The sequence below is a fragment of the Nicotiana attenuata genome, unplaced genomic scaffold, assembly GCF_001879085.1.
Source record: "Nicotiana attenuata strain UT unplaced genomic scaffold, NIATTr2, whole genome shotgun sequence".
NCBI classification, from domain to species: Eukaryota; Viridiplantae; Streptophyta; class Magnoliopsida; order Solanales; family Solanaceae; genus Nicotiana; species Nicotiana attenuata.
In genome coordinates this window covers 141984-214072 of record NW_017671764.1, presented here as the reverse complement: position 1 = coordinate 214072, position 72089 = coordinate 141984, and the positions used below count along the sequence as shown (strand labels likewise).

General features: G+C 41.0%; 2 protein-coding genes across 3 annotated transcripts; one reads left to right on the top strand and one right to left on the bottom strand.

Annotated features, from left to right (window-relative positions):
* Window positions 1–26807: 26807 nt before the first annotated feature.
* LOC109210093 (S-adenosylmethionine synthase 2-like) lies at window positions 26808–29937 on the top strand. 2 transcript variants are annotated; one of them, XM_019373467.1, is made up of 2 exons: window positions 26808–27009; window positions 28431–29937. In XM_019373467.1, exon 2 carries the CDS (start codon window positions 28433–28435, stop codon window positions 29603–29605), a length of 1173 nt encoding a protein of 390 aa, XP_019229012.1. In that variant the 5' UTR covers window positions 26808–27009; window positions 28431–28432; the 3' UTR covers window positions 29606–29937. The 2 variants fall into 2 exon arrangements, with proteins under 2 accessions (XP_019229012.1, XP_019229011.1); XM_019373466.1 differs by having other exon boundaries at window positions 28426–29937.
* A 62-nt stretch (window positions 29938–29999) lies between these two features.
* Window positions 30000–31289, bottom strand: LOC109210095. The gene is made up of 2 exons (XM_019373468.1): window positions 31152–31289; window positions 30000–30507 (listed from the first exon to the last, which is right to left on the bottom strand). Exons 1-2 carry the CDS (start codon window positions 31204–31206, stop codon window positions 30215–30217), a joined length of 348 nt encoding a protein of 115 aa, XP_019229013.1. The 5' UTR covers window positions 31207–31289; the 3' UTR covers window positions 30000–30214.
* Window positions 31290–72089: the final 40800 nt, after the last annotated feature.

Here is a 72089-nt window from a genome sequence, read left to right as displayed (position 1 = left end):
TCTGATACCAACTTGTCACGACCCCAGTTCGCCCTCCGTGAACTATCGTGACGACACCTAGTCTCTACGACTAGGTAAGCCTAACAATACGGAAAAACAACTAATCTTGCGGAATAAATAATCAAAAGCCGAATAACTGAAAGAAATAGTATTTAAATGCTGCTTGGCATATACACACAACTTTCCAAAGTCTGATACACTATCCCAAAACCCGGAAACTCACAGATCCACAAGCTGAGAAAAACACTACATAGCTCTAATCTCCAGAATGTCTAATCAAGAACATAAAGTACAGAAGGGCTAAACACTAAATGCAAGAATAGAAGGAGACTCCTCGATCTGCGAACGCGGCAGATATACCTCGAAGTCCCGTAGAATCGCCTCGCCGCAAGAATGATAAGCCTGAGTAGAGATACCTGAATCGGCACATGAAAAACATGCGCAGGAAGGGCATGAGTACACCACAGAGGTACTCAGTAAGTGCCAAGCCTAACCTCGGTTGGATAGTAACGAGGAAGGTCAGGGCCCTACTGAGGTTAAATAAGATATAAGGTTTAACAGTGTGAAATAATAGTGTAAGTGAGTAACACAAGATATAAAGGACAGCAACAACTATCAAAGAGGCAAGTAAAACACAGTAAAAGAACACAACTCAGCTCCAAGATAACAACCGGGGATCTCCCAGGATACCGTCCTGTAGTCCCCAAATATAAATATCATCTCCAGTGAATCTCCCAGGTGCAGTCCCGTAGTCCAATGCATAGATGTGCAGGGGGATCTCCCGGAATACAATTCCGTAGTCCCAAAGTAAACATACAGGGGAGCTCCCGAGGTACCGTCCCGTAGTCCCAAAGTAAAAGTGCAGGGAGATCTCCCAGAATACTGTTCCGTAGTCCCAAAGTAAAAGTGCAGGGGGATCTTCCGGAATACCGTTCCGTAGTCCCAAAGTAAATACACAGCAACCACAAGAATTCAATCCAATCAATTTCATATCAAAGTGAAGCAGGTAACCCTAACCCAGCATGATTCACGTAATACAACTAAGGCAGCTAAGGCAAATAGAGCAATTTAGTCAAGTAGACATGTTTCTCTAAGCTACAGCAGGTTAAATGTCCAAACAGTGTAAGCAAGAAAAGGAAGAACACAATTCAAGGCTATTTTTAAAGAAAAACCGGATTTTCAACAATTAGCACAAGTACGCGCTCGTCACCTCACGTACGAGGCATTTCAATTCCCACAATATCAATCCTAAGGGGAAAGTCACTCACACAAGGTTAGACAAGCCACTTACCTCGACCAAGTGCAAGTCAACCCGAAACCACGCCTTTGCCACGAGTATCCGACTTCAAATGGCCCAAATCTATTCAATTCAATATCATAATATAAATAACACTTCAAATAACTGATTCTATAATTAAATTCTAAGCTAAGACGTGAAATTAAGTAAAATGACCAAACGCTAAGGCCCACGTCTCGGAATCGGGTAAAATTTACATTTTTGGAATCCTCATACTCTCACGAGTTCATACATACCAAGAACACTAAAATCGGAGTCCAAATGACCCCTCAAATTCTCATTTTAAAGTCTCTTAATCCCAAGCCCTAAATTCCACAATTACCACTAATTTTCCTTAATTTTTCATGCTTAAGATCATAAAAATTACTATAATAACGAGTTTTGGGACCAAAAACCTTACCCCAATGGACTCCTCTGAAAATCCCTCTTGAAAAATGCTCCAAGAGCTTCTTCCCGTTTGCAAAGAGGTGAAAAATGACTAAATTTTGCGAAGGCAAGTATCTATGTTCTGCCCAGCGATTTCCGCATTTGTGGACCCAGGAACCGCACCTGCGTTCCCGCTTCTGCGGAACTTAGGTTGCATCTGCGACTTTCATTAAATGGCCTGAAGCCGCATCTGCGATTTCCCTCCGCAGATGCGCCACCGCTTCTGCGGTATTCCTTCTGCATCTGCGGCACCTGGAGGAAAGACAACAATCCGCTTCTGCGGTCTTCTTAGCCGCTTCTGCGGCGCCGCATCTGCGGTTCCCAAACCGCAGATGCAAAAATACCAGAAGCAGCAAAAATACAGCAGCTGCAACATTTCTCAAAACTCCCCGTTAGCCATCCGAAATCACCCCGAGGCCCCCATTTCCTCAACCAAAAGCACAAACATCGCCTACTACCTTATTCAAACTTGTACCAATCTTCAAAACATTCCAAACAACATCATAATAACCAAAACACATCGGATTCAAGCCTAAGTTTCTAAAATCCTCTGAATTCCGCTTTTGATCAATAACCCAACCAAACCACGTCCGAATGACCTGAAATTTTGCACACACATCCCAAATGACATAATGGAACTACTGCAACTCTCAGAATTCTATTCCGACGCTCGGACCAAAATCTCGTATCGAACCGGAAACTTCAAAAATTCAATCTTCGGCATTTCAAGCCTAAATTAGCTATGGACCTCCAAAGCACAATCTGACCACGCTCCTAACCCCGAAATCACCCAACGAAGCTAACGGAACTATCGGATTTCCATTTCGAGGTCGTCTTCATACTGTTCAACTACGGTTAACTTTCCAATACTTAAGCTCTCTTTTAGGGACTAAGTGTCCCAAAACTCTCTGGAACTTAAAACCGAACATCCCGGCAAATCGATATAGCAGAAATAAACTTGGGGAAAGAAGTTAATAGAGGATCGAGGCGTAAATTCTAAAAACGACCGGCCGGGTCGTTACAACCTACCTATTGATGTCAATTTCAACCCCAAAATCTGGCAACCATTTTACGAACAGTCACCGGCGACCGCCAATGCCACCATTGCCTTCACCGCTTTCTCCACCCACTGCCAAACGACATCCAAGCCACCAATTTGAGTCTTGGTAGAGACATCATCTAGGTCATAACCGAGTGAGGCTCTTTCCAAGTTTCGAGCTTCGTGGCCATAGGTCGTCGTCTGAATTACCGGTTGCAATGGTGGCCATAGGTCATCGTCTCAATTACCGGTTTGCAACCGTGTAACGAAGTTTGGATCCGAGCATAGAGCAAAATTGTAATCCCTTCTCCTTTTTATTGATTTTCTATTTTTTCCTTCATAATTTATTTTAGGTTTTTGTTTATGGTTAAGTTTTGTCTTGTTTGTTTATTTTGTTTAATTCTGATTGCATCGTCATTTATTTAGTTTTATTGTGATAGTTACTTTACTATTAATACGCGCCTTAATCATTGATTGACAACTCTAGTTTTTTTTTTTGCAATTTTATGGGTAAACTTCTAGTTAATTAAATGCTGAATTTTCTGGTTTTACACTAGTTTAAATCAGTTTGGTTAGGTTGATATTTGTTTGTGAAGAGTAAAAGAGGAATGATTGAGTAGAGTACATAGTTGGTTGGTTTTACTGTTTGAAGCATGCATAGATTACAACTACTCTCTTTTTTTGTATCTGAAATTGGTGAAAAAGGATAGTCCTTTTCTCATTTTTGGGCAAATTTTTGGTTAAGGCAAAACCTAACCTCAAAGACCTTCTACTACTATAAAAAGAGAGGTCTCTCCTTAGTAAGAGGGGGAGCTGAAAAATGTAAATAAGGTTGAAAATTGGAGAGCTTTGGAGAAACTTTTTGAGAACAAAAACCTCTCAAAAAATACAAACAGTTCTTGAATTGGTTCTGCTTTTATCTCCCTCAAGCTTTGTGGAGTTTTAATTTTCATTCTGAATTAATTTTCTGGTTGGCTTTGGGTCTTGCCTTGTTGTTGGCTGATGTTGCTGGTTGAGATTGTTGTCCACATTGAATCAAAGTTCTGCATTTGTTTTAGCTTCTGCTTCTAGGTACTTTTTCAGTCTCTTTTGCTGGTCTTGCCTCACGTTTGTCTGATCCTTTTTCTTATTTCTGTATGAATGAAGAAATGTCTTGACTCCATGATTCAGTGTTTATTAGTTTGTCAAGCTAAATGTATTGAGTTATGAGATTGATTTATGTTAGTAATTTGTTCACCGTCATAAATGCTTAACGAATTAATTTATTGAGTCTTAGACATCATGTTTGCCCTTGTACGTAAAATTGACTATCAGTGTTATTTGGTCAAAGTGAATAGATTTACGTGACTAGGATTGATCATTTTGTTTGAGCCATTGGATCATTTATTTGGAATTAAAAGGTAGTGAATAATTTAGTTAATTTTCGTTTTCTTCGTTTTTCTAGTCATTTTTAGTAATTTTCTTTGCCAATGAGTTACATATGAATATTAATGATGGCCAAAATTAAGTCCAGCATCCTGGAACAAATAACGTAGTGGATGGCTCCTTTTTCACATACTAATTTAGTCTGATAAATTCAATAGGTGCTTTTTTTTTACCTTGATAAGTTAAATCACCTTTTAATATTAAATGCACTAGGCAAATTTTAGGTGCGGATATAAGTATATATTTTTTTTCAAATGTTTTGCTCATACTTGTTACATTTTTAATGACATAAATAGTAATAATAAGTTAATCCTTGTTATATAATAGACTAGACCAGATAACCCGAATCAATTTTAATAAAAGAATAGACATGCTTTAATTAACTTCGAGTAGGCTCCAATTTTAGGTGCAACGCACGAATTAAGGTCGGGAATACTTGTCTTGGTTAGTGTAAATTCAGGTCAGGGATACTCGTCCTAGTTCAAAATTAATGAAGTCATCAACAATAAAAGTGCACATGAGCAAAACATGAAAATCAAATAAATCACAATCTATCCAAGATTAATTTAAGCAAAGTTTAAGTCAATAAAGCGACCGTGCTAGAACTACGGAATTCTGGGAATGCCTCACACCTTCTTCCCGGTCAACAGAATTTCTTACCCGATCTCCACTTTTCGTGGACCAAAAATAATATAGTCAAACCTTCCTTTGATTAGGGATTCAAATAAAATGTGACTTGGAATACCGAAAAATCAATTCTAAGTGGCGACTTTGTAAATAAAATAATCCCTACTCAAGTTTGTCACTTTAATTTGAAAAACTCTTTAACCCACACAATTCATACATATCTTCTTTTGGGGGGAGGGGGGGGCAGGGGGGGTAAAAAGGGGTGTGACATTTGGTTATGAATGCTTCCCAATTTGTCTCCTCGAGTTTCTCATAAGCTTACACCTCGTTCAGTTAGATGTGTCTTCCTTGGTATGCATCTGATTATAAGGGATATCATTGTTTAGATCCGAAATCTGGTCATGTATAGGTCAGTCGACATGTTATATTTCATGAACTAGTTTTTTCATATTCTAAGCTATCTAGTTCTCCTACTGTTGTCTCCCCTTCATCCTCTAATTCTGATCCTTTTGTTGTCATGTCGCCTTTAAATCGTAGGATTCCACCACCACAACTTGAATCTTCTGTGTCTACCACCATTCCATCCTTAAATAATACTTCTCATGTATCTCAACAAGCAATGTCAGATGAATTTAATGCCCTTTTTGGAGAATAATACTTGGATCCTTGTTCCTTTTACCCCTAATATGAACTTAGTCGGTTGCAAATGGGTATATCGCATAAAATATAGTTCAAATGGGTCCATTGAGCGATACAAGGCTCGCCTTGTAGCACAAGTTTTTCATCAAAAAAGCCTGACATCGATTATCATGAGATATTTAGCCCCGTTGTTCGTGCGACAACTCTGAGAATTGTTTTTTCCCTTGCTGTCTTTTTTTTCTTGGCAAATTTGTCAGCTAGACGTTCAAAATATATTTTTGCACGGGGTTCTACTGAGGAGGTCTACATGAAGCATCCTCCAGGTTTTATTCATCCTGACTATCCTAATCATGTTTGCAAGCTAACCAAAGCCATCTATGGATTGAAGCAAGCTCCTTGGGCTTTGTTTCATCGCTTTAGTGCATTTCTTATTTCTCATGGTTTTGCTTGCAGCAAATGTGATAGTTTGATGTTTATTTATCGCTCTTCTTTTGATGTCCTTATTCTATTACTCTATGTCGATGATATCATTCTCACAGGTAGCAAAAATGGTCTTCTTGATCAATTCATTTCTTGACTATCTCATAAGTTTGCTATGAAGGACTTAGGAAATCTCCATTATTTTCTTGGTATTCAAGAAGTTTGTACATCTCATGATCTTCACCTGTCTCAGCAAAAGTATATTTCTGATTTGTTACTTAAATTTCATATGCACACATGCAAACGAGTTCGTTCCCCCCTTGCTTCTTGCACTTCTATTTCTCTGATGGACGGTGAGTTACTTTCAGAACCTAGCGAATATAGGAGCATGGTTGGTGCTCTTCAATATTTGACTATGACTCATCCAGATATTACCTATGTTGTAAATATTGTCTCTCAATTTATGCATGCTCCCTGTACCACTCACAGGCATTGTGTCAAGCGTATCTTTAGGTACTCTGACTTATGGTTTGACTTGCGCGCCCTATCTCCAACTTCCATGGTTATTGCCTTCTTGGATGCTGATTGGGCTGGTTGTCCTGATAGCCGCCATTCTACTTCAGGTTTTGCTATGTTCCTAGGATCTAATCTTATCTCTTGGCGTGCAAAGCAGCAACCAACAACTTCAAAATCGTCTATATAGGTCGAGTACCGGGCTATTGCATACACTGTTGCTGAGACTTGTTGGATTCATCATATTCTTTGTGAGCTTGGTATCTTTCTTCATGAACCAATTTGTGTATTTGTGACAACATCAGTTAAACTTATATATATGACCCATAATCCAACTTTTCATGATCGCTCGAAATACATTGCTGTTGATTTTCATTTTGTGCATGATAAGGTTTCACAAGGAGATCTTATAGTTTAATGTGTTCGAACACATTTACTATTAGCATATATCTTTACAAAGGGCCTGCCTTCATCTCGCTTTTGTTTTTTTCGGGATAATCTGTCCGTTACTTCCGGCCCTTCAGATTGAGGGGGTGTACTAGTGTATATAGAATATGTAGAATTCCTTTAGTTTTACGTTTTGTATTCTAAAGAGTCCTTGTTTACATAATCTTGTACTCTAGGTAGAGTCCTTGTTGACTTAATACACTGTACTATGTATTTACATTATACATAATAGACAAAACTCTCACGTTTAGAGTATCTTGGGCAGAATATTATTCTTCACACTAACCACATAAGTAATTTGCAAATTCTTGTGTGTAACATATTTTATTTTCAATTTCAATTACAAATCTCACTTTTTATGAAATATTACTCATAAATTGATTTGATTGTGTGAAATTTCTCAACACTAACGATGCACAATACTTAAACTCATCTCATAATATTAGTGAGAATATATTCCACCACTGCTTTGCTTTCAAAAAATATTACTATACTAATGTGGTAGATTCAGGCAGGTTTCTTTTGGCACAAATCACATAATATGTCACACGCATAGGTAACTCTGTTTTTCCACTCGGGGGATCAAATTGAGTTGTTGCTGTTGTTATTATTTTTGTCGTTGTTGCTGCACAGGTGACTTTGTCTATCAATTGGTCATCTTCACCTTTGCATCAACCAAACAATCAAAGAAATGTAGACTTATATTTGTTTTACCAAAAAAGTGTTAAACCTTTTTATAAACTAATTAAATAGGAAGATTTGAGGTAAATCCTAGCCAAAGATAATTTATCCTAAATCTAAGATAGATGGTATGAATGAGCAAACATAACTGAATATAAGATTTAAATATAATAATAATTGAATCCCATTATGTAAGAAAAGAATGGTGATTTTCATAATATCAGATAATAGTAAAGAAAATATAGATGAAAAGGGGTCACCGATCTTTAACAAGGTTGATCCTCATACATTTGATAGGATGAGACTAACAATGTGTATTGAAGATCTGAGCTTCCTTGCCTCTTTCTCCCTAGCGGAGAGAAAGTGATGAAGATCCCTCTTCTTCCCTGAAAATATGCATGTGTGTCAATTTGTTTCAGCCCCCCTTTCTTCTTCTTCTCATTTAGTTTATATACTAGGTATTCTACATTACCCGATGGTCATTAGCCATAGTACCTAAGTCGTTTGACTATATTGCTGGTCGACCCTCCAAAACACCGTAACATCCAAATCACCGTTCAAGCATTCTGAATACACGACCTCGGCCGTGGCCGGGGTGCGTGTCATTATAGCGTTGTATGGATACGACTTTGGCCCAAGTGACTTTTTGTCGTTCCTTTTCACACGGATTCTTGTCTGGTCAGATGTTGACCCAAACAGTTAGTCCCTCCACCTATTGGAGTCGCCTTTTGGCGAGCTCGATGGGTGAATTCTGTCGATTTGAAAGTTATGAGAAATCTGAGCACTTTATGCGAAAGACGAGAGGTCGAGACGTTTCGGGAGCTACATGAGACCATCACGTCAGTTCAGAATATTATTAATACTTCTCATGCGTCATTATGGTGCACCTTTTCTATGCATTGCATCGTTTCCCGTGCCCTTTCCGTTTTCAAAATAGCGGCGTTCGGTTTTCCCCCTCAGGGTATTTATATCCCTATAAATAGGGGAAAATCTTACATTTGAATGTTATGCTTGTTAATCGCTCAAGAGAGACTTTTGCAACTCTTCTTCTTCTTCTCCTTTAGTTTCTCATATTTCTTTTTCTGTTAAAAATTCCTATGGCCGCTACCTTTTTCCCTTGTCATTTCTGATTTTCTCAATGAAAGAAGAGATAGCTAGTGCATCTTCCAACCCTGATAGAGCTGTTGGTGCTCCGGTGCAGGAAAATGATGTACTCCTACTCGAAGAGGGAGTGGGTACGGCGGAGGACGAGAGTTTTCCGACGGTAGATGAGATGGTTCCCCGCCCAGCGAAGACGAGGACTAACTTCAACAGCCCTGCTGGGGATGAGTCGGAACCTGTTCTCTCGATGATGGATATTGTGGCTCTCACGGCGTTCAAAGACAAATGGGGAATCCCCGATCACATTGAACTAGTTCCGTTGGGTGGTGACATAGTGCATATACATCGCTCGGGCTACTGCGCATTTTACACATATCGATTTGTCATTAGATACACGCTTCCCCTTCCCTCGTTGGTGATGGATTTCTGCCGCTTCTACGAGGTGTGTCCGGCTCAACTCTCTCCGTACATATACAAGCTTTTCCTTATGCTTATCAAGTACGCGAAGCTGGTCGATCAGGGAATTTCTCTACAACACATGCTTCACCTCTTCGCCCCTCATTTTCTTAGGGGCACGATGATTCACCTGCGCCACCGAGGAACCAAGGGTTTGGTGGTGAAGATGGATGACAAGGCCAACCGCCGCTTTTGCGAGAACTTTTTCTACGTCCGAATAGAGCACGTGGTGCCGAACCCTGCGGGGCTTCTTGAGGCATGGAATTTCGCCCCTAAGTATCCCTTTCCTTCTATTATATTAATTTTTTTTTTAAACAAGGCTGTTGGTCGTCTCCCTTTAGTGACCGTAGAGTGTTTTCTGTTTTCGCAACTGAGAGGGTGCCTTCTCCGCAAGTTGCCATTATTCGCGAATGGGTGGGATCGATCTTGCCCCACATGATGGGGATCCACGAATGGGCACCTTTTCACGAGATGTTTGGGCGCAAACCGTACACTGGTAAGTCGGCTTATTTCGGCCTTAGTTGCTTTATTCTTTGCTCCCTCTTTTTCTTTATCTTTTATCTTTGTTTGGTCGTCTCTCATTGGTAGATCGGAGAGGAGCGAGAAGGGCAAGGGCTCCTGTCCTTGCTTTCCATCAATCGGCTTCCTCTACCCGGCCGGTACCAAGGGTAACTGTGGATGAGGGCGTCCAAAGTCCGGTTGCTTGGCGGACCACGTCCGCGACTAAACCTATTCGTTTCGAGGTTGCTCTTCGGTCGAACACTTTGATTCCCACTGTCCGTTTAGTGGACAAACCTTCTCGTGGTGGCAGCGAAGAGGCCCTATCAAAGAGGCAGAGGTTGTTAGAGGGGGTATCTTTGGTTGAAACGTCCTCGAGGGGCGATCCTACTTTGGCGGTATCTGAAGCTGGCAGTGATACCGACTTGGGTGTGGAGGCGGTGCCCATCTCGATCGTAGAAGAGGCTAACATGGTCGGGGGATAGAGTTTGGAGGCCGCTGCGATTGTTCCGAGCGGTCCATTGACGTCTCGGCAGGGTCGTGCCCCCTTTCCGCTAATGATAGGTTTAAGGGCGTAGTCAGAGATGACTATGAATCTAATTCTGACGTTGACCCTGAAGATATAAGGATGTTCGAGGAAGGTTTTACCAAGGTCGATGTGAGGGCGGAAGGCCCTTCCCGTGTGCTCAAAATTATGTTAGATTTTAACCTGTTGGAGGACACGGTGGGCTTGGTGCCCCTATTTGATCTTCTGTGTTCCGCCGCCGAAAGAAGATCTCTTCGGGAGATCAGTGATTCCGGTTTATCGCGCGGCGTGGCTGGGATGGCCTTGAGGGTGAGTTTCCTTTCGCTATTTTCTTTGTTTTGTGCTATTTACTTTCATTGATTCTTCCATTTTTCCTCCATAGACTTACATGTTGAAGATCAAGAGTGCTCGTCGGGCTGAGACGCGGGCCGATGTCTTTCTAAAAATGGCCGCAAAGTATCGCCGCTATCGCAATAAGTGCTGTGAGATGCACGAGCAGCTAAGGGCGGGAACTAGTACTCAATCCCTCAAGGAGGAGTTGGAGTCGAAGGACGAGGATCTGATGCGGTCTATCCGCAGATGTAGCGAGCATGTAGGGTTGCTTAGTGCCAAAGACGAGGATCTCGAGATGGGCAAAGGGGTTGCGGCGGATTGCGAGGATCTTCAGGCAATGGTGTTATCCTTGCGAGACGAGCTTGAGCAGAATGCCACCAGAATTACCGATCTGAGTGCAGAGTGGACGGAGAAAGTGGCTGAGCTAGAAAGGAAGGTAGCCGAGTTGGAGAGTGCCGAGGGAGCCTGAGTGGCGGCTTTGGCGAGGGCAGCAGCGCTCGAAGAAACTATCCGCGTCCTTAGGTCTGAGTGGGAAGCCGAGAGGGCGATGGCCGCACTGAGGGAGGCAAGGCTCGAGGAGCGGGTTGGTGAGCTCGAGCGGGATGCCTCATGTGTTTTGGTGTTTCATCCGAGGGTTTAGATGTTATTTCGGCAATTTGATCGCACGAGCAAGTTTGTATGATGTTGTTAGACTTGTGTGAGTGTTCGGACTGGAGCCCCGAGGGCTCGGGTGAGTTTCGGACATGGGTTGGGAGTGAAAAACACCCTAGTTTTCTGGTGTTTCTGGGCAATGTTGCAGGTCTCACAAATGCGAGGAAATGTTCGCATTTGCGAGGGAAGCATCGAATTTGTGATGAAGCCTGGCTGGGGGTAGTGGTCGCATTTGCGACGTTTTTCTCGCATTTGCGAACCCAGCAGGGTCCGCATTTGCGACCCCTCTGTCGCATTTGCGATCAAGGTAGAAGGAGGCCCAGTTCACATTTGCGAACATTTTGTCGCAATTGCGACTTCACATTTACGAACCTCATGTCGCAAATACGACATCAGAGGCCTGGACACAACTTTTAAAAACGGGACTTAGGCCATTTATTACATTCCACTTCTACACTTGGGCGATTTGGGAGCTTCCAAAGAGGAGATTTCAACCTAGCATTGTGAGGTAAGTTATTTCCACTTCATGTGAGTTCAATACTTGGGTTTTGGATAGATTAACACATAGAAATTAGTGGACATAATGGGATTAGAGTAGAACCTAGGGTTTAGATAAAAATAAGATTTAACCACAAAATTTGTTATGGAATGGAGTAAAAATCACATATTCTTGATCCTTAGGTTATGGGTAACAACTTTCTTCAAAAATTTCCAGAATCCGAGCACGTGGGCCCGGGGGTGAATTTTAGGAATCTTGTAATTTGGGGTAGGGGGTTCACTATAATGGTTGGGATATGAACTTATAAGCCTATATTGATTAGTTTTTATGCTATTTGAATAGTTTTGAATGTTTGGTGCCAAATTGAGGGTTTTGGGCACATTCTTGAGTTTGGAAGTAAGCTTTGGAGCAAGGTGAGTCTCCTTTCTAACCTCGTAAGAGGGAAATGAACCCCTAAGTGAATTAAACAAACGTATGTGACTGTCTGTGGGGGCTACGTACGTACGTGGTAATGAGAGTCCATGCGTAGCTACTATTATGATAATTGTCCGGGTAGTCTAGGACCCGTTTCATGCCATACTTGCAAATGCATGTGTTCTTACTTGCTAATGTGATTTCTTAAGACACGTTAGGGATTGAAAATATATATAAACGAATGTACGCATTTACTTGAGAACTTGTATGAATTTATTTGGTTATAAATGTGCCTCTATGTGCCTTCTTGATGATATTTGCTAAGTGTGGACCGGGCCGATCGCCTCGGTAGAAATAGTTGCATCTATGGTTCGCGCCATTCGACCCTCTGGTAGTGCACAGTTATTATTATGTTGGGCCAGGCCGTATGACCTCGGCATAATGTGCGCATGATACTTATGTGGAAATAATCAACTATATACCCTGTTTAACTGCTTTGAAGTGTAAATTATTATATGTCATGATTGAGATTGACATATCGATTTTCTCCTAAATTCTGAGGTTGTTATTATGTTCCTGCTAATCATGCTTAGAGTAAGCCCTATATATTATTATTGATATTGACCTTAATAAGTATCAAGTCGACCCCTCGTCACCACTTCTTCGAGGTTAGACTGGATACTTACTGGGTACATGTTGTTTATGTACTCATACTACGCTTCTGTACTTAACTATATAGGATCTGAGGCAGGTACATCTAGTTACCCCTCTGGCGCGCGTTCCTGATTTCTGTTCGAGATCCCACGGTGAGCTGCCCCTTCTGAGCCGTTCTACAGCATACCAGAGTTCTCTTCTTTTTTTGTCATTGATTATGTACTGTCTATTCTGTTTCAGACATTAGGATAGTAGTATTTTGTATATTCTACTAGTTGCCCTGGTACTTGTGACACTAGTTCCTGGCACACACGTAGACTATCATTTTGCGTTGTATTTCTATTGTTATGAAAATTGTTGATTTTTGATCGGTTAAAATCATAACTTCAGTAAATGTTGGGAATGTTTTGGTAACATAAATGGAATTCACTAGTTGATTAGGATTGGCTTGGCTGACAATGGTATTGGGCGTCATCACGACTTATAATGGAATTTGGGTCGTGACAACATGGTATCAAACCACTAGGTTCACGTAGGTCTCACAAGTCATGGGCAAACCTAATAGAGTCTTGCGGATCGGTACGGAGACGTCTGTACTTATCTTCGGGAGGCTATTAGGTGTTAGGAAACTACTTCTTATTTATCTTCTATCGTGTAGTTGATGGTATGCTAAATTTCCTTCTTCTATTCTCTCACAGATGGTGAGGACGCGTACGGCAAACGTTCCAGACCTGGGAGGAGCTGCTCCCCCGTTGCTAGAGGCCGAGGCAGAGGCCGGGGGAGGGCACCGACCCGAGATAGGAGATGAGGGCATCCCAGAGCTATCCCCGATGGCACCACCGGTGGATCCTACGGGGGATCCTATCATCGAGGAATAGGGAGAGGTGCCCGCAGCTGAGCCTACCCCAGCGGAGTTTATGACGGCATCGGGTTTCCAGGAGGTCATGGGCCGTATGTTGCGGTTCATTGGCACCATGACTCAGGCTGGTTTATTTCCAGCGGACCCAGCTATATCTCAGGCGGGACGGGGAGCATAGACCCCTAATACTCAGGCTCCGAGCCACGCAGCTGCAATGTATCAGACACCGGGTGCACTACCCGCGGATGGGGCTCAGCCAGTAATCGCACTGGTACCCGAGCCCAGATCGGCTGCGGATGGCGATCCGCAGAAGTTACTGGACAGATGGACTAGGCTACACCCTCCTATCTTTGGGGGCGAGCATCATGAGAATGCCCAGGATTTCATTAACAGGTGCAGGGACAAACTGCACAACATGAGGATATTGGAGTCTCATGGGGTTGACTTCATTACTTTCTAGCTGGAGGGCAGGGCCCGTAGATGGTGGCAGTCTTATGTTCTAGGCAGGCCAGCAGGTTCTCCTCCCATCACTTGGGGTCAGTTCACCCAGCTATTCCTGGAAAGGTATATTCCACCCTCCGAGAGGAAGAGCTGCGGTATCAGTTTGAGCAGCTTGAGCAGGGTCAAATGTCAGTGACCGATTATGAGGAGAGGTTTTTTGAGTTATCTTGCCATGCACTGATGATACTTCCTACTGACATAGAGAGGGTTCGGAGGTTTGTCGCAGGGTTGCATTCTAGCATTAGGGCCAACATGGCACGAGAGGTGGAGATGGGGACTCCTTATCAGCTAGTGGTGGAGATTGCTAGGAGGATTAAGGGCTACGGTCTGAGAGGTAGGGAGCAGATGCAGCAAGATAAGAGGGCTAGATTCTCTGGAGAGTTCAGAGGTGCCCCGGCTAGGGGCAAAGGTCAGTTTGGGAGGGGTCAGCCTAGCAGGCCCCCGTATTCAGCACCGCCACCTCCCTTAGGTGCTCCAGTATGCTCCTATATCAGCGTCATACCAGAGTGTTCTTATCGCCCGCTAGCTATTCAGGGTTCCTCCAGTAGGTATTCAGGTCCCTAGGGTTCTTCTGGTTCTTATTTCAGTGCTATGTCGGAGAGTTCATACTGTCCACTGGCTATTCAGGCTTCTTCCAGTGGGTCTACAGGACATCAGGGTCAGACATCAGGGCAGCAGGTCACCGCACCGCGGGGTTGTTTTGAGTGTGGAGACCTTAGTCATATGAGGAGATACTGCCCCAGGCTTCGGGGCAAGGCAGTGCAGCAGGGTCAATAGCCGATAGTTACAGCATCGGTTGCCCCGCCGCCCAGAGGCGGAGGACAAACTGGTAGGGGCCGTCCTAGAGGTGGAGGCCAGGCAGGGAGAGGTCAGCCAGCTACTGCTCAGTCAGGTGGAGGCCAGCCAGCCGGCGCTCTAGCCAGATTCTATGCCTTCCCGGCCAGACCAGATGCATTGGCCTCAGATGCCGTTATCGCAGGTATTATTTCCATCTGCGGTAGGGATGCTTCAGAGCTATTTGATCAAGGGTCTACCTATTCATATGTGTCATCTCTGTTTGCTCATTTCCTGGATATTCCTCGTGAGTCCTTGGGTACCCCTGTTCATGTGTCCACTCCTGTGGGCGATTTTGTGATTGTGGATCGGATCTACCGGTCCTGTGTAGTCATATTCTATGGTTTTGAGACTAGAGCAGACCTCATGTTGCTTGATATGACCGACTTTGAGGTCATCCTGGGCATGGATTGGTTATCCCCATACCAAGCCGTCCTGGATTGCCATGCCAAGACTGTTACTTTTGGCGATGCCAGAGTTGCCAAGGTTGGAGTGGAAGGGTTCCTCAATTAGTACTTCTAGTCAAGTGATCTCTTTTTTGAAGGCTCGACATATACTCGAGAATGGTTGTTTGGCTTATCTAGCCTATGTTCGGACACCACCGCAGAGTCTCCGACGATTGATTCAGTACCAGTAGTCCATGAGTTCGCCGATGTGTTTCCATCTGACCTTCCTTGCGTGGCACCAAATCATGATATTGATTTCTGCATTGATTTGGCTCCAGGTACCCAACCTATATCTATTCTACCGTACCGTATGGCTCCGAAAGAGTTGAAGGAGTTAAAGGAGCAGCTTGAGGAGTTGTTAGCAAGGGGTTTGTTAGACCGAGTGTGTCACCTTGGGGTGCACCAGTGTTGTTTGTGAAGAAGAAGGATGGGACCATGGGGATGCGCATTGATTACTGCCAGTTGAATAAGGAAACCATCAAGAAAAAGTATCAGTTGCTGGGCATTGATGATCTATTCGACTAGTTGCAGGGTGCTAGGGTGTTCTCTAAGATCGACTTGAGATCCGGGTACCATCAATTGAAGATTCAGGACTCAGATGTTTCGAAAACTACTTTTCGTACCCATTATGAGTTTATTGATGTCGTTTGGCTTGATTAATGCCCCAACGGCGTTCATGAACTTGATGAACAGAGTGTTCTGGCCTTACATTGATTCCTTTGTTATCGTCTTCATTGACGACATCTTGATATACTCACGTAGCCTGGGGGAGCACAAGCAGCATTTGAGAGTAATGCTCCAAAACTTGCGAGAGCATAAATTATATGCTAACTTCTCGAAGTGTGAGTTTTGGCTAGAGTCAGTGGGATTCTTGGGGCATATTGTGTTAGGAGAGGGTTTAAGGTGGATCCCAAGAAGATTGAGGCAGTTTAGAGTTGGCCACGTCCTACTTCGGCAACCGAGATCAGGAGTTTCCTGGGGTTAGCGGGCTATTACCGTCGATTTGTGTAGGGTTTCTTATCTATTGCATCACCTCTGAATAGATTGACCCAAAAGGGTGCTCCTTTCCGTTGGTCCGATGATTGTGAGACGAGCTGCCAGAAGCTCAAGACAGTTTTGACTACAGCACCGATTCTAGTGTTGCCTTCCGGTTCAGGGATGTATACTGTATATTGCGACGCCTCACGCGTTGGCTTGGGATGTGTATTGATACATGAGGGACGAGTTATTGTATATGCTTCTCGTCAACTGAAGATTCATGAGAAAAATTACCCTATGCACGACTTGGAGTTAGCAGCGATTGTTCATGCTCTTAAGATATGGAGGCATTATCTGTATGGGGCGTCATGTGAGGTTTACACTGATCATCGCATCTTGCAACATTTGTTCAAACAAGGATCTTAATTTGAGGCAGCGTAGATGGCTTGAGTTACTAAAGGATTATGACATCACCATTCTTTATCATCCGGGCAAGGCAAATGTGGTTGCGGATGCCTTGAGTAGGAAAACAGAGAGTATGGGTAGCTTAGCATTCATTTCGGCGGAGGAGTAGCTTTGGATATTCAGTCCTTAACTAACAGACTTGTGAGGTTGGACATTTCAGAGCCCAGCCGAGTCCTTGCGTGTGTTGTTGCTCAGTCTTCACTATTGGGGCAGATCAAGGCTCGACAATTTGATGATCCGCATTTGGCAGTTCTTAGAGAGACGATGCTACAGGGTAGTGCCAAGGAGGTTTCTATTAGCGAGGATGGTGTTCTGCGACTCCAGGGTCGCCTATGTGTTCCTAATGTCGATGGCTTGAGAGAGAGGATTTTGGAGGAGGCACACAGTTCGCGGTATTCTATTCATCCAGGTGCCACAAAGATGTATCGTGACTTGAGGCAACATTATTGGTGGCGGCGGATGAAGAAAGACATAGTTGAGTATGTGGCTAAGTGTTTGAACTGCCAGCAGGTTAACTATGAGCACCAGAGGCTAGGTGGCCTATTTCAGTAGGTGCCCATCCATGAGTGGAAATGGGAGCGCATCACTATGGACTTCGTAGTTGGGTTACGGCGGACCTTGCGGAAGTTTGATGCAGTTTGGGTTATTGTCGATAGGTTGACCAAGTTGGCACACTTCATTCCAATGGTGACTACTTATACTTCAGAGAGGTTGGCCCAAATCTACATCCGGGAGATAGTTTGGTTGCACGGTGTGCCTGTTTCAATCATATTAGATAGAGGCCCTCAGTTCACTTCCCACTTCTGGAGAGCTATTGAGAGTGAGTAAGGAACCCGTGTGGAGCTCAGCACAGCATTCCATCCTCAGACCGACAGACAGTCGGAGCGGACAATTCACATTTTGGAGGACATGCTTAGAGCATGTGTGATTGACTTTGGAGTACAGTGGGACCAGTTCTTACCTTTGGCCGAGTTTGCTTACAATAATAGTTATCAGTCTAGCATTGTGATGGCCTCCTTTGAGGCTTTATATGGTTGACGATGTCGTTCTCCTGTCGGGTAGTTTGAGCCCGGTGAGGATAAGTTTTATGGTACAGATTTGGTGAGAGATGCCTTAGAGAAGGTAAAGTTGATTCAGGAAAGACTTCACACAACACAGATTAGACATAAGAGTTACGCGGATCAGAATGCGTGTGATGTATCATTCATGGTTAGCGAGAAGGTCCTCTTGAAAGTTTCGTCGATGAAGGATATTATGAGATTTGGAAAGAAGTTCAAGTTGAGCCGAAGGTTTATTGGCCCATTTGAGGTGTTGAGACGAGTTGGGGAGGTTGCTTATGAGCTTGCCTTACCTCCCAGCCTATCAGGAGTTCATCCAATTTTTCACGTATCTATGCTTCAGAAGTATCATTCCGACTTGTCCCATGTGTTAGACTTCAGTACTATCCAGCTAGATGAGAGTCTGGGTTATGAGGAGGAACCAGCTGCCATTGTTGATACACAGGATCGCCAGTTGAGATCCAAGAGGATTTCTGCGGTGAAGGTCCAGTAGAGGGGCCAACCAGTCGAGGAGGAGACCTAGGAGTCCGAGGAGGATATGCGGAGCAGATACCCCCATCTTTTTCCTAACTCAGGTACTTTCCCATCTCCGTTCGAGGACGAACGTTTGTTTAAGAGGTGGAGAATTTAACGACCCGACTGGTTGTTTTGCTTTCTAGAATATTGTTCCCCTAAATAAGACCTCCCATACTTGCTTTAACTGATTTATGACTTGCGAGGATGGTTGGTCCGGGATATGGAAGAGTTTGGGTTGAAATCGGAACACTTGGTTCCTTAGGGTTGGCTTAAATGGCCAAGTTTGACTTCGGTCAATATTTTTAGCAAACGGACCCCGACTCGTGTTTTGACGGTCCCGGAGGGTCCGTAGTAAAATATGGGACTTGGGCGTATGCCCGGAACCGAATTTCGGGGTCCTTAGCCCGAGTAGTGAATTTTTGTTAAAAATTGTTAAACTAAAAATCTAAGAATTTAAAGAATTTGAATAATGCTTGATCCTATTGGTATCGAGCCCGTATGTTGGTTCAGGAGCCCGGTACATGTCCAATATAACATTTAAGTCATGTCTGTGAAATTTGGTGAGAAACGGGATTGATTTGACGTGATTCGGACGTCCGGTAGTAAAAATATGAATTTTAAATGTTCTTAAGGATTTCATGTGTTTTGGTGTTAAATCTGAGGATTTAGATGTTATTTCAGCGATTTGATTGCACGAGCAAGTTTGTATGATGTTGTTAGACTTCTATGAGTGTTCGGAGTGGAGCCCGGGGGCTCGGGAGAGTTTCAGACGTGGGTTGGGAGTGAAAAACACCCCAGTTTTCCGGTCGTTCAATGTTGCAGGTCTTGCAAATGCGAGGAAATGTTCGTATTTGCAAACCCCGCATTTGCGAGGGAAGCATCAGATTTGCGATGAAGCCTGGCTGGGGGCAGTGGTCGCATTTGCGATGTTTTTCTCGCATTTGCGACCCCTCTGTCGCATTTGCAATCATGGCAGACGGAGGCCCAGTTCGCATTTACGAACATTTTGTTGCAATTGCGACTTCGCATTTGCGAACCTGATGTCGCAAATGCGACATCAGAGGTCTGGACACAGCTTTTGAAAACGGGACTTAGGCCATTTAATCATTTCACTTCTACACTTGGGCGATTTGGGAGCTTCCAAAGAGGGGATTTCAACCTAGCATTATGAGGTAAGTTATTTCCACTTAATGTGATTTTAATACTTGGGTTTTGGGTAGATTAACACATAGAAATTAGTGGAAATTATGGCATTAGAGTAAAACCTAGGGTTTTGATAAAAACAAGATTTAACCATGAAATTTGTTATGGAATGGAGTAAAAATCACATATTCTTGATCCTTAGGTTATGGGTAACAACTTTCTTAAAAAGTTTCCTGAATCCGGGCACGTGGGCTCGGGGGTGAGTTTTAGGAATCTTGTAATTTGGGTTAGGGGATCAATCTAATGATTGGGATATGAACTTTTAAGCCTATATTGACTAGTTTTTACGCTATTTGAATAGTTTTGGGGTGTTTGGCGCCAAATTGAGGGTTTTTGGCGCATTCTTGAGTTTGGAAGTATGCTTTGGAGCAAGGTGAGTCTCCTTTCTAACCTCGTAAGTGGGAAATGAACCCCTAAGTTAATTAATCAAACGTATGTGACTGTCTGTGGGGGCTACGTACGTACGTGGTGACGAGAGTCCGTGCGTAGCTACTATTATGTTAATTGTCCGGGTAGTTTAGGATTCGTTTCATGCCGTACTTGCAAATGCATGTGTTCTTACTTGCTAATGGGATTACTTAGGACATGTTAGGGATTGAAAATATATATAAACGAACGTACACATTTACTTGAGAACTTGTATGAATTTATTTGGTTATAAATGTGCCTCTATGTGCCTTCTTTATAATAATTGCTAAGTGTGGATCGGGCCGATTGCCTCGGTAGAAATAGATGCATCTATGGTTCGCGCCATTCGACCCTCTGGTAGTGCACAGTTATTATTATGTTGGGCCGGGCCGTACGACCTCGACATAATATGCGCATGATACTTATGTGGAAATAATCAACTATATACCCTGTTTAACTGCTTTGAAGTGTAAATTATTATATGACATGATTGAGATTGACATATCATGTTTCTCCTAAATTCTGAGGTTGCTATTATGTTCCTGCTAATCATGCTTAGAGTAAGCCTTATATATTATTATTGATATTGACCTTAGTAAGTGTCAAGTCGACCCCTTATCACTACTTCTTCGAGGTTAAACTGGATACTTACTGGGTACATATTGTTTATGTACTCATACTACGCTTCTGTACTTAACTTTACAGGATCTGAGGCAGGTACATCTGGTTACCCCTCCGGCGCGCGTTCCTCATTTCTGTTCGAGATCCCACTGTGAGCTGCCCCTTTTGAGCCGTTCTGTAGCATACCGGAGTTCTCTTTTTTTTTTGTCATTGATTATGTACTGTCTATTCTGTTTCAGATAGTAGGATAGTAGTATTTTGTATATTCTACTAGTTTCCCTGGTACTTCTGACACTAGTTCCTGGCACACACTGTAGACTATCATTTTAGGTTGTATTTCTATTGTTATGAAAATTGTTGATTTTCGATCGGTTAAAATCATAACTTCAGTAAATGTTGGGAATGTTTTGGTAACATAAATGGAATTCACTAGTTGATTAGGGTTGGCTTGCCTGACAACGGTGTTGGGCAACATCACGACCTATAATGGAATTTGGGTCGTGACATCGAATGAGGTCGAATTTAGCTCGCTGATTCGAGCGAGGTCGGATATCATCGCGTTAGTTCGAACGGGGACGATTCTTACTTTTGTTAATTCGAGCGAGGTTGAACTTTATTAGCTTGAATGAAAATCAAATTTTTCGCGATGGCCAGGGTCCGTAAGGGTATAAATTCGAGCGAGGTCCAATTTTACTTTCGCTTGGCGATGGACGGGGGCCTTTAGGGTATAAATTCAAGCGAGGTCGAATCGTATCCCGTTGCGGGTTCGAGTGAGGTCGAACTTTACTTTGTTTGACGATGGCCAAAAGGGTGTGAATTCGAGCGAGGTCGAATTGTAACCCGTTGCGGGTTCGAGTGAGGTCGAACTTTACTTTGTTTGACGATGGCCGATGGCTGTAAGGGTGTGAATTCGAGCGAGGTCGAATTGTAACCCATTGCGGGTTCGAGTGAGGTCGAACTTTACTTTTTCTTGGCGATGGCCGATGGCCGTGAGGGTGGTAAGAATGTTGCATGCTGCCTTGCATTTTTGGAGAGTTAGTTGTTGTTGCATCGTTTATGCATGCATTGGGGTGAGTCCCAGTATATGTAATCTTGCTTTCATTGGAGAATATCATGCGTTGTTGTATAGTTATGTATGCGTTGGGGTGAGTCCCAGTTTATCTAGTCCCTTTATTGCTCGGTCTGGAGAGACCGTTGTTGGGACGGGCGACGAACTTATTGCTTGGGCCTCTGAGCACCTTGGGGATTGATTGAATTGAACGAAGTTCGAACGCAACTTATAGTATTAGTAGGTCAAATTGGCGTAGCATCGCTATGGCGAGCGTACGGGCAAGCTTTCCATGTTCATGTTCTGCCTGTATTATGGAGATTGTACGTTACATGGGCTCGTTGCCCAGTCCCGGGCTATAGAGATTGTTTCTTAATGGTGTCGGCTTGTTTTGAGCTATTTGTCTGTTATTTGTAATATGGTACGGTGTGGAGGGTTTTCTCGATTTGCCATTAGCCGTAAGGAGGAATTTAGAGCTTGTATGTCAGCTAGCCTTTGTTTGCAAATTTGAGAGGACGTACATGTTCTTTGTTCCACTTCTTTCTCTTTTTGAAAAAACTAAGGAATATCGGGTTAGTACATGGAATAATCTGTTACCTTGGTCGGCTGTTTAGCTGATGAATGAGGGGGATTGGCCATGTCTCCCTCGCCCGCTGCGCTCTTTGGACCTAGGGGTTCCCTCGTTCGGCATTGAACTGGGGATCGAGCCGCAGGGCGGCTCGCTTTGTTCTGTATTCTGCTACTAGTTTTTGGCCTATTGGCTTCGACTTTATGCTGGACCTCGTCACTGGTTGAGCATTGGTCTTTCGTGAGTGGATGGTCCACTTCCCCCATTAGGTTCTCGAGTTCGAGTCCCAGTTCATTAGTCTCGGGCGTGCAAAGATGGCAAGAATATAAGTCATACCACAAACATACAGACGAGGAGTATCTTGGTAAATTATATGATAAGCATTGTCTCATATAGTAGGAGGGGGGGTGATATGTGCAGGATGTAGAAGGCGTTGGGTACTGACCTGGAAATGGGATTACGAACGCGTTTGGTATGCGTAATCGCAGTCCCAGGCTATGATGCCTCATGTTCATAACGCCTCAGGGCAGCTGCTGTGGCGCATTGCAATTTTCGTGTGTAAACCAGGCATAACTCCGGTGTCACGTAGGGATTTATCCTTGGTTGGCTTGGCGGTTTCGTGGGTTTACCGACCGGCTTCGCAAATCGGCATTCATGGTGAATGGGTGAAACTTCACCGAATGGGAGATAGAGCTAAGACCATGTTTGGATCTAGAGGGAACTAATGCTTTGGCTAGAAAATCCCCACAGATGGCGCTAAATTATTTTACCAAAAAAGTGTTAAACCTTTATATAAACTAATTAAATAGGAAGATTTGAGGTAAATCCTAGCCAAAGATAATTCGTCCTAGATCTAAGATAGAAGATATTAACGAGCAAACATAACTGAACATAAGATTTCACTATAAGAATGATTGAATCTGATTATGTAAGAAAAGAATCGTGATTTTCATAATATTGAATAATAGTGAAGAAAATATAGATGAAAGGGGGTCACCGATCTTTAACAAGGTTGACCCTCATACATTTGATAGGATGAGACTAACGATGTGTACTGAAGATTTGAGCTTCCTTGCCTCTTTCTCCTTAGCGGAGAGAAAGGGATGAAGATCCCTCTTCTTCCCTGAAAATATGCTTGTGTGTCAATTTGTTTCAACCCCTCTTTCTTCTTCTTCTTCTTCTTCTTCTTCTCATTTAGTTTATATACTTGGTATTCTCTTTTACCCGACGGTCATTAACCGTAGTACCTAAGTCGTTTGACTGTATTACTGGTCGACCCTCCAAAATGCCGTAACATCCAATTCGCCATTCAAGCATTCTGAATATGCGACCTCAGCCGTAGCCGGGGTGCGTGTCATTATAGCGTTGTATGGATACGACTTTGGCCCAAGTAACTTTTTGCCGTTCCTTTTCACGCGGATTCTCGTCTGGTCAGATTTTGACCCATACAATATTCTCATTTTATTAGTAAAATATAACATAAATTCCCTTCTTTCTTCTCCCATCTTATATGTTCTGCAATTTTTCTTATCTAGCTAAGTAATAAATTCACATCAATCAAAGTTAGCTAAATAATTAAAGAGATGGACTGAGGGGAAAAAATCCAAGTTCGACTAACATATACTTTTTTCATTGTCTAAGTTTTCTTTTTTCCTTTTGAAAATGAAGAGGGGATAGGTAAAAGAAAAGAGATAACTATAGCTGCAATTAAGGGTGTCAAATACAATTTGGGTCGAATTTGGGCGGGTCAAATTGGATTAAGTCAATAAATAGACGGGTTAACGACCCGTCCAAAAGTTACTTGGGTTGAGATGAGTTGGTCAAAATTGGGCAAAATTTGCGAAATTTTCATAACTACAAGCCCTAAGAGATCAATTAACATTAATTACAACAAATTTCATTATTACGTTTAGTACAACAAATACAAAAAGGAACTTACTCCTCCCTTCATGCGAAAATCAAGGAGTTGACATAAAAATAGAATCTCTAAATTAAAGCTTACCAATTAATTATATCTTTTTTAGATCAATAATAACTTTCTTGCAAAATACAAATGAAGCTAAGAAAAATATCTCACCATCAGATCTAAAAGGCATATATGCATTTGTTTCGATAATATGAATAATCTTTTACTCAAAAAATAAAATGAATAAAATGAATAAAATAAATTAAATTAGGAAATATCATCTTCATTATACTTTTTTAGGTGAAATTAAAGTAGATATTATAATGACAACCAATAACAATCCTTTGAAAAACATTATCTAAAAATTATATTTGTTATAGCCTTTTTAATAATTGTATGTTAATGGTATATGCTTGATATAGTATACTTTATATATATAAGTAATTATCATTTTAGCTAATTCGAGATCTTCCCATTCCAATAGGTCTTCATCGAATAATTATATTATTTTACACAAAAAACATATGCATCTTCTGAACCTAGACTGGCATCAAACTTTTTTATGCAATGCATTTCATATCTTATATACTTCATAACACTATAATTATTATGAAAAGTAAACCTTAAATATGTGTAATATATTGTATACTGCTACTGTATGCATTAGTTATCATATAGTCAGAATACACACTCGTACTTATACAATTTACCTATATGAACTATATATTATATAATTATATAAATATACAATAATATAGTATATAATTTATATAATATAATATACGAATCTATAATATATATATATATATATATATATATATATATATATATGTATGTATGTATATATATATGTATGTATGTATATTATAAATAATTGTTAAAGTATAAAAACATTGATTAACACTTTACAAAAATCCAGCATAGAACAATTTTACTATAATCTACCTTTATAATATACTGTATACACATATAAGACATAATNAGTAGAAAGAAAGAAAGTATTAATGAATATATTATACACAGTATAATATATACAAAATAATGTACATTTTGTGTCAATTACAACAAACATACAAAAAATATAGTGTATATTCCACTATTTTGCCCTTTGGGTTTTCTCGCAGCAATAAGAATGGATTTCCTATCCATTTTTGTATCAGATGGAGTTTTCAACCCAAATCAAAAAAAAATTTAAAATTTACTGGAATCAGTGTATGGAGAAGTATTGGGATGATATAGGGAGATTAGAAAGAATAGATTAGTGGAGACTGAAAAATAAGTTCGTCATTAGGCAATTTTGGCAAAGAAAAAGCTTTAATAAAAACAAAAAATAATGTTATGCCTATGAAATTGTGGAAGAGAATGATAAAAATGATTTCTCCACTTAAGCATGGCATAACAACGTATATTGGAGAGAGAGAGTATTTGATAAGTTTGAAATAGGTTGAATACTCAAAATGATTTGAGTTTCCTATTTAAGTGGCTTTAATGGAGATATTTAAGGGATATGAAAAGTTGTATATGATTTAATTAAAAAGTTGTAATAAAATGTAATTTAAGTAATTTTCTGAAAGCAGTTGTAATTCTTTTAAATTAGTTTTAAGAAGGTTGTATTCTGTGTAAATTCCTCCAAAATTTAGTTCATAGCCCAACCCGACCAAGCTTTAATTATTATTTATTCGTTTTCTTATGAATTGTATAATTACTAAATAAGACTTTTTTCTTTTGTTATGATCATATATAATATATATAAAAAAAAAATCTAAGATATTTTAGCAAAGTTACTTATGGATCAAGTGACATCTACCAAACCCTTCAAAAAAAAAAAAAATATCTACCAAACTTCCAAGTTAAAATTAATTGGCAAAAAGTATCAATAATCTATGACTTCTCAACCAATACGTACAGTTCTTGGCGCACGATGTACAAGCTTCTCAATGCTTAAAACGTCATATATTCTCACCAACTTCAAGTATTTGACTGGCGTTTTTAGTTTAAAATGATAATTTAACAACACAAAATTAAACCCGCTATAGAGTTGGTGGGTTTGTAAGCTGGTGAGTCCCACTACGATGGTTGGCCATTCGGTGTCGTGCTGGAAACTAAGCACGCACTTGTTTGAGGCATTATAATAAATTACTACTCATTCTGTTCAGTTTTAGTTGATACGTTTTGACTTTTCACACCTCTTAAGAAATAATAATTGAAGTGCATAATTTATAATAATACCTATATTAATTGATGAATTTTTTTGGTGAGAAAATAATTTTAAATTAGTAATAAATATGTGGGTATAATAGAAATTTTTTTTTTGTCTTCTCTTAATATGTGTAAGTGACAAGTAAAAATGAAAATCTATTTTTAGTATACATGTGAAGTAAAAGTTAACGGAGAATATTATTTAACAACCAAATCAATTAGGTAAGTATAGTAATTTAACAAAAATAGTAACAAAATCCAATATTACAAGTTAAAATTCACTATAATATAAAGTTTTCTTTTAATTGAAAGTATATATACTTGGAAGGAGAGTCTTGGAGTAACGATAAAGTTTATATGATCTGTAAGTTACGGATTCGAACCGTAAAAACAATCATTAATACTTACATTTAACTAGGCTGTCTACGTCACACCATTTAGGTGCGCCCTTCCTGCGTGACCCTTTGTCGGTGTATATAATTTTGTTCCTGCGTGACCCTTTGTCGGTGTATATAATTTTGTTAAAACTCCAAAAGTGCCTTTTTGGCCTACGATTTTTTGGAAACTTTGAACTAATGCAAGTAGTAGTAGCTAATAAGAAAAAGAGAGCGAGTCGTTGGCTCCTTTTCCCACCTCAATTCCGCTTCCTATAAATATACACACAAATCACTCCCACTACACAATCAATTCCTCGCTCTCTGCTCTCACTTCTTCTTTGTGTTCTCAGATCTAAGAGTTTGTTTCTTCTTCAAGGTATGTACTTAAATCCACCACTTAATTCACTCTTTAAGCTCTGTTTTTCTCTCCACTAGATTTAGATCTGGAGTATATCTGCATTTTTTCTTATATGATCTCATCATTCCTGCTGTTAACTTTTTGTTTTGTTTTACTCTTAAATTTCTATTTGAATGTACTAAGCTTACGGATTCTAGAGATTAAGGTGACACCATTTTTTTGTTGTTGTTATATAATTGGGAATTATTTGTTGTGTTACGCATGCGTCAGGGGTGGATGCAGCCTAGAGTTACCTGGAACTCAGTACTTTTGATGCATAGTATAAATTTATTAAAATTGAAACATAACTTTAAAAATATAATGGATTCAATGTTAAGAACCTTAAAATATTGAATCCATAGAATTTGAATCCTATATTCGCCTCCGGCGGGAGTACTGACAAGTTGGCTATGATCAGATCTCTTTGTCTATTAATGATGTTATCTATATTTTTTGCATATATTTTACTATCGTGTAATTGTAAATCAATTTAATTTATCTAATTGATAACCTGCTTTTATAGAACGAGGATTTCTTACCAAAGTTGCAATTTTTTCGTCATGAATTTGGTAGTTTTACCTGCTAACTAGAGGAGTAATTGGATCTCATTGTTAAGATAAGAATATATATATATATATATATATATATATATATATATATATATATATATATATTATCATGTGTGTAAATGTAATGTGTTTGGATTTGGTACCAAATTCCTTAAATTGTAGATGCATGTCTGCTTGGTTTTAACTGTCACTTGTGAATATGAGTTTGGAGTTGATTTTAGAATGAAAAGGTTTTCATGTCTGCTTGTTAATGGATCTGGATTTATCTCAGGTCCCTCTTCGGACATAAGTTTATGTATTGCAAATAATGCAGATTTTTTCAGAAATGCAGTGTAAATTTTGATCCTTTATGGGAATGTATGGTGTCTAAAATTCTTATAATCTAATTTTCTGGGCTTAATGAGAGCCTTATACTTTATAAAAAATGAGTCTTATTATGTTAATCATTTAAGGATATCCTGATAGACTTCTCCTGTTCCCTCCGAATGTTTGTCGCCAGTTTTGTGAGCTGTGACAATTATTGCGGTGACCTTTGTTTGATGAAACAAGATACCTTGTGTTTTTCTTAAATAATAGAAAGCGTTGATGAGTCTACTCGAATTTTCTGAATTACAAAAAATCAACCACTTGTTACTGTTTTATCTTTTCATGGTATTTTGCTACCGAGTGCAGAATCTCTCTATTGAATTCTTGGTTGTCATTGTTTTCAAGTTCTTGCTGCTTTCTATTTTCTCATAATCATCGGGGTTACGATCAACCTTTGCCTCAATTTCTTGTTGATTGAATGATTCAGGATTGCAGTCTTAACACATTCTCTCTATTTCAGGGCAGACATGGAAACTTTCTTGTTCACCTCAGAATCAGTCAATGAAGGCCATCCCGACAAGCTCTGTGATCAAGTTTCAGATGCCATTCTTGATGCTTGCCTTGCTCAAGATCCAGAGAGCAAGGTTGCATGTGAAACCTGCACAAAGACAAACATGGTCATGGTCTTTGGTGAGATCACAACCAAAGCCAATGTAGACTATGAGAAGATAGTACGTGATACTTGCAGAGGCATTGGGTTCACCTCACCTGATGTCGGCCTTGATGCTGACAACTGCAAGGTTCTTGTCAATATTGAGCAACAGAGCCCTGACATTGCCCAAGGAGTTCATGGTCATCTTACAAAGAAACCAGAGGAAATTGGAGCTGGTGACCAAGGTCACATGTTTGGCTATGCCACCGATGAAACTCCTGAGCTCATGCCCCTTACTCATGTTTTGGCTACTCAGCTTGGTGCCAAGCTTACTGAAGTGAGGAAGAACAAGACTTGCCCATGGCTCAGACCAGATGGCAAGACACAAGTTACAGTTGAGTACAAGAATGAGAATGGTGCCATGGTTCCTATTAGAGTTCACACCGTTCTCATCTCAACTCAACATGATGAAACTGTCACAAATGAGCAGATTGCCCAGGACTTGAAAGAGCATGTGATCAAGCCCGTGATCCCAGCTAAGTACCTTGATGAGAAAACCATCTTCCACCTCAACCCATCAGGTCGCTTTGTGATTGGTGGTCCACATGGAGATGCTGGACTCACTGGCAGGAAAATCATCATTGACACTTATGGAGGATGGGGCGCTCATGGTGGAGGTGCTTTCTCAGGGAAGGATCCTACTAAGGTGGACAGAAGTGGTGCTTATATTGTTAGACAGGCAGCAAAGAGTGTGGTTGCTGCAGGACTTGCTCGCCGCTGTATTGTCCAGGTTTCTTATGCAATTGGTGTGGCAGAACCGCTCTCCGTGTTTGTTGACACTTACAAAACCGGAACCATTCCAGACAAGGATATTTTGGCTCTGATCAAGGAGAACTTTGACTTCAGGCCTGGAATGATTGCAATTAATCTTGACTTGAAGAGAGGAGGTAACTTCAGGTACCAGAAGACTGCTGCTTATGGTCACTTCGGCCGTGATGACCCTGATTTCACCTGGGAAACTGTCAAGGCCCTCAAGCCTAAAGCTTAAACAAGTTTACTCTCAATTTTTCAGCCGATTAAATTTCTCATGGTCATTATTCTTGTGGAAAAACCAATAATCAAGCTTCATAGCATACATTCGATATCCAAAATATACTTTCAGGCTCCATCGAGCAGTGGGAGAAAGGGACTTCAAGCATTCTGAGATTTCTTAGTAGTTGGTCCTTTTGAATTATTTTTTAGGTGCAAGTATCAGTGATTTTGAGTGTCCATTGTTCCATTCGATTACTTGAACAAGCTGATACGAACCACCTCTTCTGTTTGATATTAAATGTCGGTGTTCATTTATCTAATGGAAATTGCAGTCAGTTAATCTTTTGATTTTCACATCTGCGTTTAGTTATAGCAGTGTGTATGTCATCATTCCAGAGAAACAACAAACATCAGTACGATACGAACATCTGCAATTGATAAGAGTGATCTTCTTCCCGAAGACTTATCACTGCACATACATATATGATAGAAAGTAAACTACGAATATTTGGACATCTAACATCTTAGACGTCACATATTCACTCAAAGTAGGTATACGAAAAGCAAGATAAACACATGTAGATATGCAATTTAATTTCTTCGGGTACCGAGCTGCCTTTTTTTTCTATTGAAGCAGGTTTTCACCTCCCCCCATAAATGTAGTTGGAATCACTTGAGCATACTTTGAGGAATCTAGATGATGGAGGCATTGCATATATTTCTCCCCTAAGGCAGGAATTGCACATGTCTTGCAAAACCAACCGTCAGAGCAATCACTATTCTGATTGCAAGCTCTCTTACAAGTTAGCCAACCATCTATTAGTAGATTTCTTTCAACCATTTCCATATCCATATCTAAGGGTAAGTTTCTCAATGCTGTTACTTTCATCTTCGGCGAGCCGATCATGAATGGATTAACTGCATATTAATTCAATCAACATTGAGTTAAACGCTAATACAAAATGATATATATATATATATATATATATATACACACACACACACACACTCAGAGGCAGAGCTAGTGGGATCTGAATTTTAGAGCGACGATTTCAGGTGCTAATGATTGGGTTCTAAATTTAATGAATTTCTTAATACAAAATACATTATTTGAGCAAAAGCTGTTGGGTTCAGCCAAACCCTTTGCTCGGCTTCTGCCTCCGCCCCGGCAGGCATTCAGAGGCGAAGCAAGAATTTCAACTTTATGTGTTTCAGATTTTAAAACGGCGACTTCAAGTGCTAATAACTATGTTTTAAAATTAATATTTCTACATATTTAATTTATTTTTAACACAAATATACTGTTTGAGCAAAAGTTACTGAATTTGACTGAACCGTATTCAGGCTTCTAACTCCTCCCCTACACACACTCTTCATCTTACTTTATGTGGTCTTGTTTGACTTAATTCGGATATTTAAGAAAAATAAATATAGACTTTTGAAATAAAATTGTCTTTTTCTTTCGGGATAAACTAAAATTGAAATTGTGCCATATAAATTTGGACAGAGAGTATATATACAAAGAGAGAGAGAGCTAGGAAGAGGGGAATGCAACTACTAACCAACAATCGCTAGGAGGAGAGCAGCAAAAAAGAAAGCAAATTTAATTCCAGCCATTGACAATTAATGCTTTGTCTTGAAACTTGAAGTGGGAAAGTTGTGTTTGTTTGTAGTTCTTTGCTCAACTAATAATTACGGGCATATTTATAGCAGTTAGTGAAGGTCTAATGCCAATTTTGCGAGATCCATTAAATTTCAAAAAATGAAGTGTCGTGTATCTCGTGCATGTATTTTTAATCTCCTATCGTTTCGTTTTACACGTGAATCAAAAGCATTTGGTCTATATATCGTAAACAAATGCATAACTTAAAAGCTTTGTTTCCATATATCGTGAGACCCCTCTATAACAGTTATCCTTTATAACGACACTATAATGCCCAAGTTTTCTTTGGAACCAATTTTTCATGTTATATTATAATATATGTTTTCTATAACATCACATCACTATAACAATAAAAATATATCAGAACAAACGAGTTTGTTATAGAGAGGTTTAACTGTAATATTCTAGGCTGAACATTATTAAGGAAGCAAAAAACATCATTATATCATCTAAAGCCACTTTATAAATTGTAGTGTCTAGCAATAATCGTCCCGTAACTATACTGAATATAAAATAAAGCCACTTCATTTCATGAAAACGTTCAACTGAAGTCTCAACTACCTTAATGTGAAAATAATTGCTTCATAGTTTAGCTTTTTTTTCTACCTCTCTTCATGCATGGGTTGTTCATAAACTTTTTTAAATAAGTAAACGACAAGTAGCATGTTTTCATTCCACGTCAAGAATGTTGTTTTTATGTGGGAAATTTCAACTACGTACTTTTACATGAGAGTAGGTGTCTAATTTTGTTTTAAATCACCTTTATAGGATTTTCAAGCTCTCTTAATTAAGAGTATTCAATGAACCCTATTATGAATCAAAATAGCCACGATGCTACATTTGGGCTTTTGGCAAATTACGTATGGGACCCTGGCTGAAAACGGAGCATGTGCACTGCACGTGACAGAGACTAAGGAATCAGGAGATAAATAATAGGTTCATTGCATTCTAGAGTTATGCCGAAGATTGTTAGTAACCTCTCCTCTCTCTGGTCTATCTATGCCTCATCTCTTTTTCTTCTGTGAATCTGCCTTCCCCTTATCCCTTCTTTTTGTTACTGTCCTCGTTTATGTTAAAGTCTTATCTTTTTATTCTCTAATTCTATGTAATGGGTTTCCATTAATGAAATATCAATCATAATTCCTATTTGTATTTGTGTTCTTTGAGAAGTTCATAACATTGGTGCTTTCATTGAGTCCATCTACCATGGTGGATCTATCTCAAGCCCCAGTAATGAGTCGTTTTAGCGGTGAGAATCCTCTGGGTTGGGTTCTTCAGGCAGAGAAGTATTTCACCTTCTACAATATTTCGTCAGAGCATAAACTGTCCTGGGCTTCATTTTATTTGGATGGCGAGGCTTTGAAATGGTATAATTGGTTATTTCGAAACAAACAACTTGCAGGTTGGGACCATTTCGTGGACAAATTTTTTATTCGTTTTCGAGGTCCAAATCGGGATGCACCTGATCGGCGTTCAGCCTTTCTCCGGCAATTTACCACAGTGGATGCTTATCCAACACGGGTTGCAGTTATTCCGTCATGGAGCAACATGGCTAACTCGCACATGCCTCAGTACTGGAATGCGCACTCAAAGAACACCAACCTGAACATTACTCACAAGATGTTTGCGGAAAAGCCAAATAAGGAAACTACAACTGTTATACTTACTGAAACAATGCTAACAACACCTGAGGAGACCTGCAGCTCAGTTTTGGATGAGGACAAAGAGGAAGTCGAACCCCTTTTTCCACAATACTTGGTTACATCGTCTGAATACAACAGCAATAATGAAGCGCGCAAGGTGTTCGATAAATTGTCCAATGGGTCTGAAGATGCTATTCAAGAGCTGAATGCTAGACAGGAGCCACCGAAGGAGCTTACTCTAACAACAGAGACCCATTTCCTTAATGATTTGATGATTCATGTCGCTCCGACTGATGCGGCAGACGATAATGCTAATGTTGTGGAAAATGAAGAGAAGGATAATAAAGAGAAAGTTGTTACTGCAATCATGGAGAAGGCTCCACTATGGATCGATTCTGCGTTCTCTATTTCTAGTAACCTCGTCATGATTGCTGATCGATACAGACTTGGGCTAGCCCAAAACTTGGAGGCGATGTCTTGTATGCTTTTTGCTGGCACTTACAACCAACTTCTAAATAGAGGTACATTTAGTCACTCAAGTGACCTTGGTCGTGCTGATCTTGTCTTACCTTTGCATCGATATCTACCTGGTAAATTCGAATTAGACTTTCCCTTTGATCCTGGCTCTAGTTTGCTTACAACATTTCTTAGAGTTACAAAAAATTATGTTTTATGTAGTGCCCCGAGCAACTTTGAACGTGATAAGTTTGTGACATTCACCGTGTGGAATCCTTGCATCGCACCTTTGAAATTTCAATTCCGAAATACATACAATGTTCGCCAATATGTTCTGTTGGGAGTTGCTTTTGATGATCGACACTGTGCTGGATATTTTATTGTTCGTTCTTTCGACATGGTTTCTAGACTTGCTGAAGGCATTGGTAGTGGCATAAACGATTTGGTTCCACAAAAAAATTTAAGGTATTTGCCACTGTGTTTTTGTTTGGATGATGCTCCTAGTGTTTGGCTCTATTTTTATGGAGCATGTGACGATTCCTTGGCTCGAACACTGAAGGAAACAGAAGCGTCTGTGACTAAGACTACACCAATTATTGGTTTTATAATGCATAGTTTAACATGTTGTGTGCTCAATTTGTTCGACCAAATGATAGAAACTGTGATTATTGTTGTTTCTAATGAGGTATTTTTAGGGAATTGGAATGGAGAGACAGTAAGTCTTACTGTTGAGAACCATGGCTTGGGCATACAATTTTTTAAGTTGTTCGACGCTGAGCATGATTTTAAGGTTAATTCTGGTTGTACAACTCTTCCTAATGATCCTTTAAGTTCTGCATCAGATCCACATACAGAAATTTCTAAAAGGAGTAGAGGTGTGGTTGCAATGTCGTACTTTGAGCCTGTGAGTGACATGGAATATACGCGTACGTATCCGGTTTTCCCACACTTTTATCCACCGACTGTGCAACAAATTGTAACATTTGTCATTATGATAGCATCTAATATTTAGGGTATGGATTATGTGGCTGGGCTTGAAGGTTTCTTGCCAAAGGGGAAAGATTGGGCTTTGGAGGCACGTTCACTTTTGAAAGAATTAAGCAGAAAAGTGTCTGATTATATATTGCCACTAGCCAAAATTGTGATGTACGAAACTTGTTGCTATTCTGGTTTCTATAATATAGGTTTGCTGGTTGCATTCACTACTGCACTTAGAGATGGAAATCTTGTCATTTTGTTATCTTGGGTTCCTGATACTTCCCAAACATATTATTTCAATGATGCCATTTCTATAGGGTCATTTCAAGCTTTAAGCCTTGTAATTCTTGTGGTTGGTTCAGATGTAGACAACGGGTTTAGTTTATATGATCTAGTTGTAATGTGGTTAGAAGGAATTCCTAACTCGAACCTTGAGGGCAAGGTTCTTATTGAGGACAGGGGTATTGTTATGAATCAAAATAGCCACGATGCTACATTTGGGCTTTTGGCAAATTACGTATGGGACCCTGGCTGAAAACGGAGCATGTGCACTGCACGTGACAGAGACTAAGGAATCAGGAGATAAATAATAGGTTCATTTCATTCTAGAGTTATGCCGAAGATTGTTAGTGACCTCTCCTCTCTCTGGTCTATCTATGCCTCATCTCTTTTTCTTCTGTGAATCTGCCTCCCCTTTATCCCTTCTTTCTGTTACTGTCCTCGTTTATGTTAAAGTCTTATCTTTTTATTCTCTAATTCTATGTAATGGGTTTCCATTAATGAAATATCAATCATAATTCCTATTTGTAATTGTGTTCTTTGAGAAGTTCATAACAAACCCATTAATATTTCTATTATCTCATGTCATGCCCCATTAGAAAAAAGTCAAGCAGGATATTTTTAAATAAAAATTGGCTCATAGTATATAAATATATAAGTACATTTACGTGTGTATAAGTATATATAAGTATATGCATGTTTGATAGGTGAATGATGTATATTAACAGGGATTGAGTTAGTGTATTAATGGGTCATCTTTTGTTTTAGAATTCGATTCCGTGTTTCGAGGCCTTGAAAATGCTAATATATCTTCGCAATTGCGAAGAGAGTCTGGGAGGGGTGTGATCGCAAATGCGATCTTTTTGTCGCATTTGCAGAGGTCCCTGATCGCAATTGCGATTAATACCTTCTCAATTGCGAAGGCAGCATAGGTGTGGGGAACTTCGCATTTGCAAAGCTCTGGTCGCAAATGCGGCATCTGTAGCTGTTCAGAACATAACTTAGACGGGATTTTTGATTCATTTCTTAAATTTTCAAACCCTAAACTTCAAGAGGCGATTTTCCAAAGACCATTTCTTCCTTAAATCATAGGTAAATAATTCCTGACTTATTTTTTTCAATCCATTTCATCTTTTTACAAGATTTCATCACAAAATCTAGAGTTTTTCATGGTGGAATTGGGTGTTTTTGGGTAGAATTTAGGAATTTCGAAGTTTGGGGATTTAGACCTCAAATTGAGGTCGGATTCCAAAACCAATTGTATATCCGGACACGGGGGTGAATGGATAATCGGGTTTTGGTCCGAACTTAGAGTTTTGACCAAGCGGGCCCGGGGTGAATTTTTGACTTTTTGGGAAAAATATTGAGAAATCTATAATTATGCATTGGAATTGGTTTCTTTAGCTTAATTGATCTTAATAAGTTAATTATGAATAGATACGAGCATATTGGAAGTGGAAACTAAGGGAAAAACGGTATTTGAAGCTTGAGTTAGGTCGTGGAATCGAGGTAAGTGTTGTGGCTAACCTTAGCTTGAGGGATTAGGTATTGTTGCCTTATTTGCTACATGTATAGTTGTTAAGTACGACGTATAGGTGAGATGACGAGTATCTATACATTGTTGTGGGGTCATAGCATGCGAGTAAGTCCTATACTTGTGACCGTTGTGTTTCTTTATACTGGTTATTTCTCATGTTAAACAAGTTTTATTATGCTTTCCTGGTTTTGGATATTGGTTGAGTATTGGTTCAAGTTGAGATCTATGCCGTGAAGTTAAATGATGAAACGAAGTTGTTTAGTTATGATTCCCTTGCCGGGTTGTTATTGTTTCTATTGTTTCTTACGGTGAGGAAGAGTGATAAAGCACGAAAGGTGATGCCGTGCACATTTCTATTACTTATGTGGTGAGGAAGAGTGATAAAGTACGAAGGGTGATGTCGTGCACATTTTTATTATTCATATGGTGAGATGGGTAGTAAAGCACGAAGGGTGATGCCGTGCACGTTTCTATTATTGATTATCTGGTGAGGTTGAGTGGTAAAGCACGAAGGGTGATGCCGTGCACGTTTCTATTATTGATTTCTTGTTGAGGTTGAGAGTAAAAGCACGAAGGGTGATGCCGTGCATTTTCTATTTGTTGTGTTTACTTGCTATTACCGGTTCAAAGTGTATTAGCTGTTTAAATTCCTCTACTACTGTGATTTTTTATTTTGGTACCCCCACAGCATATTGCCCCTTCCCGTTAATTTCTGCTTAGCTTCTATTAATTGTTATTCTGTTAGCATATTGTTAACTGCACAAGTTTATGTTATTTGTCGTGTCCTAGCCTCGTCACTACTTCGTCGAGGTTAGGCTCGACACTTACCGGTACATGGGGTTGGTTGTACTGATACTTCACTCTGCACTTTCTGTGCAGATCCTGGTATTGGACCATGTTGATCAGAGTTTGGGTTGCTGCCTTCAGTACACAGGAGACCCAAGGTAGATCTGTCGGCGTTCGCAGACCCTGGAGTTCCCTTCCCTCTATCTTAGTTTCCTGTTTTCTTTCATTCCGAAAGACAGATGTATTTCCTTTAAACCAGTATTTGTAGAAATTCTTAGACGTTCGTGGATTGTGACACCAGATCTTTGGGGTAGTCGTGTATTGGTGTTTTAAACTGTTATAAAATTTTTGCACTTCATATCTGTTTAGTTTTAATTATTGTTAATTAGTATTTTGGTTAATCATTAATGTGTTAGAACTGTATCTGTTGGCTTGCCTAGCACCCTAAGAGTTTGGCGCCATCACGATCCCGACAGTGGGAAATCCGGGTCGTGACAAGTTGGTATCAGAGCACTAGGTTCCCTAGGTCTCACAATTCACGAACAAGCTAGGTAGAGTCTGAGGGATTGGTATGGGGACGTCTATGCTTATCCCCTAGAGGCTACAGAGTATAGGAACAACTTCACATCTATTCTTCTATGTCGTGCGGTTTCATTTCTCAAAATTAATTGAACTTTTACTCTGTTCCTTCGCAGATGGCGAGAACACATACTGCTTCATCAGTTGATCAGCAGCCCGAGCCCCTAGTGGCAGCTCCTACGAGGGGCAGAGGACAAGGTCGAGGCCGTGCTAGAGGCCGAGGCAGCGGCAAGGCTCAGCCTAGAGCTCGAGTAGCAACACCAGCGGCGGAGCCTCAGGTAGAGTTTGATGATGAGGTTCCATCCCAGACCATTCTAGCAGGGCCAGCTCAGGTTCCGAAGGGGTTCATCGATACCCCGGTACTTCAGGACGCTTTGGTCCGTTTGGTGGGCCTAATTGAGAGTGTTACTCAGGCCGCATACTTCTTGTAGCACAAGCCGTCTCTCGGGCTGGAGGAGGAGCACAGACTCCCCATACTCACCCTCCTGAGCAGATGTTTCCCCAGTTTCAGACTCCAGCAACTCAGCCAGTTGGGGTAGTTCCGTCGGGTGTTGTGGCACAGATCGGTGATGGATCAGCTATGTCTTCTGATGCTTTATGGAGATTGGATAGGTTCACCAAGCTTTTCACTACTACCTATGGCGGTACATCTTCAGAGGATCCTAGGACTATTTGGACAGTTGTCATGTGTATCTACAGAACATGGGGATAGTGGAGACCAATGTGGTCGACTTTGCTGCATTTTGTCTTTCAAGTTCCGCCAAGAAATGGTGGAGGGATTTTTGTTTGGCCAGACCAGTTGGATCGCCTGCTTTGACTTGGGACAAGTTCTCTCAGCTATTTCTCAAGAAGTTCCTTCCTGTCACTCAGAGAGAGGAATACCGCAGGCGGTTCGAGCATCTTTAGCGGGGTTCTATGACTGTCACTCAGTACGAGACTAGGTTTATTGATTTGGCTCGTCATGCTCTTCTTATACTCCCCACCGAGAGAGAGAGAGAGGGTTAGGAGGTTTATTGAGGGACTCGCTCAGCCTATCAGATTGCAGATAGCTAATGAGATCGGGAGCGAGATTTCTTTTCAGGATGCAGCCAATATGGCCAGGTGAGTTGAGATGGTTTTAGCTCAGGGGAGTGGTCAGGGGTCTGACAAGAGGCCTCGTCATTCCGGCAGGTTCAGTGGTGCTTCGTCTGGAGGCATGGATTCTTTTGGTAGAGGCCATCCTCCCAGGCCGTTTCATTCAGCACTTCAGACTTCTCACGGTGCTCCAGGTGGTCGTGGCCCTTATATGCAGTATTCTGATCAGCTACCCTACAGTGCACCACCAGCTCCTATTAGTGTACCTCCGCTCTAGAGTTTTCAGGGTGGTTACTTAGGCCATCAGGGTCAGTTTTAGGGTCAGCAGTCTCAGCAGCCTAAGTCTTGTTATACTTGTGGTGATACGACGCATATTGCTAGATTTTGCCCTCGAGCATCGAGTAGTTCTTAACATCAGGGTTCTCGTGCTATGGTTCTGTCACCGGGTGTTCCACCACCCGCTCAGCCAGCTAGAGGTAGGGGTCAAGCAGATAGAGGTGGAGGTGGAGGTGTTAGAGGTGGAGGCCAGCTAGTAGGAGGCCGTCCCAGGGATGTAGTTCAGAGTGGTGGGGCCCAGCCCCGATGTTATGCTATTCCAGCCAGGCCTGAGGCTGAGTCCTCCGATGTAGTTATCCCAGGTACGATTTTAGTTTGTAGTAGAGATGCTTCAGTTCTATTTGATCCAGGGTCTACATACTCCTATGTCTCATCTTATTTTTCCCCATATTTGGTTGTGCCTCGTGATTCCTTGAGTGCTCCCATGTATGTGTCCACGCCAGTAGGGGATTCTATCACTGTACACCGTGTCAATCGTACGTGTGTGGTTGTTATTGGGGGTCTTGAGACTAGTGTAGATCTCCTAATTCTCAACATGGTTGACTTCGATGTTATTTTGGGGATGGATTGATTGTCACCTTATCATGCTATGTTGGACTGTCATGCCAAGACCGTGACCTTAGCTTTACCGGGGTTGCCTCGATTGGAGTGGAGAGAGACTGCTGATCATTCTATCAGCAGGGTTATTTCTTATATGAAGGCTCGACGTATGGTCGAGAAGGGGTGTTTGGCTTATTTAGCTTATGTTCGTGATTCTAGTGCTGAGGTTCCTTCTATGCATTCTGTGCCAGTTGTTCGGGAGTTTGCAGAGGTATTTCCTGCAGACCTGCCGGGGATGCCACCCGACAGGGATATTGACTTTTGCATTGATTTGGCTCCGAGCACTCAACCCATTTCTATTCCGCCGTACCGCATGACACCACCAGAGTTGAAAAAATTGAAGGGACAGTTGCAAGATTTGATTGATAAAGGCTTTATTAGACCTAATGTCTCGCCCTGGGGTGCGCCGATGTTGTTTTTTAAGAAGAAGGATGGGTCGATGAGGATGTGCATAGATTATCGGCAGTTGAAGAAAGTCACCATTAAGAACAAGTATCTATTGCCAAGGATTGATGACTTATTTGATCCGCTTCAGGGTGCCAAGGTGTTTTCGAAGATTGATTTGAGGTCTGGCTACCATTAGTTGAGGATTAGGGCATCCGATGTCCATAAGATAGCTTTTCGCACTCGGTACGGGCATTATGAGTTTCTAGTGATGTCATTTGGGTTGACAAATGCCCCAGCAACATTTATGGATTTGATGAACCGGGTGTTCAAGCTTTATCTGGATTTCTTTGTGATTGTTTTCATTGATGATATCTTGATCTACTCCCACAGCCGAGAGGAGCATGAGAAGCATCTTTGGATCGTTCTTCAGATATTGAGAGACAGCTAGTTATATGCTAAGTTTTCGAAGTGTGAGTTATGGTTGAGTTCAGTTGCTTTCTTAGGTCACGTTGTAATAGCAGAGGGTATTCAGGTGGATCCTAAGAAGATTGAGGCAGTCAAGGACTGGCCTAGACCCACATCAGCTACAGAGATCCAGAATTTCTTGGGCTTGACGGGTTATTACTGTCGATTTGTGGAGGGGTTTTCATTTATAGCAGCTCCGATGACCAGGTTGACGCAGAAGGGTGCCCCGTTCAGGTGATCAGATGAGTGTGAGGCGAGTTTTCAGAAGCTCAAGACAGCTTTGACTTCGTTGCCAGTGTTGGTGTTGCCCACAGGTTCAGGGCCATATACAATACATTGTGACGCATCTCGTATAGGATGTGGTGCAGTATTAATGCAAAATGGCAAGGTTATTTCATATGCTTCGCGGCAGTTGAAGATTTACGAGAAGAACTATTCGGTTCGTGATTTGGAGCTAGCAGCCATTGTTCACGCGCTGGAGATTTGGAGGCATTATTTATATGGCGTATCGTGTGAGGTGTTCCCGAATCACAAGAGTTTGTAATACTTGTTCAAGAAGAAGGAGCTAACTTTGAGGCAGAGGAGGTGGTTGGAGCTATTGAAAGACTATGATATCACCATCTTGTATTATCCCGGGAAGGCCAATGCAGTAGCTGATGCTTTGAGTAGGAAGTCAGCTAGTATGGGCAGCCTTGCGTATATTCTAGTCTGTGAGAGACTGCTTGCATTAGATGTTCAGACTTTGGCCAATCAGTTCGTGAGGTTGGATGTTTCTGAGCCCAGTCGTGTTCTAGCTTGTATAGTCGCTCGGCCTTCCTTGTTTGAGCGTGTCAGGGAGGGGCAGTATGATGATCCTCATTTGCTTGCCCTTAGGGACACAGTGTTGCACGGAGGTGCCAAGCAGGTTACAGTTGGAGATGATAGAGTTTTGAGGATGCAGGGTCGAGTTTGTGTGCCTAATGGGGATGGACTTCATGAGTTGATTTTAGAGGAGGCCCATAGTTCTCAGTATTCTATTCATCCGGGCGTCGCCAAGATGTATCAAGACTTGTGGCAGCATTATTGGCGGAGGAGGATGAAGAAGGATATTGTTGCATATGTAGCTCGGTGTTTGAATTGTCAGCAGGTAAAGTACGAGCATCAGAGACCTGGTGGTTTGCTTCAGAAGATTGAGATCCTGAGTGGAAGTGGGAGCGTATCACTATAGATTTTGTTGTTGGACTCCCACGGACTCAGAGGAAGTTCGATGCAATATGGGTTATTGTTGATAGGCTGACTAAGTTAGCGTATTTCATTCCGGCGGCAGTTTCCTTTTCCTCGGAGCGGTTGGCTGAGATCTATATTCGGGAGATCGTTCGTCTTCATGGTGTGCCCGTGTCTATCATTTCTGACCAAGGTACGCAGTTTACCTCGCATTTCTGGAGGGCAGTACAGCGTGAGTTGGGCACGCGGGTCGAGTTGAGCACAACATTTCATCCTCAGACGGACGGACAGTCCGAACGTACTATTCAGATTTTGGAGGATATGCTCCGCGCATGTATTATTGACTTTGGAGGTTCTTGGGATCAGTTCTTGCCGTTAGAGAAGTTTGCCCACAACAATAGCTATTAGTCGAGCATCCAAATGGCTCCTTATGAGGCATTATATGTTAGACGGTGTCGATCGTCAGTTGGGTGATTTGAGCCGGGGGAGGCTCGATTGTTGGGTACAGATTTAGTACAGGATGCCTTGGATAAGGTTAAGATTATTCAGGATAGACTTCGTACATCTCAGTCCAGGGAAAAGAGTTATGCCGACCGTAAGGTTTGTGACGTGGCATTCATGGTCAGAGAACGAGTGTTGCTTCGAGTGTCGCCCATGAAAGGCGTGATGAGATTTGGGAAGAAGGGCAAGCTAAGCCCTAGGTTCATCGGGCCTTTTGAGATCCTTGATCGAGTGGGAGAGTGGGCTTACAGACTTGCGTTACCGCCAGGTTTATCAGCTGTGCATCCAGTGTTTCATGTGTCCATGCTTCAGAAGTATCACGACGATCCCTCCCACGTGTTTGACTTCAGCACTGTCCAGTTGGATAAGGATTTGACCAACGAGGAGGAGCCGGTAGCTATTCTAGGCCGGTAGGTTCGTCAGCTGAGATCGAAGAGTCACCCTTCAGTTCGTGTGCAGTAGAGAGGTCAGCCTGTTGAGGCAGATACCTTTCCGAGTCCGATATGAGGAGCAACTATCCCCATTTTTTAACCGACTCAGGTATTTTTCTATGTTCGTTCGAGGACGAACGGTTGTTTTAGAGGTGGAGAATGTGACGACCCAAAGGTTCATCTTTTGTTTTAGAATCTGATTCCATGTTTTGAGGCCTTGAAAACCTCATTTTATCTCTCCTCGATTTGCGTGCGCAGTCCGGCGCGTATCCGGAAAGCCCTTATGTGAAAAACTTAAGAAAAGATTATTTTTGGCTTAAAAAGATGATTTTAGTTGACTTCGATCAACATTTTGGGTAAACGGACCTGGACCCCTGTTCCAACGGTCCTGGAGGGTGCGTAGTAAAATATCGGATCTAGGTGTATGCCCAAAATCGAATTTCGAGGTCCCTAGCCCGAGAAATGAATTTATGAAGAAAATTGATAAGACTGAAAATACAATAATTTAAATGATTTGATCTTGTTGGTACCGGACCCGTATTTTGGTTCCGGAGCCCAGTACATGTCCCTCACAATATTTAAACCTTATCTTTGAAATTTGGTGAAAAACAGAAGTGATTTGACGTGATTCGGCTCTTTGGTTGAGAAAATAGAAAGTTTTAAACTATCTTGAAAATTTCATGTGTTTTGGTGTTGATTCATAGTTCTAGATGTTATTTTGGCGATTTGATCGCGCGAGCAAGTTCGTATGATGTTTTAAGACTTGTGTTCATGTTTGGTTTGGAGCCCCGAGGGCTCGGGTGAGTTTTGGATAGGCTACAGAGTGATTTTGGAACTTAGAGAATTGCTGGTGTAGTTGGTACTTGTTGTAGGCCTTTGATCTCGCAATTGCGAGATCAGGCTTCGCAATTGCGAGCAAAACAGGCATGGCAATTGCGAGGTCTTCATCGCAATTACGAAGAAGGCTGGGGCCAATAGAACATCGCAATTGCGAAGAAGGCCGGGGCCAGTAGGGTTCGGGAATGTGAACATATCTTCGCAATTACGAAAAGAGTCTGGGAAGGGGTGTGATCGTAAATGCGATCTTTTGGTCGCTTTGTGGAGGTCCTTGATCGCAATTGCGAAGGAAGCAAAGGTGTGGGGAACTTCTCATTTGCGATGGTTCTTCGCATTTGCGAAGCTCTAGTCGCAAATGCGACATCTGCAGTTGTTCAAAACATAACTTAGACGGGATTTTTGATTCATTTCTCAAATTTTTAAACCCTAAACTTCAAGAGGCGATTTTCCAAAGACCATTTCTTCCCCAAATCATAGGTAAATGATTCCTGACTTATTTCTTTCAATCCATTTCATCTTTTTACAAGATTTCATTACAAAATCTAGGGTTTTTCATGGTGGAATTGGGTGTTTTTGGGTAGAATTTAGGAATTTCAAAATATGGGGATTTAGACCTCAAATTGAGGTCGGATTCCAAAACCAATTGTATATCCGGGCTCGGGGGTGAATGGGTAATCGGGTTGCGGTCCGAACATCGAGTTTTGACCAAGCGGGCCCGGGGTCGATTTTTGAGTTTTTGGGAAAAATATTAGGAAATCTATTATTATGCATTGGAATTGGTTTCTTTAGCGTTAATTGATGTTAATAAGCTAATTATGAAAAGATACGAGCGGATTGGAAGTGGAAACTAAGGGAAAAATGGTATTTGAGGCTTCAGTTGGTTCGTGGAATCGAGGTAAGTGTTGTGGCTAACCATAGCTTGTGGGATTAGGTATTGTTGCCTTATTTGCTACATGTTGTTAAGTACGACGTATAGGTGAGGTGACGAGTATCTATACGTTGTTGTCAGGTCATAGCATGCGAGTGAGTCTTAAACTTGCGACCGTTGTGTTTCTTCATACGTATTGTTCCTGCTTAAACTAGTTATTTCTCATGTTAAACAAGTCTTATCATGCTTTCCTGGTTTTCGATTTTGGTTGAGTATTGGCTCAAGTTGAGATTTATGTTATGAAGTTAAATGATGAAACGAGGTTGTTTAATTATGATTCCCTTGTCGTGTTGTTTCTTATGGCGAGGAAGGGTGATAAAGGACGAAGGGTGATGCCCTGCACATTTCTATTACTTATGTGGTGAGGAAGAGTGATAAAGCACAAAGGGTGATGCCGTGCACATTTCTATTATTCATATGGTGAGGTTGAGTGGTAAAGCACGAAGGGTGATGTCGTGCACGTTTCTATTAATGATTATCTGGTGAGGTTGAGTGGTAAAGCATGAACGGTGATGTCGTGCACGTTTCTATTATACATTTCCTGGTGAGGTTGAGAGTAAAATCACGAAGGGTGATGCCGTGCATTTTCTGTTTGTTATGTTTGCTTGTTATTACCGTTTCAAAGTGTGTTAGCTGTTTAAATTCCTCTACTGCTATGATTCTTAATTTTGGTAGCCCCATAAAATGTTGCCCCTTCCCGTTAATTTCTGCTTAGCTTCTATTAATTTTTATTCTTTTAGCATATTGTTTAACTGCATAGGTTTATGTTATTTGTCATGTCCTAGACTCGTCACTACTTTGACGAGGTTAGGCTCGGCACTTACCAGTACAAGGGGTCAGTTGTACTGATACTGCACTATGCACTTTCTGTGCAGATCCCGGTACTAGACCATATTGATAAGAGTTTGGGTTGCTGCCTTCAGTCTACAGGAGACCCAAGGTAGATCTGCCGCGTTCGCAGACCCTGAAGTCCCCTTCCCTCTATCTTAGTTTTCTGTTTCCTTTCATTTCGAAAAACAGATGTATTTCCTTTAAACCAGTATTTGTAGAAATTCTTAGATGTTCGTGGATTGTGACACCAGATCTTTAGGGTAGTCGTGTATTGGTATTTTAAATTGTTATAAAATTTCCGCACTTCATATCTGTTTAGTTTTAATTATTGTTAATTACTATTTTGGTTAATGATTAATGTGTTAGAACTGTATCTGTTGGCTTGCCTAGCATTCTCAGAGTTAGGCGCCATCACGATCGTGACGATGGAAAATCCGGGTCGTGACAATTAGGTAGCGGTTCAGATGAACCCCTTTGCTTAAAACTTATATATATTTGTATTAGAACATTATTAAATATGTATAGTAGTAAATTGTAAACTCGGTAACTAAAACTAATGAGCTAGCTATGGTTTTCGTGGTAAATACAAAAACCATAAACACTAATTCCCGACTCCTATAATTGATAAGTGATCAAACTATTGAAATTCAAATTGATCAGTTCGATGTTATCTAAAAACTTAAGTCGTTAAAGAGAATGTACTTTTATTTACTTAATTGTAACTTCAACAGGTACCTTCACATATGGGCCTTGTGATTACCCGATAGGTCATTTATAGTTTTTACCCTAAATTCTGTGTTGGGAAACCCCGATTAACTCCATTTAGCCTTCCTCGATTTGTGTGTGCAGTCCATGTCTTTTTCCGGAAGGTTTTTATGTGAAAAATTGACGAAAATGTGAAATTATGTCTTAAAACTCATTTGAGTTGACTTCGATCAACGTTTTGAGCAAACGGACCCAGATCAGTATTTTAATGGTCCCGGTGGGTCCGTATCGTGATTTGGGACTTGGGTGTATGCCCGGAATCCAATTCGAAAGTCCCTAACTTGAATTATCGCCATTTGTTGAAAACTAGAAGTTTAAAGGTTTAAAGAAATTCCAAATTTGACCGTAGTTTGACTTTGTTGCTATTGTGTCCGTATTCTGGTTCCGGCCCTTGGTATAAGTTCAATACAGTATTTATGACTTGCCTGCAAAATTTGGTGCAAAACGGAGTTGATTTGACGTGATTCAGATGTCCGGTTGTTAAAGTGAAAGTTCTTAAGCTTCTTTGAAAATTTCATTTTTTTGGTGTAGAATTCGTAGTTCTAGGTGTTATTTTGGTGTTTTGATCATGCAAGCGAGTTCGTATGATATTTTGAACTTGTGTGCATATTTGGTTTGGAGCCTGAGGGGCTCTGGTGAGTTTCGGATAGGCTACAAATGTTTTGAACTTCAGAAAATTTCTGGTTTTGGCTTCTGCCGTCATCTGGTGTTTTATTCTTCGCATTCGTGAAGGTACTCCCGCGATCGCGAAGAGTAATCTGGGATGGGGTAGTTTTTCTTATTGCAAACGCGATGGAATGTACGCGAGCGCGAAGTCTTGGGGGGTTGCCCTTCGCAAACGTGGGTAGCCTTTCCCGAACGCATAAGGTTGAGGACCTGGGGAGGGGATCAGTGATTTGCTCTATGCTAACGCGAGCACTGGCTCGCAATGCAAAGGCCTGGGGGGAGAAGCCTTCGCAAATGCGTAGGCCATTTGGGCCACTGTGTATTGCGAACACGGCAGGCCCTTCGCTCACCTCCGAAGGCCTGACGCCCAGACCTTAAATAATTCCAAACATGGGATTTCACCCATTTTCACCAACTTTTCATTAGAGCTCGGCCTAGAGGAGATTTGGAGGAGAAATTTAATTACTCTTTCATAAGATAGTATACTTTAACTTATTTTCTTCCATATTCATCATGACCCATTAATTTTTATCCTTAATCTTTGTTCTTTTTGCAAATTTTGAATTTGGACCTCAAATTGGGGTTGGATTTTGAAAATAATTACATAATCGGGCTTGGGGTGAATAAGTAAATGGGTTTTGGTACGAATCGCGGATTTTGACCAAGTGGGCCCGGGATTGACCTTTGTTGACTTTTTGGGAAAAGTGTAAAGATCATAACTTTATGTATTGTAATTTAACTCCCTAGCATTATTTGATATTATTGAGTCGATTTTGGTTAGATTCGACTGATTTGGAGCAGGATTTTAGAGGAAAGGCCCAAGTAGAGTTTTGATTTGCTTGCGGAGCAAGGTACGTGTTGGGTTTAACCTTGATTTGAGGGAATTAGGAACCCTTGAGCAATGTGCTATGTGAAATTCATGTGTAGCGGCGTATATGCGAGATGACAAGTGTATATACGCCGTCAAAATACTTGTTTCCCTGATTTTCCATATTTCATTAATTATTTTACTCCATGTCTTAACTGTTACATGCTTTAAATGCTTCCCTTGCCTTTATTTGTTACTTGCCATTTATTGTTCTCGTGTTATAAATGTTTGATTCTCCCATGCTTCCAAGATTAACTGCCGTAATTGACTTACTTGTACCCTTTAGTTGTCATTTATTTGACTTGCCTTTCTGCTTAGTATTAATTATAGTGAATTCTTAATTTGGGACGAGACTTCCTTTCTGGTTCTGCTTTTATATTCGTTAATCGTAGAGATTCTTGTGATTCGAGTTGTGAAATTGATCGCACTTATTGATTAATACATATTTTACGGTGGAATCTGGTTTCCTGCCGCAACAGGTGAAATAAGGGTGGATTGATAGGGTGGAATACATATGAATTTATATTGATATGGTGGGATCGGGTTGCGCGCCGCAACAGGTGAAATAAGGGTAAGTTATGATACTGACTTTGATTATATGGTGGGATCGGGTTGCGTGCCGCAACATATATTTACTTATTATTATTGATATTTATATGGTGGAATAAGGGAGGATAGTGTTGTACGATGGGATAGGGTTGCGCGCCGCAACAGTTTATGTGCTTTCTATTCCTTAGTGTATTGTGTTGGCTTCGGTACTTTCGTACAAGACTCTAAGGATTGGTATATCTGCTATTTACTGGTTTTCTTAAGGATTGAGTTATTTTCATGAGTTAACTGTATTATTCTGTTTCCGTATTTTCCTTTTTTGTCATTTATTTTTATACTGCGTACAGGTTATTGTAAGTGACTCGCCTTAGCCTCGTCACTACTTCGTCGAGGTTAGGCTCGACACTTATAGAGTACATGTGGTCGGTTGTACTCATACTACACTCTGCACTTCTTGTGCAGATTTTGAAGTCGGTCCCAGCGGCGGTCAATAGATTACTCGGGTTGACTATCGGTACGGAGACTTGAGGTACAGCTGCTCGGTGTTCGCAGCCCTCAAGTCCCCTTCTAATTTATCTTAGCTTTGTATTTTCTTTCAGACATTTTTACTTTCATTCAGACCTTTATCTGTATTATTCTAGTAGCTCGTGCACGTGTGACACCAGATTCGGGGTTGTATTTAGATATTTCATTTGTTATGGCTTTTCGCACTTTACTTTAGATTTATTTCAGTTATTTTGATTTCTTTATTATTATTTAATCCGATCTGTTAAAAAAATAGATAAACTATTCTATTGTTGGCTAGGCAAGTGAAATGTTTAGCGCCATCACGGTTCCGAGGGTGGGTTCTGGGCCGTGACAGGACTGAATATTTTTCATGAGCAAAGTAGGAGAAAAGTCTTTTTGATATTGCATGGTAGTGACTTTTGGACTCAGGACCTTCGTTGGCTTAGACATCATATTCAAGTGTTTTTTTTATTTTGGTAATGAAGATATTTATTCCGCCCTGTTTTAAGAGTTATTAGAAATTGGGACTTTTCTAGGACACAAAGTTCCTAGCTTGTCCAGTTCAAAAGTAGAAACAACAAAAGGGGGCGGGGAGAAGTACAACATAGGATTTCCAAAAAAGTTCGAGTTACTTCCATGTTTTGCCATAGCATCAGCCACTCCATTCGCTTCTCTGAAGACGTGAGTGATCTGAGGCTCGCTGCTCTAGTAAGCATCCATCTGCAATCAGTAATCAAATTTTGGTACGGGCCATTATCGTTAGTAAGCATGTTAACTAAGATACCGCAATCTGTTTCAACCACTAGTCGCCTAATGTTTTGTTGTATTGCTATTTTTAGACCCTGTATAAGTGCAAGGCCTTCCATGTATATGTTTGTAGCGTGGGGGATGGACATATTAAATCCTATAATCCAGTTGCTTTCCCAGTCTCTGATAACCCCTCCAATGCCACCCATCCCGGGGTTGCCTAAGCTAGATCCATCTATGTTTACTTTATAAATTCCCTGATCAGGTGGCTTCCATTTTATGTAGATGGTCATCCTGGGGTTAGGATTCTCGAAAGACTCTGTTAACAACTTAAATTCCGTTGCACTCTTAACGATGTTTTTTAAGGATATGGGAGATTTTTTGTAGTTAAAGATGAAATTGCTTCTGTAAATCCAGATGTGCCAAAGGGTAAAGGGGAGGATATCTGCCTTAGATAAGAATCTGTTGAAAGAGGATTTATTGTGGCAAAGGGGTTTCAACCAGTTATGCATAGTAAGCTCATTGCGAGGTTGATCCGAGTATTTGTAAAAAATTCCCAATTGGTCCCAAATAGGTTTTGAGTGCCTGCAATTAAAGAACATATGTTCCATGTCTTCTTCTTCGTTTTGGCAAATATTGCAAATGCTAGAGGTAATGATTTTCCTATTATGTAACATTTTAGAGGTGGACAACCTGTTGTGGACAACTGTCCATAAGAATGACTTTATTTTACTTAAGGTATCCAGCTTCCATAACCACGAAAAGTCAGTCCAGTTTCCTTCTTCTTTTGACTGGGCTTTGATAATTTTGTAGGCAGCCTTCGTCGAGAAGGAACCATTAGGTCCCTCTTCCCAAGTAAATTTATCTACTGCCGGCTCACTTTGTTTAATATAAGTGCTGAAAATTTTTCTACGGATGGTTTCAGGTAGTTCGAAAGAGAGGGTATTGATATTGAAAGATCCCTCCACTAGAATAGAACTTAGGGACAGATTTAATTCATTGAGGGGCAGAGGCTCCTGAAATGAGGGAATGTAGGAGCCCCGAGTCTATGATCCAGGCATCATGCCAGAGGTTGATGGATTCCCCATTCCCTACTTCCCAATGTATGCCTTTTTCGCAGATTTCTCCTCTAATACAGATATTTTTCCAGATGTGAGTTCCTCCTTTTTTCTCTAGATCCTTTCACCTGGAAGGATTCATATTGTTGCTATATCTGTTTTGAAGGACTTGAACCCAAAGAGATTGTTTTTCTCTTGCAAATCTCCATGCCAGAGTTGCATTGTGTGATTGGTTCTTCCATTTGGCTTTATATAACCCCAAACCTCAATCTTTTTTGTCCCTAGTTACTGTGTTCCAATTAATAAGGTGACATTTTCTCTTTTCAGATGTGCTCCCCCACAGGAAGTTTCTTTGTATTGTGTCAATAGTTTTTAGGGTAGATTTTGGGAGGCTATATATTTGCATGATATGGTTAGGGATTACTGCAAGAGTGGATTTTATTAGGGTAGTCCTACCTGCTGTGGTCAGGAGATTTACTTTCCATCCCTGCAGTTTACTGTTAAGGCTATCAATGATAGGTTGGAAATCTTTTTTGGATGGGTTTGAGTTCAGGATTGGGAAACCTATGTATTTCCCTATTTCATTCGAGGGTTTCATGGATAAACATTGGCTGATGTATTCCTTGTTTCTGGAGGAGGTATTCTTGGAGAACATAATTCTAGACTTGTAAAAATTAATGGACTGTCCCGAATAGTTGCAGAATTTATTAAGGGTATCTATTATTGAATTACAGCTTTTCTGGTTGGCTTCTGCCATTAAGATTAAGTCATCTGCAAAGAACAGATGAGACAACTGTGGTCCTTTATTAGATAATTTGATGGGCGTCTATCTGCAGCAGTCAATTTCATGGTGTATCAACCTAGATAGCATTTCCATGCAGATTATGAAAAGGTATGGGGATAGGGGATCCCCTTGTCTAATCCCTCTTGTTGGTCTAAAAAATTCCGTGCTAGACCTGTTTATCAGGATAGAAGTTTGAGTGGTCGAAATGCAGGACATTATAATATCAATCATATCTTTTGGAAAATTTAAAGATATCAGAGAGAATCTTACGAAGGACCATTCTATTTTGTCGAAGGCTTTTTCCAGGTCTATTTTGATTAATATTTTCCCTTTCTTCCCTTTAGTTCTTTTGAAGTAAGACACTACTTCGTTCACAATGATGGCATTATCATATGCTCTTCTTCCTTTTAGGAAGCTTGTTTGAGTGGGGTGTATGACTTTTGAGAGTAGAGGTTTGATTCTATTAACCAAATTTTTTGTAATAATTTTGTAAGCAGTGTTGCAGAGGCTTATAGGTCTAAATTGTTTTATTGTTTCCGGACCCTTACATTTTGGAATTAAACAGATGTAAGTTTTGTTCATTTCCTCTGTCATTGATTTATTTTGAAAAGTCCCTTTACAAAAGTCAATTAAGGCATTTTTTGTTTCATTCCAGAACTTTTGGTAGAAGAAAGAGTGGAGGTCGTCCGGTCCTGGCACTTTATAAGGTTTAAAGGAGAAGACTGCCTGTTTAATTTTTTGTAGGTCAGGTTCTATGCTCAGTGCAAGGTGTCCCTAATACTGAGAGTAGTATAGTGAGACATAGGCGTTTGATTAGTTATAGATGAAATATGACTAGTTGTAAAGAGATTTTGGAAAAATTCAGTAATTAACAGGATAATCTCCTTTTGGTCATAGAACCAGTTACCCCCTCATCTCTAAGGCTAGAGAGTCTATTTTTTTTCTACGTTGCATTGTGGTAATGTGGAAGAACTTTGTGCTTGCGTCCCCTTCATTTAGCCATTGTACTCTTGACTTTAGCTTCCAGAATTCCTCTTCTAGTTTTAAAAGACCATTAAGGTCTTCTGTTAAAGTTGATTCCAGGTCTCTTAGAAATTGACTAGTAGAGTATTTAGGAGATTTCTGAATCCCGTTGAGCCTAGCCAGCGTAACATTTTTTTTATGGAAGATATTCCCAAATGTAGTTATATTCCAATTTTTTACTTCTTTTGTGAAGTTTTCAATTGTTGTTAGAATAGAGCCATTGACGTTCCAATTGGCTTCTACAAGAGGTTTAAAGGTGGGGTGTGATAGCCACATTGATTCTATTCTAAAGACTTTATTATCACGGGGCGTACTTTTTCTTAATTCAAGTTTTATAGGGCAGTGATCCGAGTACAGTCTGGTTAAGTGTGTTACTTGGGCTTCAGGGTATATATTGATCCAGTTGGTGTTTGCCATATACCTATCTAATCTTTCCATTATTATTAACTTTGATTTCTCACTTTTATTGGACCAGGTGTACTTTGGAGCTTTAAACCCTAGGTCTAGGAGTTCACAGTAGTCAATACAGTTTATGAATTTGGAAACCCTATTATTGTTGACAGGTAATCCTCCAAATTTTTCATTTGCCCCCATCACTTCATTAAAGTCCCCCGTGATTAACCAGGGGCCTTTAAAGGGGTTTGCTACTATTTTTAGGTTGTTCCATAGGATACTTTTTTCCTCTAATAAACAACTAGCATAAATAACTGATAAAAGCCATTGGTGTGGAGAATCATTTACCTTTACCATGGCGTGGATTTCCTGGTCAGTGCTTGCTACTTGATCTTCTGTCACCTCTGCTTCATTCCACATCATAACCATTCCACCTGAGTTGCCCTGAGCTGCAACTTGAGTCATTTTTGTGAACCCAAAGTCCACCATTAAAGCTTGGTGTTCCCCTAATTTTGTTTCCAGTAGGGCCACCAAAAAGGGTCTGTTATAGTCTAACACTGATCTAAATATCCTCCTGAACTCCTCATTACCCGCTCCCCTGCAATTCCAAATTATAACACTCATCGATCTATTTAGGGTTTGGGATGTCTCTACCTGTGCCTGCCGTAGAGTCTCTTGGAGTGGACTCCCCCATGCCATATTGTCTTGGTTCATTGATAAGTTAGGATTTTAATGTGTTTTATACTCCTACTTGCCTACGCTTTTATTTTAAAATTGCAACAAAATAGTCCCAAAGTGCTCACAAGTTGTACTTGATTGCAGGTTTGATCGACAAAGTGACAAAAGTCAAATATCGGCTCAGAAAAGAGTGAAACCTGCTCAAGTGTCAAAGACCAAGGCAGTTGAGGAAAAGAGGTCCTAGTGCGGACCGTGCAACATTGACCGCGGCCGCACTAGGAGGTTCAGAGAATGGCAAAATCCAAGGGGAGGCTACGCGGCCACGTCCATTTTCATGCACTCCACGATCAGGCTCCGCGGCCGCACTACACTTTTACGCGGTCCGCGGAGCAGAGATCCAGAGAGTCTGATTTTGACCCCTTCCAAGCAATGCGGCCTGCGCTCATTTCGGTGCGGCCGCGCCAATTTCCACCGCGGCCGCGCTACATTTTTATGCGGTCCGCGGTCCTCAACTTCAGAGAAGCAAAAGTCAAGTTTTCAAGAGCCAATGCGGCCGCGATCATGTTTGCGCGGTCCGCGCTGACCCCGCAGGGGTATTTTTGTCCAATTTTTTCACCCCAGTATAAATAGATCCTTTTTCCATTTTTAGGGCAAGTTTTGTTTTTCTGAGGCTGCTGAGCTCGTGAGAACGCCGAGTTTAGCCATTTTTGGCATTTTTGACATTTAAGATTGTATTTCTTTCTTAGCAATTAATTAATATGTTTGCTTCTTCATCTATTTATTTAATTTTTGCATCTAGCATGAGTAGCTAAACTCACTAGCTAGGGTTGTGGCTCAACCCTAGTGTGGGTAATTGATGGGTGTTGCCATCTAAGGCTAGATTGATATTGGGTGTTTGCTATTTTGGTTAATTTTAGGTTTTAATTAAGGATTTGTGGTTGCAAACACTGATTCTAGCTTGGTGAGTTTAACTCTTCTTGAGAAAGAGAGTCAATGACCCCAAAATTGATCCAACAAGGAATTGGGATGGATCCATGAGAAATGGTAGTCCCAATTAACGGGTTAAACCTCGAGAGAGTAATCACCCTACATGAACCCTAGTTGCTTGGTCTAATTGGCCTACCCAATTGATCTCGAGAGAGTCAATTGGGCAAAATCACTCTCTCCACCGAGAGGTGTGAGAGTGGGTACAATTGTGCAACGGTTATAGCATAAGCCCCAAATATATCAATTTACCCTTAGTAGCATCTACCCGTTAATTAGCCACCTAGGCAATGCCACGACCCTAGTGCTTTTCTCTATATTAAATACAACTTAGCAATATTCCCGTAGCATAATTTAGTTCTAAACATTAGTCTTATAGTAGTAGATATAAAAATCAAGGAAAAGCCAAAGATGTTTGAAGTGATATTAGAAGCACAACCGCAACTCTAGACTAGACAGACATTACAACTCCACTACTAGCTCCCTGTGGAAATTCGATCCTGAACTACTATTCGGGTAAAAGCTGTTGCGACCCGCTCTTCCTACTTTAGTGTAGTGTTGAGTCGGCAGCGATCATTCATCCAGTGGTGCTCGTATAGGGTTGGGATTATTACTGTCCCATACTTGTAGATTCCCGGGGGACTTTGAAGAATTCTTATATTGATCGAGAATTTCCTCAAGTCGTGCGGGCAACGTAAGATGTATCTTTTTTCTCTTCTTTTTCCTTGAACACTAGCGTCTTTGGGTCCCTTATCATGCCGTACTTTACTCGTCTTGCTGTCGATGATCCTTCCACGTCTTCCCTCTCTTCCGTCTGTGTTTGAGCAGGTGCATGGGGACTGTTTGGTGCCGCCACTGTAGCTGTATTTTGGGCAGCCACTGTTTGCATTTGGTTTGTGTGTGGTATTGGATTTGTGTGGTTGTTTACATCGTGGGCTGCCTGGTGTTGCTGAGAGTGTGTTTGGATTAGGGGTATGGTTTCTTGGAACAAGGGGAGTTGCATGCTCAACCCTATAGGAGCAGTAGGAGTGGGTCGTGGTTATCTGCTCCATGGTGATGGGTGAATCCCCAAGGTGGGGTGGGTTGGGGGAGGCATTTGGTTGTTGAACAGGGCCAGCCATGAGTGGTTTGCCACGTTGTCCAGCCCTATCCTCAGTCCCTCCGTCACTATTTGAGCAAGGTAGCTCGGATTTTCCAGCTGAATCGTGATGTCTCGCCCTTCCAACTGGAGATTCAAGTTGAGGGAGAAGCCTGTCAGTCCGTATTCCAGCCATATTGTGGAGCATGATTCATTGGTAATGGTGGTGTTATGTAGATTATTGGCTCCGGAGGGTTCATGGGTGGGTATGGTGCATGGTGTGCATGGTGAGGTGTTCTTGTTTGATTTCTCATCCAAACATTCCTCCTATTCCTGTTGTATCTGCATTGGTAATTTGTGTGATGGAATCTGGCCATGGTTCTGCTCTTTGGTTTTTGGCAGAATGGGCGATGAGTGGTTGGATGATGAGGGCTTGTTTGAGTTAGTAGATAAATAGTTCAACTTGTTATACATAGGGGTGATGTACACGTCTGTTGGGATGAGATTACCAGCTTTTTGGTCTGAAAGGAGTTTTTCAATTGTTTTTGTTGGGGTGATTTGTGACAGGAGACCATTTGAGGTAATGTCTTCTTTTTTGGAGATGGTAAGCCTAGTCTTAGGATGATTGTAGTCACTAATTAATGTTGATGGGGCTTTGCCTAAGCTTTGTTTTTGGTCTATGTCCATTGAGTTGTCCTTTGTAGTTAGGTTTTGTAAGGAGTTTCCAGATTTTAATATTGTCTCCTGGTTCATAGGAAGTTGCCCGCTAGGTTTATACGTAGGTTTGAGCTCCTTTTTTGTTGCAGGTTCTGTGGGCTCTAGGGTATTGAAGTGGGGTATTAATTGTGATGTGGAGATGTTTGATAAAGGTAGAGGTGTTTGGTTTTCCAATGTGCTTTTGGGCAGGGGTACCGTTTGGATGTTGTAGCAACTAGGTTTGCCTATAGTTATTTGGTCCTTGTTGATAGGGTTGTCTAGTGTATTGTTGTCTGAGATATGGTTTTTGCTAGGATAATTGTTTTTGTCCGCTGGGTTTAAAAGATTTTTTGGGTTGGTCGTATGTTTCTGTTGTTGACCTTGTAAGTTGTCAGTTGGTACTTCTCCATTTTTGAATCTTGTCATGCCTTGTTGCCTAGTAATGGTCTTGGCAGATTCATCGTTTTGGTTAGTAATAGGTAGTGATCTTTTTGTTGCATTTTTTTATGTGTCAGTATTGTCCAATGGTCTATTTCTTTGGTTAGGGTATCAGCCGCCATGTTCATGTGGTTGTTAGTAGCAGGTTTTTGCTTGGAAGTAGATGCAGCATGAGGGCAATTGATTGTATTGTGTCCTAGTCGTCCAAATGACTGGCACAAAAGATTGAAACCCTTGTGGGCTATTTTTTTGTAGTGGTTTCCTATTATGATGTGTGTTTTAAGGGGTTTCTCAATGGGTGTTAGAATACATAACCTTGCATATTTGTCTCTAGTGGTTGAAGTAGTGCATGCGTCGATCCTAAGAAGTTTCCCTAGTCTGTTTCCTATTTTGTGAAGAATCTCATAGTCGTAAAACTCCGTTGGGAGCTCTGGTAATCTAGCCCAGACAGCTGAGAAGGTCAGTGATGCTGTTGAGGCTATGAACCTAGGCTCCCATTTCCTGACAGTAAGGAATTGATTTCCGATGAACCAAGGCCCCTCGTGTAATGCTTTGTCGTAGTTTTCCTGTCTAGTGAGCTTTATGAGGTAATAGTCGTATCCAAGATGAATCAGTGATAGGTGCTCCGTAGGTCTCCATATGGCATGTATTTTTTGTTGTAGGAATTTGTAAGTTACTCGTCTGCCGAATATTTTTATTATTAGAGCATTTTCCCAATTTTTGTATATTCTTTCCTTATCCTCCGAAGTTATGGGTATGAAGTTGTCCGAATCAAAGATGTTTTCCGTTTCATCCGAAGTATCAAAGCCAAGGATAGATTTTTGTACTGTTATGTGGTTTTTGGTTTGAGTAGTGTCTTGGTTTTTTTGCAGCTTGGATAAGAAGGTATTTTTTTTGTCTTGTTTTCCATTAGAGTGTTCTGGGATGTCCACTAGTGAGCTCAAGTGCTGTTGAGAGCTCTGTGCATTTGTTTTGTTTTCTGCAAAACTTTCCATTTTTGCATCTTTGCCGTTAAGAGCATGTGTGGTTTTTGCATTCTGTTATTTTCCTAAGTTTTGTTCTTCTTGCATTTGACGTATGAGTAGTAGTTGATGGAATGGAACTTGGTTGTCTAAGAGAAGAGCTAGGGTTCTTCTTCTAGGTTTTCCAGAGAGAGGTCAGAGAGAAACATTGCCACATTCTTCACTCTCAAATTCAAGTGTTGATACTCTCATCTAAATGATTGAACTATTAGAGAGAATGCATACGTTTATTTACTGCACATTTTTTATGGACAATGGCGCATTAGGAACATTACTGTTATGAATGCTCCCTGTTGAAGACTTGAAGTATACTTAATGAAATTCTGAAGCAATATAACTTAAAATTCCCCTGATCATAAATGATGAAATACCTTTTAAAACAGTCAAATTCGTGTTTTAATAATTTTTTACACTATCAGTGAATTTTAACATGTGAGAGCAAGATTAATTATTAATCATATTACTAATTAATACGTATTAACAGATTTACCTATAATTATCTAATAAATAATTTGATTCGGTAAATATTTTTTTACACTATCAATACATAGAATTTAAACTCTTTTCAATATCATGCTATATTTATATCTTTTACTGTTTCATATATGTTGTCCGATTAAGTACTAATTTTGTACTAAGTAGTACTTATAGATGCTCCATGTGTACTCTCATATAGGATGTATATTTTTTGCTGAGATGGTTAGTACATACTCTGTATTAACAGCGTATTATGGGATTTTATCTATTTATATAACTGTATATCTTATGGATTATCTTAGTATTTAAACTACAATTTATTTTCATAGGATGATAATAAGTTAGAGCTCGTTAGACTCCACATGTGAGATTACACTTGATTTTTTTCTTATTGTTATTGTTGTATAATAAATTAGAGTTCACTTGGTAGGTAGTAGCTATTTGGATTTTTAATTAAAATTGAGGTGAATAGAAAATGGAGGGAAAAATAAAATTGTAAATTTTCCTCATTTACAAAGGAACATTGTCCCATATTGGAAGAGGAAAATTAATTTGTTGAGTATATGCACAATTGCACATTAGAGGCCGATCTAGGATTTTTATTACATGGGTGCACAACCAAAAAAAGGAAGAAAAAATGTATTAAGTGGAATTGATCCCTATTCCTCTAGATAAATAACACAACCTTGAACCAAGTACCCTAATCAACCTTTTTGGAGCATGGGTGCCAACAGTTAATATTATACCATTTATAAAAATATGTACATAAAATATTAATTTTGCCGAGAGACCATGGGTTCACGTGCCCCGGTCATCTCACCTATACATCCGCCCCTTATTGCACTTCTGTTAGCACTTAAAGAGTTGAGAAGAAGTCGCGCCTTGCGCCATTGTCGTCGCTCAGCTTTGGGACTTTATATTTGGACGAATTTATTCGTTAAATATTTAAATTATATTAATATTTTTAATCCTTATCAACCTTTTCCATAACTGTAACTTAAGTTTCCCTTTGATTTTAATTTCTCGTTTTATTTTAGTCATTTTTGTTATAGCCGTTTTATGCGAAAGGCCATCTGGAAGAGTTGTACCTCTTCGCTTGAACTCAACCTGCTGTCTATAAATACCATCCTATTCGCTCAGATTTACTTACAAAAATTCTAAAATCTCTTCTTTCTTTTTTGGATTGATTTCTTACAAAAACACCGTAAGTGTGCTTAATGCCACCATTTGTGTTCGTTGTACACTAGTGTTCGAAGTACCGCTACATCAGTGTGGGTATCCGTTCTATCATGGGAGGAAATAATTCTAAACCTTGGGTACTAGGAGGTGATTAAGCTACTTAAGGAAACACTGTAAATTCGTCAACTCAAAACACAAATTAAATAATAAAAATAAAGATAAAATCATGGAATATAATAAATTCTAGGTGAAGAACACTTACCCAATCGATTTGCTTGAAAACCCAACAAAGAAGCTCCCAAACCGAAGTCTAAAACTCAAAATATCGAGGAAATGGTGAAACCCTCGAATATGAACTCTCTGACCAGGACTTCCGCATCTGCGGATAAATAAGTGCATCTGCACTATCGCATTTGCGGGCAGATATTCGCATCTGCGAACATGACTTACCAGACCTAGGTCCGCATCTGCGGACAATATAGCCGCACCAGCAGCGCCGCAGAAGCGATGATGGGAGCGCAGAAGCGGACTCCTTCGCAGATGTGATCTCTCAACCGCAGAAATGGCCTTCGCACCTGCATGCCAGAATCCGCAGAAGCGAGCTAGCTCCCAAGCCTCAATGATCGCAGAAGCAACCCAAAGAAGAAAGTTTAGCCTGATGGATGCGAGCAATCCATAGAAGAAAGTTTAGCCTTCTACTACTACAGGACAGTCTGATGAGCCAACAGTGGTAGCTTCTGAGGAAGCTGATCTTCCATCCACCTCTGCCGAGCCCTCTACCAGTGCCACTGCTATGCCTCCACCATCATCTTCAGCTCCCAGAGTTGCACCCTATTTTGCAGTAGTCAAGGAATGATTCAACTTGTGGTTTCTCTGTTGTTGATGAAAAAGAGTGGCCACCTAATATTTAAACGTATACTAGGGTACCTATTTGATTACTAAGTCATGTTCTTATTATTAGTCGGCTAACCGGTGAGATTATGGGTAAGGGTTCTTGTTCTTCTAAGGGTGTCATAACCCCAATTTTCCTCTGTAGGATGTCGTGACGACACCTAGTCTCTATGACTAGGTAAGTCTATCACTTATTGAGTTAATAGAAGAATTCAACCATCAACTGATAAATATGAAATGAAAATCTTTATACACAACTTACAATCCCAAAATCGGTAGTACAAGTCATAAGCTCTACAGAGTTTGCTAGAAATCCCTATATACAATTGTTTGGAATAGAATTAAATAGTATAAGTAAAATATCAGAAGGTGACTCCAAGGCCTACGAATGCGACGACAGGTTTACCTTGAGTCTCCACAGCAATGCTTGACCAGCTAGCTAATAATCAACAATAACCGAGCCACCTGGCTCTACACAAAACAACGGTACCTAGTAAGTATCTGACTAACCTCGGCGGAGTAGTGATGAGGGCCGTCAAGACACCTACCAGACTAAACAACCTAAACAAGTGCGAAGGTAAACTAACAGAGAAACCATATTAATATAAATTGAAGTAGGATAAAGAATACAAAACAATACTTGTAGTGATACACTAGTAACAACAATATGTAACAGGAATCAGTCAGGTAATAATGTTGTAGAGTAAGTTGAACACAGTCTAAGTCTGGTGAAACCACATATAGGAAAACCAGCAACAACTCCATAAGAACAACCGCTTTCACACCCGATCTGTTCAAGTATTTCCACGAGGTACCGATCATCAAAATCATAGCTCACGGGTCCTAATCCATGAACCCTAATCACTTGGCATCTTGTGCCCACATTACAACCTATAAACGCACGGATGACTCACGTGCCAATCGAACAATCCTATTACAGAAGGCAAGTAGACAAAATTACGTATAATGGTCAATAACGTTAGGATTCCTCTTCTAAAACTGATATAGGTTATTTAGTTAGTTGTATGCTTGTGCAAGTGTTCTTGCACAATTCAAGGCAACAAGTGAGTAGAGACAAATAATGGCACATAAGAAACGATCACCACATAATGTAATAATGACAACAATGAAGTTGAAGCAATGACTAGTAAAATAAGATTAGCTACATAGAACTAAGCAAATAGTGCAACACGGAGAAAAAATAATTAATAGTATGCTTAGGAAACAACAATCAAAGACATGTAGATAGAAAAGGGAAATGTTGACAAGAGCCCTACCGAGGTACTGCCTCGTAGTCTCAAATCAAAAAATGAATCACAATTTTCCTTATATCACCGCGAGAGCCTTTAAATTTAGTTTTTAATAATCATTTTTCCCGAAATAGCATCCTGTCTTTTAGCCCACCTTATCACACCACATGGCTTATAGTAGTTTCCCAACTAGCCAAGCGTTTCAAGACCACCTTATCTCACCGCATGCGTTTCAACACCAAGGCATTATATCACCGTATGCGCATCAATAATAACAACAGCACGACATAAACCTTGTGCAACACAATGACAACAGCACGACAGAAACCTCGTGCAAACACAATAACAACAACATGGCAGGAACCTCATGCAAACACACTAACAACGGCACGGCAAAAACCTCGTGCAAACAACATAACAATTATCTCAACAATAACACGTACGACAAAACACAACAACTCAAATAAATGACTTTGAGAATATGTGCCCACATGCCACAATATTTCCTCAAAACGGTTTCATCATCACAACTACCCATAGCCCTCAGCTCAACATCACTGAATACAACAGCAACAAAGACAATAATACGGGAATACGACAAGTAAATCAACTCAGAAACATCAAAACACAAAGAACGGAAGAACGAACTCACAAAGAAAGACACAACGGGGAAATAATGGCCTAAACAAGAACTTTTATTATTTGTTTTCTTTATTATTGATATGAATTCTCTTTTAAGATCCTATGAATCGATTAAAACCTCATATTCATACTAGAACCACAATGATTCAATAAAAAAGGCCTCATCTCTCAAAACCCCGGCTCGCGAGGCGTCCGTCTCACAATAGGGTTCCAACCCTCGCCTCTTGTACATACATAACCAGGAAGAGATAATGTGTAGCAATGATTCCACAAAAGTACAATTCAACGATAAGAGGGATATAATGAATCAACGATTCCAAATAAGGATAAGTCAACAATGATAAAGGATAGAAAAACTTCATTTAGGGTTGAATGATTACAGAAAAATATACAACAAATTCAATTAAGGATAAACAAATTATGGAAAGGATAATAATAACTTCAACTAATAATAGGAAATTTCGGAAAAGATAATAATAACTTCAATCAAGGATAAACAATTAGGGATAGGATAGCATGGCAATAAAAGAGGTAACAACTTCAATTAAGTCACATAGGAGTTTAACCAGCAATAAGAGTATAACATGAGGAAATTAATTCCAAATAAGACACTTAAGGGTGAATTTAGTAAAGGCGGATTTTAACATGACATAACGACTTCATATTTAATGGACAAAAAAAACTAAGGGCCCTAAATGGTAAAATTTACACAAATAAGCCCGAGCATGTACTCGTCACCTCGCGTACACGACCTTCAGATGAAAAAATTAGGACAAATGACTCGAATCCTAAGGAGTAGTACCCCACACAAAGTTAGGCAAGATACTTACCTCAAAGAAGCTATACCATTACTCTAAAATGACCTTCTCGAGTGAAACAACCTCGGACGACTCAAATATAGCCAAATAACTTCAAATCACAAACAAAACTCATAGAAAACAATTCCGGATAATAAAGTTTCGATTTTTAATTAAAACTAAAATGTCCACCAAAAAATCTACCCCCGGTCTCGCACCTCGCAACCCAATGAAATTCATAAAATCCGAACACCCATTCCGATACGAGTCCAACCATACAAGCATTACTAAATTCCGAACTGAATTCAACCTTCAAATAATCATTTTATATTTTTAAGGATTTTTAAAAAATTTCCCCAAATTTCCAACTTAATTCACTAATTAAATGATAAAAATAGCAATGGATTCACGATATATAATAAGATTCGGATAGAGAACACTTACCCCAATGAATTGCTTGAATAACCCACAAAACATCTCCCAAAGCCGAGGTCTACAACTCAAAATATGTCGAAAATATTAAACCCTCGACATATAGAGTGCGCCCAGGCCTAATCATACCCGCGACTCATTAGCCGCTTCTGCGGCGTCACTTTTGTGACAAAATTTTTGCTTTTGCGGATAATCACTGGGGGGCGTCCATCGCACCTGCGGAAAAAGCCCCGATTCTGCGCTAACGCAGGTGCGAACATCATCCATGCATCTGCCAAATCCTCTTTGCGCTTCCAGGCACTGCACCAGAGAGGTTGCATGTGCGCAACAAACCTCGCTTCTGCGATCTGACCTCAGCCTTCCAAGTTCCGCTTCTGTGCCTTCAATATCGCTTCTACGACCATCGCATCTGCGCCCAATTGTCCACAGGTGCGACCACACCAAAACTGCCCAATACCAGCCTCACCCAACAAGCTCTAAACAATTCGAAACCCGTTCGAAACACACTCGGTGCCCTCGGGGCCCCATCCGAATGTACCGACAAGTTCCATAACACAAGGCGAACCTACTCGAGGCCTCAAATCACATCAAACAACATCAAAACTATGAATCGCGCCTCAAATCGAACATATGAACTTTCAAATCTTCCAACTTCCAAACTCGTACCGAAACATATCAAATCAACACGGAATGACGTCAAATTTTGAATGCAAGTCCCAAAATGACATAACGGAGCTAATTAAACTCTCAGAATTGCAATCCGTGCCCGAAATCATAAAGTCAACTCCCAGTCTAACCTCTTAACCTTTCAAAACTTCAACTTTCCAACTTTCGCCAAAATGCATCAAATTACTCCAAATCCAATTTCGGACGCACGCCTAAGTCCAAAATCAAATCATCAAACACCATTTCGCAACCGTCTATACAAAATTCAAATTCCGGTCAAATCTTAATACTTAAGCTTCTAAAACACGAATCCTTCTTCCGAATAAATCCCAAATCATTCGAGATCCAAACTCGACCACGCACGCACGTCTTAACACATAATATGGAGCTGCTTGAAACCTCAAGCCACCGAGGGTGGTGCTAGTTCTCAAAACGATAAGTCGGGTCATTACATTCTTCCGCTCTTAAACAAACATTTATCGTCGAACGTGTCAAGAACTATTCCGAAGTCATCAAATCACTGAGTTAATATTACACCCCAACCTCGAGAGGCACGACCGGCGCTCAACCGAGTGAACCCGATCGAGCAAGCCTTTTTGGACACTTTCTACCTAACTCACCATGATCAAGAAACCATTCGTTCATTTAACTAGACAGCAGGAAAGATCGTACATATAACATTGCTAGTTCATTTTATATTACAACCCTTAAGCCATTGTTAAGTTGCAAAATTTCATATAGTTACAGTTTAGAAGAACAAGAGTTTAGAATTACAACATAATCCATTGACCCATCCAACACTCATACATAACCCACACAAACGTCTACAGAGCCTCTAATGATATAAAATACAGTTATGATAATACCGGCAACAAGGCCCCGGCTATACCTCAAAAAGAGGTAATTAATAACAAAAGATATACTGCATAACCCCTGGAAGGAAAAGGGGCTCACCAAGATTGCTAAGAGGAGGATGCTTTGCTACCTGAGATCGACACTGTCTGCTATGGAACCACCTACATCCATTCTAGGATGTAGTTCCCCCGGCAAAAGGGATGTTAGTACCGTGGAATAGTACTAGTATGTATAACTAAACACCATCTCATTAGAGAGAACAACCATACAAGAATAAAGAAATCATAAGGATCAACAAAAGCTTCAAACAATCACCACATCATCAAGTAAAGGGATCACATAACTTTCACAAAATTTCCATAGCTTTAGGTTGGGACATTAATACTGCTACATCATCATTCACAATACCACCGCTTTCTTAAGCGGAGTCCGATCACGACCCGATCGGCTAAGTTGCCTCATTTAAGACATGTACCTCAAACACAATTTCATTCTCACTTTCCGGTTTCAATATCAGCACAATACCACCATGTGTGCGGCATGGCGTCCGATCACGGCCCGATCGGCTAAGCCGCTTACCAAGACGTTTCCCTTTTCCATCAATCATCTCACTTCATCTTTTATTTCACATATATCAGTTCATCGGCACTTGGGCCACAATTATCACATCATACTTAGCACTAGGCCACGTTTCATAACTCGAACTCTTTTCCCCCACATTTCACATCATTTCCATTTTCAACATTAACATTGCAATTTAAGATATTAGGCATATACGAGAGCAATTAAAGTTGTAAGCATAGAGAGGATTTCACATAGTTCGGCATAACAATCTCAATTTAAACTTGACATGAAATCTAGGCATTTTGGCACATGGTTCACATTCTTCACACATCCTCAATTTACCATGAATAGCATACTAAACACATTGAGACACACATTTCACATATATTCTTGCAACACCAATTCATTTGAAATAGCAAGCACTATATCAATCAAATTTAGGAACTTACAACATTTGCATGGACACCAAGGGAGCATAATTTCTAAGAAGAGGGGGTTTTAGCCATATATACCTCAATAGAGCTTTCCTTAAATTCTTACAATAATTCCGGAACTCTTAGCAACTTCGATCTATTTTATGAGAATTACAAGTTGAACCAAAAATTAGAGAGATAATCAAGATTCTAGCTCATTTGAGTACATTATCAAGGACTAGGTGTGCACTATGATTTTAATACCTTTTTGTGAAAGATTCCATCATCCTACACCCCCATTTGTTACATTTTTAGCTCACAGTCTCCCCATACATATTTATCATACATGCATGCAAGATAATCAGTCCTTATACCCATGAACCCACTTGTTAATTACTTATTTTAGTAGGAATTTCAAAATGAAAGGTTAGGGCACAAGTTCTTACCTCTTAGGATGAAGGCTTAGTAACTTTTCTTGATAATCTTCAATGATTTGGGCAAGGATTGAATAGTGACTTGTGAGGATCAATTTCTCCCTCTAGAACTCTTTCTCTCACTCTAAATGTAGTAGAGAATAGCACAATAGGGTCTAATAGTGTGTTTTTAATGGAAAGGGTCGGGTTCTAAAAGTTAGAAAATAGGAGCCCCGACTCAATCTGCGATCGCATATGCGACCGCATAACTGATATGCGGCTCGCAAAAGGAACCGCAAAAGTAGCCCTCAAGGATTGACTATTCTATCCAGGTATGGGACCAATATGCGGTCCGCATACCTGTTCTGCGATCGCATAATGCACCGCAAAACAGCCCTTCGCAAAAATCCAAGGGAGGTTATGCGACGACTATGCGACCCGCATATAGATTATGTGATCGCATAATTTGCCGCATAGTTGTCCTCAAAATTAGCCAACATTCTGCCTCACTATGCGGTGACTATGCGGTACGCATTGCTATTATGCGGCCGCATAATGGGCCATAGAAACGCGCTCTTCTAAAAAGCATTTTTCCTTAACTTTTTAATGCACAGATCAATCCAAAAGGTCCGAACCGCGGTGAGCAAACTCGCCGCGAAGAATTTTATAAATTTCTAACACATATTCCTAACTTGGCATTGCGAGATTTCGGGTTTTTGAGTGAAAATTTCACGCAGCCTTACATCGTGCCCCACTTAAGATCATTCGTCCTCGAATAAGGAACGGGGTTCACTTTTCAGCACCTTATGCACTTCAGTTCCATACCTCGTACCAACAACCCCAAATTTGGCTAACTCTCCAGATTTCCAAAAATTATGCCCGAGTTTCCTTTGTAACTAGGCCTATCAACCTACCAGAGAGCCCCAGAAACATATCCGAACAGCATATACACAATCTATTGTCATGACATAACTTATAACCACACCAACCACGGCCCCATAGACAATATATAATCAAAACAGAACAGTTTTACATAGACTAATCAAGTGTTACAAAGTTCATAGGAACCAAATTCATAGAAGCTACTACATGGCTATACAAACAAATGTGGGTACTTCTTTTTCATTTCTTCCTCGGTATCCCAAGTGGCTTCTTCGACCTACTGGTTTTGCCATAACACTTTCACGGAGGCAATTTCATTATTTCTCAACTTCCGGACTTGCCTGTCGAGAATGGCAACTGGAATTTCTTCATATGATAGTTCTTCATTAACCTCAATAGTTCCAACCGGCATAATAGTGGACGGATCTCCCACTACCTTCTTCAACATAGACACATGGAAGACTGGATGTACCAATGACATCTCGGGTGGTAGCTCAAGCTTGTATGCCACCTGACCGATTCTCTGAATGATTCTATACGGTCCGACATAACTCGGACTCAATTTCCCTTTCTTTCCGAACCGCATAATACCCTTCATGGGGGAAACCTTCAAAAATACCCAATAATCTTCTTTGAACTCTAAATCTCAGCGATGAATTGTCCCCAGTTTTCAACCGCTCCTTAATGATCTTGACCTTCTCCATGGCCAGATGCACACGGTCTGGCCCTATCAATTCAGCTTCTCCTACGTCGAACCACCCAATGGGAGATCTACATCTCCTACTATACAACGCCTCAAATGGTGTCATCTGGATACTAGCATGGAAGCTGTTGTTATAAGCAAACTATATGAATGGCAAATGATCATCCAAGCTTAACATGCAACATGTCCTCAAGCGTCTAAATAGTCCGATCTGCTTTCCCGTCGGTCTGAGGATGAAATGATGTACTAAGATTTACCTGTGTACCCAGGCCTTGCTGAAATTTCTTCCAAAAGTTGGCCGTGAATTGAACCCCTCGATCTGAAATGATTGAGACTGAAGTGCCATGCAACCTGATAATTTCTTTAATATACAACTGAGCATACTGTTCCGCTGTGCCGGTAAATTTGACTGGCAAGAAGTGCGTTGATTTCGTGAGTCGATCCACGATTACCCAAATTAGTCGAACTTGAGCGGAGTGAGCGGTAACCCTACCACCAAATCCATATTGATCATTTCCCATTTCCACATTGGAATTTCAATACATTGAGCCAATCTACCGAGCCTTTGATGTTCGGCTTTTACTTGCAGACAGTTCGAACGTTTTGCCACAAAGTCCGCCACATCCCTTTTCATATTGTTCTACCAGTAAACTTCCTTGAGATCATGTACATTTTTGTAGAACCTGGGTGTACGGAATACCTGGAAGTGTGAGCTTCTTCCATGATCCTTTTCCGAAGACCGTCAATATCTGGAAAAAGTTTTAGTCTTGTATTTATGAATCCCCTCCTTCTGTTATGCTAACAATGAATCATTGAATTGTTTCTCTTTCACTTCCGCCACAAGCGATGATTCAACCTTATTCTGCACGATTACTCCTCCTTTATTAAAGTCCACAAGGCGAACTCCCAAACTGGCCAACTGGTGAACCTCCCTGGCCAACGGCCTTTGATATGCCTTCAAATGAGCCAAACTTCCCATGGATTTCCGGCTAAGAGTGTCTGCCAAAACATTGGCCTTTCCCGGGTGATAGAGAATATCGATATCATAGTCCTTGAGTAACTCGAGCCATCTTCTCTCTCTCAGATTCAACTCCTTTTGTTTGAAAATATATTGAACGCTCTTGTGGTCCGTAAACACGTCCACATGGACCCATACAAATAATGTCGCCAAATCTTTAGTGCAAACACCATTGCCGCAAGCTCTAAGTCATGGGTTGGATAGTTCTTTTCATGGTTCTTGAGTTGCCTGGAAGCGTAAGCTATAACCTTGCCGTGTTGCATTAACACACACCGAAGCCCAATCCTTGATGCATCGCAATACACCACAAATCCCTCTGTACCCTCTGGCAGGGTCAATACCGGTGTTGTAGTCAATCTTGATTTCAATTCCTGGAAGCTCCTTTCACAAGCATCGGACCACTGGAACTTAACTGCTTTCTGCGTCAATTTAGTCAATGGAGAGGCGAGAGTAGAAAATCCCTCCACAAATCTTTTGTAGTACCCGGCCAAACCCAAGAAACTGCGAATCTCGGTTGGAGTGATAGGTCTAGGACAATTCTTTACTACTGCAATCTTTTGAGGATCAACCATAATTTCTTCCCTGGAGATGACATGACCTAAGAACGTGACAGATTCAAGCCAAAATTCACATTTCCAAAATTTTGCATATAGTTGGTGCTGCCGGAGAGTCTGCAGAACTGCCCTGAGATGGTCAGCATGGTCCTCCCGACTTCGGGAATACACAAGAATATCGTCAATGGACACTATCACAAAGTAGTCTAGAAAAGGCTTGAAGACTCGATTCATAAGATCCATGAAAGCTGCCGGGGCATTTGTTAGCCCGAAGGACATCACCAGAAATTCAAAGTGCCCATACCGGGTCCTGAAAGTCGTTTTTGGAATATCCTGCTCCCCTATCTTCAATTGATGATACCCGAACCGTAAGTCAATTTTTGAGAAACACTTGGCACCTTGCAATAGATCAAACAAATCATCTATCCTAAATAGAGGGTATTTATTTTTGATTGTGACTTTGTTGAGTTACCCGTAGTCAATACACATGCGTAGCGACCCATCTTTCTTCCTCACAAACAAAATCGGTGCGCCCCACGGTGACACACTCGGCCAGATGAAACCCTTTTCTAAGTAATCCTTCAATTGTTCCTTTAGCTCCTTCAATTCTGCCGGTGCCATTCTGTAAGGTGGAATTGATATAGGCTGCGTGCCAGGCATCACGTCGATCCCAAAATCAATCTCCCCGTCTTGTGGGTTCCCAGGGAGCTCATCTGGAAAGACATCTGGAATTTCATTCACAACTGGCACGGACCCAAGGCTAGGTGCCTCGGCATCGGTGTCCGTAACCCAGACTAAATGATAGATACACACCTTCTTGATCATCTTTGCGGCCTTAAGGTAAGAAATAAACTGACCTTTTGGCACTACATTGTCTCCCTTCCATTCAACAACGGGCTCATCAGGAAATTCAACGCTCATAGTTCTAGTCCGACAATCAAGTTTGGCAAAACATGAATAAAGCCAGTCTATTCCCATAATTACATCAAAATCGACCATCCCCAATTCAATAAGATCGGCCATGGTATACCTACCACGTACCGTAACAACACAACTTCTATAAACTTGTGCAGCCGTAATAGACTCACCAACCGGAGTAGACACTGAGAATGGCTCATGAAGCTGTTCCGATTCTATCCCAAATTCCATAGCAACATAAGGGGTAACATAGTACAAAGTGGAACCGGGGTCAATAAGTGAATACACATCATGAGATTGGATAGTCAGAATACCTGTAACAACATTTAGAGAAGCCTATGCAGTCTGGCGACCACTAATAGCATAGAACCGGCTGGGTCCTCCCGAACTCTGCACACCACCCCCTGCACCACGCCCCGCGGGTGCTGGAGTAACTCGAGCTGGAGAGGGTGCTGAAGATGTAGCAGCTGCTGGACTGGATGGCTGTGTTGTGCCCCTACCCGCACTCTGGAGGGATACACGACAATGTCTCTGAATGTGGCCCCTCATCCCACATCCATAGCATATGGTAACTCCATGAAGCAAATCCTTGAGTGCACCCTCCTGCACCTAGGCCACGGGGATCTCTGCTGCTGCTGGGATCTCCCTCCTGATCGACCCTGCTGGTGGGGCCCCTTGCTACCTTGATTGGGCCTGAATCGACTCCATTGATGCTGCTGGTTGGGGCCTGATGGTGGTGCACTGGATGAAGACTGTGCAGCAGACTGGGACGACCCTGATGATCCTCCCCTGAAAGCTGATCATCCCCCACCATGTGACTCTCCAAGTTGCCCGTAGACCGGGCCTTGCTGTTACCCTCTCTCTCCATCCTGTTTTTCAATTTACGGTTCTATGTGTTCTGAGCAAATGCCACCATCTTCCCATAATTCATGTCAGAATTCAAGGCAGCTGTAGAAGCCTCATTAATAGTCAAGGGATTAAGGCGCTGAACAAACCGGCGCACCCTGGCCTCCATTGTGGGCAACATGTGAATGACATACTTGGACAAGCGTGCAAACTCCATGTGGTACTCCCACACACTCCTACTACCTTGCTTTAGACTCTCAAACTCAGCTGCACGGGCTGCCCTTGCCTCGACAGGCAGAAAATGATCTACAAAGGCGTCGGGAAACTCGCTCTACCTCATCGGAAGGCTCCCCTCCTCACAGGAATCTTCCCACAACTCAAACCACGAATAGGCAACCCCTTTCAGGCGGTAGGCATCCAACTCTACTCCCTCTGTCTCAGTTGCACGCATAACCCTGAGGGTCTTGTGAATCTCATACATAAAATCCTCGGGGTCCTCTTCTAGATTTGCACCCGTAAACACTAGAGGGTCTAGCTGAAGAAATCTATTCACCCTAGCACTAGTGGAATCCCTTTGCTGGCTAGATAAACTGGGTGCAACATTTGACCTCTGGGCCTGAGAGGCCACTAGATGAGTCAGCATCTGGATAGCTCCCCTAAGATCCCCATTAGAAATACTGGAACCGGAAGCTGGGGCTAGAGGCAGAACAGGAATATCAATGGGAGGGATAGTAGCACCCCCAGCAGATGTAGGAACTGGTGTAGTGGAACCGGGCAGTGTAGTAGTCGGGGGAATGTCCTCACCCTTCGGGTTCTCACCTGGATCATCAATTACGAAATTGACTGTCGCTCCTGGGGCAGCAATGGCCCCTTGGCCAGTTCTTTCTTTCTTCTTAGGTGCCATGTACTGAAAGTTGAAGGAGTGCACTAGTTAGAGGAGGAATAGTTTCATAACAAGTTTTGCTGCACGATCCAGAATATCAAAAGAAGGGTGTTATTCCTAAATGCCCAAGCAGCCTCCAACTTATAGATGTGGTCGACTACACACCGATAAGAAGGAATCTACTAGACACGGCTCCGAGACATCCTAGGACACTTTAAAACCTTAGGCTCTGATACCAAGTTTGTCATGCCCCAACCTCGGGAGGCGCGACTGGCGCTCAACCGAGTGAACCCGATCGAGCAAGCCTTTTTGGACACTTTCTACCCAACTCACCACGATCAAGAAAC

Coding starts and splice junctions, on each gene's coding strand:
- LOC109210093 (XM_019373467.1), top strand. CDS start 28,433: ATGGAAACTTTCTTGTTCACCTCAGAATCAGTCAATGAAGGCCATCCC.
- LOC109210095 (XM_019373468.1), bottom strand. CDS start 31,206: ATGGCTGGAATTAAATTTGCTTTCTTTTTTGCTGCTCTCCTCCTAGCG. Junction 30,508..31,151: donor TCTCCTCCTAGCGATTGTTG/GTTAGTAGTTGC, acceptor ATTAATATGCAG/TTAATCCATTCATGATCGGC.